We start from the raw sequence: 72,089 nt of genomic DNA, 5'->3' as shown, positions 1-72,089 counted from the left end.
ATATAGGAAACCATGCTGCTGTTTCTGGAATTTGTAAAAGAAGAGTGTAGGGATTGGGCACCACTGGACGTAATGGGACCAGTGTCTCATTTATTAGACAAAGGTCTTGCACTAAGCACCAATCCCTCTTAGGCTTTTGTACTCCCAATATAGGAGTGTTACAAGGGCTGTTATGTTTGATTAATAATCTCTGTTCTCTTAGGTTTCTTATAATTGGGATAGGTCCCTATCATGCCCTGGGTCTCTGAGGATACTGCAAATAAATTCTGATCTTTAAGACTTATTTCCACCAGTTGAATATACTTTGCTCTTCCTATCTTTCCTCCTGTGGCCCAGAATTCTGGGTCAGTATATACCTCCATCAAAGGCATGCATAAACATTGACTAGCCTCCATTGCCATGTGAATTGAGGCTTTACTCTCTTACAAAATATCTCTTTCTAAAAGAGGAGTTGTACTCCATGGAACAATAAGAGAGAGGAAAATGGATTCTCAGTCACAACTCAAATGTTGTGTAAAGAGTTTTGTAACCAGCTTGCCAGAAATACCATGAATGTGGCAGATTCATGAGGGAGGGGCCCAGGGTTGGAGAGGAGGACTGAAAAGGTGGCTCCCATATCCAGGAGGAAGTTGATAGGCTGTCTTTCTACATTTAGAGTCATCCAGGGCTCCTGAGTCATGATAAGGACAGGAGACATTATGGAAAACCCTGTGTCCTGTCAGTCTTGATCCTGGGCCTGAGGGGTCAACCCCAGGGACCTTTATCTTTGGGGACAGTCCCTCTACCAGTGATCTCCCTGACATATGAGACATGGCCAAGGTGCTGTTGTTTGAGCCTCAGAGCATTCCTATTTAAAGTGTCCCTCTTTTCCACAGAGGAAACAGGCTCTGGGCTTAGGTCTCTGCCCTAGTCCTCTCCTCTTAGAAGTTCCCAGGTTGACTCCCTGTAGCACCATAACTAGAGCATCAGCCTTTTCTCTGTCTCTCCTCTTGTTTTCCTTTCATTCTTCCTGGCCCCAATTATAATATAGTTGAGTTGCTATTCTAAGGAGATGCTCCAGGTCCTGATCAGGGCCAAAAGCCAATTTTTGGAGCTTTCTTCATATACCTGGCACCAATTGAGCTATGAATTTATCCTTAAGAATTATTTGGCCTTCCATTGTTTCTGGGTCCATTGGTGTATGTTTTCTCAATGCCTGAGTCTTTCTAAGAAAGCTGATGGACCCTCTTGTTTCACTCATAGAAAATACCTGACACCCTGTGGGGAATCTTGTTTGTTCCTCTCCTGATCTGCCTATGGCATTTATAACATACCATTCATCTTCTCAGCCTTGGGCATTTTATAAGAATTTATCCTTTCTTTCTTGGTATATTTGGGAGGGCAGGAGAAATTCTGGACCTGAGCAGGATGTTCTGGTGTCCCTGTGACCACCTGTCATACCACTTACCTGGTTGGTAGGTCTAGGATGCCCTCTGATGGCTAGCCTACATGGAAAAATGGCCATTTGAGTTTACATAATGTGCAGAGTTTTCCTGGGGTCATATTGACCCCATAATCTCCAGAAAATTCCTTTTTGAAATCTTTGATCACACAGTCTGGGACTATTGGTTTGGACTTGGAATGAGCCTATGGTATCTTTCTGTGGATCTTGTCTCTGACCTCATGGGCAGTATCCCCAGTAGCATTGCCTCCGCCACTCATGGAAGCAAAACAGCTCCCACTCAATCCACTCTATGGCTGGGGAGAGAACCTGCTTTGTTGCAAGTGTCTCTAATTGATCCAGGCCTGGGGTCTCAGGAAGGCATTCTCAGACAAGTTGTAATGTTTAGAGAAAGGACAGGGGGCCTCGTACCCAGTCCTTCTTATACCCTGAGCTGATGTAGCAGGAGACAGAGATAATAGGCTGGTGGCAAAATAGGTATTCCAACAGAGGAACTTCCAACTGGGGCTGCACCCAACCTTCAGGGAAGCCTCCCTAACTCAGATCCTGGGCCTCCATGAACTGACAAAATGGGCAGTCCCATGGTGGGTTTAGAATCTGGGACAGGAGTTCCTGGAGGCCTGGGGGCAAGGTCAAGTTAGATATCCCCTCAAAGAATTTCTGGCCCAAATGGCTGGAGCACAGGGGTCTCTGGCTCATGGGCTTCTGGGTTAGGTCCCATCCCATGTGGCTGCCTTGTGCTGGTGTCACAGACAAAACAAAGGGAGGGTGCCCCCTTCTCAGAAAGTGGCCATTCAGATGTCTGCCTGACCTCCCCCCTCTCAGGAGTTTAGGTGCCTCTTAGCAATTGGCTCGTTTGTATAAACCCTGAACTTGGATTGGACTCGCAGAGAGGGAAGAGAACCTTCAGACTCTGCTACAGCCATAAGTCGTATGAGGTCACCTCAGAACTGCAGGTTAGGACCCACTCAGACTCCATGACAGCTAAGGCCATGGGACCACAAACTAGAACCTGGAATACAAGCAAATCAGGTTGCTCATTCACTCTCACACAGACTCAGAGGTTATCACATTGCTTCTCACTCCCTTGGAGTCCCTAACTAGTACCTTGATCAAGCATAACTTTCAATCTGCTACTCATGACAGTTGCTCCACCCAAGCAAGGAGGTTCCTCCACTTCCAATCTGGAGCACCAGGACTACTATTCTGGTCAGGCAGAGCTTCCAACCAGGAGAGTCTCCCTAAGGGGGTGATCAGCCTCTTCTTCTGCCTACTGGGGAAGGACCTGACTGGGGTTGGCCCTGGGGCCTTACCTTGTCCATATGGCTTCCTGGTGAGTTGGTCCATCTCTCCACTGAGTCCTGTTGGGGTTTTGTCACCCGGGAGTCAGAAATGCTGCTCACAAAGGAGGACCCGGAATACCATTGGGTACCATTGGGCCTTGTTTGGTCCGTGGAACATTTCAGGAGCCATTCAAGCAGTTAGTCATTATCACCAACCCCACCCACCACCCTCAACCCCACCCACCCCACCCCCACACCCCTGCAAATTTTGTGGCAGGGAGCACACTTTTCTTTCACCCAAGAGATTTATTTCCTGCTTTCAGAAGCGGGAGGGAATGGAGGGTCAGACTGGCCCTGGGGTATTGTCAGTTTAATTCCAAACAATCCCTATGCCACTGAGGGAGACATGTTCTTGGGGGTGAGGGGAGCTAATGTGCACCCCTGCCACCTCACTTTCAAAGTCAAACTCAAGGAGGATGTGAATGTCTTTCATGCCACCAATCAGGTGAATGGGATGGCTTTCTAGGGAAATCCTGGTGTCTCCTTTTACCGCCATGACAAAAATCCAGAACCAACCCTATAAATTAACACAACTTTGTCAAATCTATTCCAACAAAATTAAAAAAAAACACACACACATACACACAAACACAAACCCAGAATGAAACACCCTCTCCTTGACTGGGGGCTGGGGGAAGCAAGCAAGAGAATTCCATAGTTAGTAGGACAGAGTCATCTGCAGTGGTGTGAAAAACCCCAAGTTATTTTCTTCCTCTCAAGGTGAATAAACTTTGTAAATGGGAGGGGGTGCCCTCCACTGAGAGGAAAGGCAGGGAGAATTTTCTCCCTGAAAAGCTTATCCTGCCATAGCATTGACATTATGAATGGTAAGAAGACTTCATTTTGGGCAGTGGCAGCATGACAGCTGCACTGCCTGTGCCACGTGGAAATACGGAAGAGCCAATGAGTCTGTGTGTGACCCCCAAGGTTGTACAGCAACAAGACTCCTTTGGGAGAAAATGGTGGGTAGGTGCAATCCTTGTGTGTCCACCTGCATTCATTAGGTGTGGGAGAGGAGAAGACAGACATTTTTTTCTTGGACTATCCCTCTGAGTACTTGCCTGAGAGCACTGTGTACCCCCAAAGACAGCTCTGGAAGAGAGAAACACACTGTTTATGAATGTGTGAAGTGGAGCTCTAGCTACCACCACTGGCCCCACCAGAAGCAGAAGTCCCTTGAAAGAGCTGGCTCTGAACTTGAACTTCTAGATGAAAGTTTTTCTCCTGCTTTCAAGTCAGGAAGAAGAGGGTGTCCTTCTCACATCAGTTCTTTCTGAAGTGCCCTGGATTCCAGATCATTCTCACACAAAAGAGGTCTATTTGGGGGTGCTCTATTAGGGTTCTCTCCCCACACACCTGCATGCACATAGGCACAGGGAATAGTGTTGTGTTCCAATTCCATGAAAAGCACCAGAATGCCCTTGGCCTGAGGCAATAGACCTATGTACAGGGAAGGGGGATGTTGTGGCATGCAAAGAATAGTCTTATGGAAAATGATGATGCCATATTGGGGGGGTGAGGATGAGAGACAGAGACAGACAAGGAGGGATGGATGGACAGACAGACAGACAAAGGCAGAACCAGAGGGAGAAAGAGGAGGAGGGGAGAAAGAGAGACAGAGTGAAACAGATCTAGGTAAAACATGCCATGCCTGGGTATTATTCTGAGTGTTATCACTGATGTGCATCTGAACTCCTCTTAAGTCCTGTGCAGATCCAGATCACTCCTTTGAGACAAAAGTCAGTCTGCTATTCCCTACTACTCTGAAGAGCTGTGGTTTGGGTTTTCCAGCCAGGAAACTGTCTTTCTGTCTCCTTGTCCAAAACGCCTTTTGTGAGATCTAGAAAGTCCATTCCGAGACCATCCTAGGAATAGCCATTTCCACATTGACTATGAGACCCCTGTGCCGAGAGATCCAAGTTCTGGAACCTCCATTCCCCCCACCCCCCCGTCTTTGGACAAAATCTCCTTCCCTCCACAGACAAAATCTTCCTCTTTTTTTCCTCAATGAATTTTCATTACATTTATAGTTTTACATCCATGGGGAAGATCCTTGTCCCTCTAGAATGATGGGTGTTGTAGTATATCTCAATGACAGCTCCAAATCCTTGAGCAGGACTCCAAAGCCTAAAATCCCATTGCCCTGCCCTCCTCACCTCTGGCTTCATGCTCACGGTTCCCATCCTTGTTCATCCCCTCCAGGTTATCTCCATCTCTGCTGCCCACTTGTAACCCTGGCCCCACTTGGAACTTGCCTCCTGCAGCTCAGAACTTGTCCCTGGCCCAGCCAGGGAGCCATCTGGTGGACCTCTTTGGAGAATATAAAAAGCAGCCTACAGGCAGGTGGCCTTGCAGAACAAACTGCAGCCAAGTGAGCAGGACAAACACATCCAGATCACTGTGTTGCCAGATGGATTCCATGGGTAGGTGTAGGGCCTAGGCCCTTTCCTCCTAGGATGTGTTTCTTCAGCTGTGACTTTGAAAACAAAAAATGCCAACAGTAGACTATGGATCTTTGTTCAAGGATCCTGGCCTATACTTTTTAGTTTCCTACCACCAGCCAGGGCATCCATTTTCACCACAGTGGAAAAGGTGTCCACAAAAGGGACAGGTGGGTGACTACAGGAATGCAGTATAATCCCCCCCCCCTTTTAAGGGTAATATTTAAAATAATCATGTTGTGCTGTGGTGCAACAGGATCCATCAGTGACATCTATGCAGCACCAGGACTCAGGTCTGATTCCCCACCAGGCACAGAGAGTTAAAAGGATCCAGCTTTGCCACATCTGTGACCTGGACCTGACACCTGGCTCTGGAACTCCATATGATTCTGGGCCAACCAAAGCATACTAACACACCGACCTAAATACACAATTAATTGATCAAAAAAGCAATGGGTTGTCGCTGCCAGGGTGGCGGCTGGGCGGGCAGCGTGGGCAAAATAAAATGGTATGCATAAAAAGTGTTTGGATGTGTTTGATTTCAATAAAGAAAAAAATCACTAGGTCGGCCCTGAAGTCTGTCCAGACACCTAATACACCTCCATGGATGTGTCATGGAGACCAAGTCCACGTCCAGCTGGTTGACCCATGGGGACAGCCAGTCTACCCAGTCCACCACGAAGGTGCGCAGGGGCTGCAAACTTCTGTGCACCCACGAACCACCCCCACCCCCATGCCAGTGGTGACCTGGAGCACCTGCTCACAGATGTGCTCAGAAGCCTGGCAGGGCCCCCAACACCTCCTGGCCCCTGCGGTATTCCCCCGGGAAAGGTCTGGCTGGGCTGCCTTCCAATGCCCCCACAGCTCCTTCCACCCTTCCCCATTCTCCTTTCCCTGTGCCAGCCATGCGGCACAGGGACCCCTGTGGGGTGAGGAGGAAGCAAGGAACATGCCAAGGAGAGGGGTACCCCCTCTTCCCTTGCCCTCTAGCCCCTACAGGCTGCAGCAGGATGTGCGCCTTCCCCATGACCACCAGGTGCGGTGGGCTACCACACGTTGTGGTGCAAGAGAATCACCACCACTGCTCCCTTTGCAGGGACAGGGAAGACCCACAGAGTGGAGAGGATGGAAAGGGAGAAGGAGATAGACTCTGGAGCTAGCCAGTTTGGCGCCACCTCAACCCCACTGAGGGAGAAGGAGTGAAAGGGGGGGCCTCTGCTGCCACTATGGCTGCTGCAGGATCGCCAAACCCTTATGTCCAGAGCTCACTTTCAACAGACCTCAGCAAGGGAGCTGCTGAAATCCCAACCCAGAAGCAGGTCATCTAGGAATGGATTAGCTTGAGGTTCCTCACCAACATGGGGTGCCTGACAGGCAGGGGTCTGGCCACGGTTGCTGCAGAAACCCCTTTCCCAGGAGGAAGGGTTTTCTGCACCAGACCCTGGTCCCCATGCATGGATTCACAGCTGGCAGAGGACAGCAGGAGGCTCTCTCTGAGGTCAACTGAGGCACCCCTGGCCCTGTCCTATCATTCCACCTGGGCGGGATTCTGACTTATAGGCCTTCGGTCATAATCCCACAGAGGGTAGCTTCGTGGTATTGCCTCTTCAGCTCAGCACATACACCAAATGTCTGAACCTGCAGTTCCTCTCATACTGAGCAGGATTACCATGGCAACAACACATCATCAGTAGGGTGACCCTAACCTGTATCAGGATGGTCTAAACCCAGCTCCCATTCTGTATTAGTGGGTGAACAATCCAATGCTTGGTGAATTCTGCTTCACAATGATAGGAAGAGCCAGCACCCAAAGATCAAAAAGTGACATCACTTTGAAGGCTTGGCCGCCACAAGCCAGTTAGCCCTGTGGTAACTTTTCTTACACTTCCTGGTTAAAACCCCAAAGGTCAGAAGGATTGTGAGACCCCACTTTCATGGTCTATATTTCTACTGAAAATCTAGCTCAAATGAGCTTTTGCACTTCTGCTCCATGGGAGGTTTCTGTCTTCTCTGAGCATGCCTTAGGGCAGCTGTGTTTCAGTTTGACAGGTGTACTGCCCCTGTCAAACTCCCCACCTGTCACTGTCATGGCTTTGCTTGGCACCAGAAGTGAGAGCTCCTCTGGAATTCTCCCCCACACCTCACCAGGTCAGTGAAAAAAATGATCAGAGTAGTGGTATTTCACCAGTTGCCTGCAAGGCCTGCAGACCCCTGCCCCACACTGCTCCTCACAGGGAGACCACAGGATGGTTTGCTGGGGGCCTCCCACTTATTCTACACCTCTCATGTCTCTTTACTGTGCCAGACTAGCATCAAGCTCAGCAGGGTCTTCTTTCCCTGCTGATTCCACTAAGCCCATTCCCTTGACTGTGGTTTTGCTGGATAGTATGTATGGACAGTGGGAATCTCCTTCATCCATTCGTGTGCATCACTAATTAGATGAGGAAGCATTTGACTACCTTAAGAGAGTCATAGTTACTCCCACCATTAACCCATGATTCATAGAATTTCTTCAGTTTGACATCCAGAGCACTGGGCAGAAATCATATCAGTCAACACCGCTTTGGGCCTTCCTGATGCTTTATTTAATTTAAACAGTGCGATTCCCCTGATCCACATCAGTTTTAAGTCATGGATAGATGCTGGCAGAGTTGAGGAGCCTCATGGAACAGCCCCTCCAGGGTGGGGGGGGGTGCACCTGGCAGTGGAGACCAGGTTCAGGAATCCAAAGAGACAAGGTGGCAAGAGGAGGTGGAGTGGTGTTGCAGTGCGACAGGCATGCACAGCAGCCCTCCCACTGTGTGCCCTCTGGGCTCCCCAAGGGCAGATGCATTGCTGGCCACAGCCTGGGTGATCCACACAAAGGGCCAGGCTCTCATCCAGAGTTGCCACCACTGCTCCCGGCCCTAAACACACACACACACACACACACACACACACACACACCAAAACTTAGAGAATAGTTAATACCTGTCCTGAAACTATTCCAAATAATTACCAAGGAAGGAATATACCCAGGTTCATTCTATGAGGCCACCATCATTTTGACACCAAAAATGGACAAAGAAAGGAAAAAGAAAAATACAGGCCAATAACACTAATGAACATAAATGCAAAAATCCTCAACATTATATTAGCAAACTGAATCCAACAATATATTTAAAGATTATACAATATGATTAAGTGGTGTTATCCCAAGGATGCAAGGATTCTTCAATATCCACAAATCAATCACTGTGATATACCACATTAATAAACTGAGGAATTAAAATCATATGATCATTTCAATAGAAGCAGAATAATTTTTGACAAATCTCAACATCCATTTATAAAAAAAAAAAAAAAGAAAAAATCTCTCCAGAAAGTGGATATACAGAAAACCCACCTCAACCTAATTAAGGCCATTGATGAAAGATCCACAGCTTACATTTTCAACAGTGAAAAACTGAGTATCTACTAAGAAGAGAAGGACCAAGACAAAGATGTCCACTCTCACCACTTTTATTCAGCTTAGTTTTGGAAGTCCTAACCATGATAATCAGAGAAGAAAAAGAAATAAAATAATCCAAATTGTGAAAGAAGTGAAATTGCCACTGTTTGCAGATGACATGATACTACATGTCAAAAATCCTAAAGATGCTATATCAGAAAACTACTGGAGTTCATCAATGAATCCAGTAAAAGTTTCAGGATGCAAAATTAATATACGGAAATCTTCTGCATTTCTATACAACAACAATGAAAGATCAGAAAGAGAAATTAAGAAAACAATCACATTTGCTAATGCGTCAATAAGAATAACACATTAGGAATAAATCTACTTGAAGCAAAATACCTACATTCTGAAAAATATAAGATGCTGATGAAAGTAATCAAACATGAAACACACAGATGGGAAATATACAATATTCTTGGACTAGAAGAATCAATATCATCAAAATAACCATACTACCCAAGGCAGTCTACAGACTCGATGCAATCTCTATCAAATCACCAGAGGCATTTTTCAAAGAACTATGCAAAAAAAAATTTAAATATGTGTGGCAACACAAAAGGCCCCCTAAAAAACAAAGCCATACTGAAAAAGAAAAATGGAGATGGTGGAATCATGCTTCATGACCTCAAGCTATACTACAAATCTACAGTGATCAAAATAGTATGGCATGGCACAAAAACAGTAATATAGATCAGGGGAATAGGATAGAACACTCAGAATTAAACCCACATGCCTATGGTCAATGAACCTACAACAAAGGAGGCAAGAACATACAGTGGAGGAAATCACAGCAATATATTTTTTGATCTACCTCCTAGAGTAATGGTACATTTACATAATGGAGTATTACTCAGCCAGAAAAAGAACAAAATAATGCCATTTGCAGCAACATGAAAGATCAATACCATATGATATCACTTGTATCTGGAATCTAAGATATGGCATAAATGAAACTATAGAAAAAAACAAACTCATGGACATGGAAAAAAGACATGTGGTTCCCAAAGGGGTTGGGGGAGGCAATGGAATAGACTGGGAGATCAGGGTTTGCAGATGCAAACTATTGCATTTGGAGTGGTGAATAAGCAATGAGGTCCTGCTCTATAGCTCAGGGAACTATATCTAGTCACTTGCGATGAAACATTTGGAGGATCATGTGAGAATAAGAATGTTTATATATGTATACCTGGGTCATTTTGCTGTACAGCAGAAATGGACAGAATACTGTAAATCAACTATAATTAATATTTTTACAAGAAAAAATGCTAACTAAATTAACAAAGATTACTGATAAAAACACAGGTCACTGTAACAAGGTACTAGAAACTAGAAAGATAAACTAGTCAAAAACAGACAAACTGCTGGGATAAAAAGCAATATAGAAGGAATGAATATCAGACTAAATGACACAGAACCAATAAGGGATCTGAAAGATAGAATAATGGAAATCACCAATCAAGACAGCAGGCAGAAAAACAAAGGAAAAAAAAAGAATGAAGCCAATATATGGGATCTATGGAATAATAAAAAATGTGCCACCCTATGCATAATAGGGGTTCCAGAAAATATCTTCAAATGACACAGCCAACAAGGAGTTAATATCTGATATATATATATATATATATACACAAACAACTCATAAAACTCAATGTTGAGGAAACAAACAACCCAAACAAAAAATGGGTAGAGGGTCCAAATAGACATTTTTCCAAAGAAGACTTACAGATGGCCAACAGGACACAAAAAGATGCTCAATGTCACTATCAGAGAAATGTACATCAAAGCCACAATGGAAGTATCACTTCACACCTGTCAGAATGGCTCTCTTCAAAAAGTCTACAAACAAGGAGTTCCCATTGTGGCTCAGTGGTTAATGAGTCTGACAAGGAACCATGAGGTGTGGGTTCAATCCCTGGCCTTGTTCAGTGGGTTAAGGATCTGGCATTGCTGTGAGCTGTAGTGTCGGCCAGCAGCTACAGCTCTGATTAGAACCCTAGCCCGGAAACCTCCATATGCTGCAGGTGCCACCATAGAAAAGACCAAAAAAAAAAAAGTCTACAAACAATAAATACAGGAGAAGGGGTGGAAAAAAGGGAAAATTCATACATGGTTGGTGGGCATATAAATTAGTGCAGCTACTCTGGAAAACAGTATGAAGATGCCTTAAAAACTAAAAACAGAGCTATCATATATGATCCATCAATCTCACTGCTGGTTATATACCCAGGAAAAATGAAAACTCTAATTCAAAAAGATACATGCACCCTAATGTTCACAGCAGCATTATTTACAATAGCTAAGACCTGGAAGCCATATAAATGTCCATCAACAGATAACTGGCTTAAGAAGAAGTGGTATGTATCTCCAATGGACTATGACTCAGCCATAAAAAGAATAAAATAATGCCATCTGCAACAATATGGATACACTCAGAAACTAATCACACCCAGTAAAAAAAGTCAGAAAGAGAAATACTGCATGATATCACTTATACATGAAATTGAAAAAGTAATACAAATGAATCTATATGCAAAACAGAAACAGACTCACAAACATAAAAAACATACTTAAGGTTACCAAAAGGGGAGGGCACAAATTAGGAGTATGGAATAAAAAGATACAAACTACTGTAAATAAAATAGATAAGCTACAGGATTTACTGTGTTGGATAGGTAATTACAGTCAAAATCTTGTAAAAAACCTGTAATGGAATATAATCAGAAAAACAGAATCACGATGCTGTACATGTGAAATTAACAAAATATGTAAAACAACTCTACTTCAACAAAAAAGAAAAAGCCACATAGGATAAAATTTACCTTCTTGACTATGTGTACACTTCAACAGTGTTAAGTATATTCACATTGTTGTACAAAGGATCACCAGCACTTTTCATCTTGGAAAACTGAAATTGTTTACCCATTAAACAATAACTCCCCATTTCTCCCACTCCCTCAGCTTGGTAACCACTATACCTCTTACTATTTCTATGAAATTGATTACTTTCAATACCTCATAGAATTGAAAGTATTTGTGTTTTTGCTGAACATTTTTAAGCAACCATATTTTTCAAATATTACAAAGAAATAAATTTAGTTTTCACAGAAAAACAAAACAAAACAAAACAAAAAACATGGTCAGAGTCATTTAGTAGCATGCCACAAGAAAATAGAAGTCTAGAGGTCAGAATGTAAGAAATCTCACAGTGCTGATTTTTTTCTTTTTAAATTTAGAGGAGGAAGAAGGATTAAAGAAATAGGACTCAGGTTGAACAGTAATAAGCATCCTCATCACTAAACACAGATTTAATGTTCATATTTTGAAGAAAAAACATATATACTCTAATCTCCCAAAAATGCTATATTTCTCTTATAAAACCTAATACAAATTTGTGTGGGACTGTAAAAATTGAAGGATTCCTAAGCATTTCTTTTGACTGAATTCCATTGTAGTTCCTCCTTACCATATTGTTACTGGCTTCTTGATTGTATAGATGCACAACTGGATCAGTGTTTTTCACACATGTCAACATAAACTGTGCTCGAAGCTTTGTAAGGTAGATATTGCAATTACACCACAAAGAAAATGAAGGAGATTAGTGATTTATGCAGATAACAGTGACAACAGGCTCATTCCTTCAATAAATATTGTCTATTATATACCAGACACACTTCTAGAGCTAGAAATACATCTGTGCCTCAAATAATTTTAAAAAATTGAACTTGCCCTCATGTACCTCACATTCCAGTGAGGGGAGCCAGACAATAAAATAATAAGAAACAGTTGAAAAGCTCATTGTAGTTTTTTTAGAAGATAGTTTATCAGTCTGCTATTGCCATAAAACAAACCATGGCAAAACATGCTCAAAGTAAGGATTTATTATTGCTCATGAGAATAAAGGGAGATGAAAATGTGATTGAGAGGGTTAGGATGCTACATTAAATCAGGTTGCCTTATTGAGAAGGTGACTGGTGGGCAGCCTCTTAGATGGCCCCACTGACCCACACCTTCCTCATAATCCTGCCTTGAATCCTGCCTTTCTTGCAGAGTGAGCTGGACCTTGTGACATCCTTCTCACAAATAGATACAGAAAAAGTGATGGGATGTCAATTCCAAGACTAGGTCACAAAGAGACTGTCTTCTGTCTTGCATGGTCTTGCTTGCATTCTCTGATGGAAGCTGGGCCCCATGCTATGAGCTGCCCCACAGAGAGACCCATGTAGTAGGGACCTAGGGGAGGCTTGGCCATCAAGTCAATAGCCCATGATGCTAACTGAATCCTGATAATGCTGCATGAGTTTGGAGGGAGTCCTCCCTCAAGGGAGCTTACTGAAGGCACCTCAGGCCTGATGACATCCTGACTGCAGTGAGCACTTGAAGCAAAGGCACCCAGCTATGCTGCACCTGAAATCCTGACCTGCAGAAACTATGAGAGTTGTTTTGTCTTTTTATGCTGCTAAGATTTGGAATACTTCATGACACAGCAACAAATCACACAATGACTTGATGGAGGTGAGGGAGTTAGTCATGTGACTTTCTGGGGGAAGGGCAGTCTACATAGAGGGAACAGCCAGTGCAAAGGCTCTAAGATAGGAGCATGACTGATATGCCCACAGAACAACAAGGAGGCCAGTGTGTAGGAAGAGGGAATGAGAGCAAGAATAGCAGATGAGATAAGAGATGACTAGGTGTCAGATCACTTTCAAGGCTAGTAACTCTGGCCTTAGTCTGAGAGCAATTGGGAGCTATTGCAGGATTTTGACAGAGTAGTAATATGATCAATATTTTGGAAATATCGCTCTGGCTTGTACTGAGAATAAGCTGGAGGGAATAAGAGGAAAAGCCAGAAGATCAATGAGGAGTCTGCTATAGTCAATTAGTCAAGAAATAATGGTGGCTCAAATCAAGAGGGTAGCTCATAGTCATGGCCACAGGGATGGTGTCAGGATGCAGAACCACTGATTGGTCTGTGGTGCATGAGAGAAGGAGAAGAGTTAGAGAAGACCACACTGTTTTCAGTCTGAGCAAGCAAAGAAATGGAGCCTGTGGGCGGATCAGGTCTGGGGGATGAGGAAAATCAGAAGTTCAATTGTGTCAAACTCCAGATATCAATTACACACCTTAAGTGGGCAGTTGGACATGAGTCTCGAGTTGAAGAACAATGTTTAGGCTGGAGATATATATATTTTTTGAAGTTGTCAGTAAACAAACAGTGTTAAAATCATAAGACTTCATGAGATCACCATCTATTGATAGAGAAAGGGAGCAAGAACCAGGAATTGGTGTTTTCCTACATTCAGAAGTCAGGTTAAGAGAAAGAATCAGTGAAGCAACCCAGGAAGGAGCATCCACGGAGGGAGGAGAAAAACCAAGAATGTGTGGATTATTGCAGTCAGTTAAAGAAGTCTATCAAGGTGAAGTGACCAATGAGACCTCCATGTTCAAATGTTTACTAAGAAGTGACCCCTGGATTTAGTATGGTTGCCAGAGACATTAAGGGCAGTGGCAAGAATTCCTACCATAGCTCAGCAGTAACCAAAATGATTAGTATCCATGAGTACATGGGTTAGAACCGTGGCCCTGCTCAGTGGGTTGAGGATCCAGCATTGTCGTGAGCTGTGGTATAGGTCGCTGATGCAGATCAGATGCCATATGGCTGTGGCCATGGTGTAGGCCAGAAGCTGCAGCTCCAAATCAAGCCCTAGCCTGGGAACTTGCATACGCTGTGGTGTGGCCCCATAAAAAAAAAGGCAGTGTCAGTGGAGCTGTGAGGTCTAGAGAATAACTGGAGTGGGTTTAGCAGTAAAATAAAAATAACTGTAGTTAATAAATTAATAATTCATTAGTTTTGATGCAAAGGCATCAGAAAAATAAGGCTGTATCTGGTGAGGGAAATGGGGTTAGGTTTTGGGATTGTTGGATGCAAACTGTTACATTTGGTCTGGATGGGCATTGGGGCCCTACTGTACAGCACAAGGAACACTGTGTGATTTTGTCACTTTGCTGTAGAACAGAAACTGAAGAACCATTGTAAATCAACTACACTTTAATAATAATGAAAAAAAGGTATTGCTGGTGGTAAACTTAAGAAAGAGCAAAACTTTGTTGATTTATTAGGAGGAAAAATGGCTAACCATTGTCTTCAGGTAGAATCTAGTTATTGCTCAAGGAGAGGACCTGGCTTTTAGTAGAAATCCACAGAGATTATTTATGCTTTCAGGAAAAAATTATAAAAGACCTGGAAAGAGCAAAAAATGTTACTGGTGTTTGACTAGCATAGCCTTCAAGCTATCTGCACTTTATCTTTGAGGTATTTCATAACTTTCTAAGTCACAGACAATTCATAGGAATGCAAAAAAATATTTTCTGTAGACATGCAAATGAATTTTGTACAATGGGGCACAACTGATTCCCCTCCCCCATGACAGAAACCAGTTGGGCATCTATTAAGCAAATTCATTTTGGCATACCTCATCATCCATGTATGTGTCTGCTCTTTGAAATACTTCTGTGAGCTGCTGCAAACACCTTCCTGATTTCTCCATTATTTAATGAGTTCAATAAAATCTTTGGCATATACAGAAGTTTCTGTTGTGGTTCAGCCACAAAAGGCTATCATCTAAGAGGATGGAGGTTTGATCCCTGGCCTCACTCAATGGGTTAAGGATATGTTGTTGCTGTGAGCTGTGGTGAAGGTCGCAGATGTGGCTTGGATACAGTGTGGCTGCGGCATAGGCCAGCAGCTGTAGCTCCAATTCAAAACCCTTAGCCTTTCTCCAAAGAAGACATACAGATGGCCACAAAACACATGCAAAGATGTTCAGCGTCACTCATTATTAGAGAAATGCAAATCAAAACCACGATGAGGTACCACCTTACACCAGCCAGAATGGCCATCATCCCAAAGTCTACAAACAATAAGTGCTGGAGAGGGTGTGGAGAAAAAGGAACCCTAGCACACTGTTGGTGGGATCGTAAATTGGTGCAACCACTGTGGAAAGCAGTGTGGAGATGCCTCAGAAAACTAAACATAGAACTACCATTGGATCCAGCAATCCCACTCCTAGGCATCTATCCAGAGAAAACCATGACTCGCAAAGACACATGTACTCCGATGTTCATTGCAGCACTATTTACAATAGCCAAGACATGGAAACAACCTCAATGTCCATCGACAGAGGAGTGGATCAAGAAGATGTGGTACATATACACAATGGAATATTATGCAGCTATTAAAATGAACGAAATACCAGCATTTTTTGCAACATGGATAGACCTAGAAACTATCATGCTAAGTGAAGTCAGCCATACAATGAGACACCAACATCCAATGCTTTTGCTGACATGTGGAATCTGAAAAAAGGACAGACTGAACTTCTTTGCAGGACAGATGCTGACTCACAGACATTGAAAAACTTATGGTCTCCGGAGGAGACAGTTTGGGGGGTGGGGGGATGTGCCTTGGCTGTGGGATGGAAATCCTGTGAAATCAAATTGTTATGATCATTATACAACTACAGATGTGATAAATTCATTTGAGTAATAAAAAATTTAAAAAAAAAAACAAAAAACAAAACAAAAACATAAAACCCTTAGCCTGGGAAGAGGTGTGCCCCTAAAAAGGCAAGGGAAAAAAAAGGCACATATTCATTTTATATTTGTATGAGAAACATTATTTTACATCCTTTTTTTTAAGTGTCTTTCAGCATTATTAATGAGGGCAGACAATGTTTATGGGCAGAGGCTCAGGTGAGCAGAGGTAGTGGTGGTATTCTGTGGAAGTTTTCTTCCAAAGTCTTTTTATCCTGAGGATGGATATGTGACACTCAGCAGAATAGCAGAGTGAATGGACTAGGGATGTTTAGTATGATGGTAGCACTGAAGACCATCTGAGGTTAGTGGCCACCAATATGAAGGGGGATGTTCATGGACTATTTCTCCAGGCATGGTTCAGCAGCTCTGATTGTAGGTTTAAAAACTCAGTGTGCCCAAGAGTACCTGAAAGTTATACATCACATTAACATAACTGCCAAAACCTGGGAAGATGCCAACATGAGCAGAAGTGCCTTCAGTTAAGAGAGGAAAGTGCAGAGTCATCAGGAGGTCTGGTGTAAGGATGAAGATGTGGGCTTTGCCTCAATGGGACTATATTCAGTGGACTCCTATGGAGTCGGTCTGAAAGGAAAGAGCCAGTAGGGTCAGGAGTGGAGCGGGAAACCAGGGACACACCCAAGAATAGGAGACAAGGTCTGCAAGCCAGGTGGCCTCACCAAAGCCTCATCCTGGGTGGGGGAGAGGGTTTCAGGAGGGGAGGGCACATTGTCCTGCAAGGTGAAATCCTGGAAGACCAGAGGAGGAAGGGGTGCCTGAGCTCATGGTGAATAGCTGTGATTTGAAGAAGATGGAGGGAGCCATTTTGTTCCATTTAGTTGTGTGATTGTTTCTGTTACAACAAAGCTTTTCTTCAAGTGAGGCAGCCTGAGGGGAGAGCACAGAAGAGCACTGTGGGCAGTCAGAATTCTGTCTTAACACTCTCCCCTCTCACTAGCCAGGAAGAGGGAAGTAAAATCCTGGCCTTTCCTTCTGAGGAGGAAAAGAAATGTGACTTGGAGGTCAGGAGAGAGGAGGATTGGATGTCTAACATATATGAACAGTTTTTGTAAAAAAAAAAAAAAAAAAAAAAAAAAAGTTATTTTAGAGGATTGAAATGAGTTTTTAGTGCTGAGTTCACTTATCTGTTCGGACTCTATAGGCTAGATCAGTGGTGACTGTTTTCTCTGGGTCCAGCCCTCCCTGTTTCCTAAAGCTGCCCTTTCCCTCCTCGTAAATTGAGACCAGGGTCTGGATATTTCCAGTACTCAGTGGATGAGCTTTCTCCTCAGGTCTGATTTCAGAGTCAGTGGCTTTGATCATCCTCTCACTCTTGTGTTGGACAACCCATGGCTCCAGGAGAGATTTTCAAGTACAGCTTATTGATGATTTTTCTCAATTCCTGGAATATTTATTGGCTCCAGCCACTCAGCTAGTATCACCATCTAATTTCTCTGAATTGAATTGTCAGTTTTTCCTCCCTGAGCTTTCTGCCATGGCATTATTTTGCACCATGTCACAGCTTGAACTGTCATTCCTGGAGAATGGTCCTAGGTTTTCCCTCTAAGGAATTTTCCAGAGCACTTTGGTAACCCACTAGCTTGAAGTCTTTTAGCATAACATATCTCTCCTGGAGTTTCCTATACTGGCTGGACCCCAATTTCTGCCCTCCCTCCTTTTGAAACAGGCAGGGAAAGGCTGTTGAGACACCAACAATCTAGCTTTTAGACACTCCTTTCTGAAGCATTTCTGAAACTTGTGTTTCACCCCCCTGCCCTTCAAGAAGTCATCTGCTGTTATTTGGAACAGTATGCTGAGGATTGGTTTAGGAGTTCATCAAGAGAGAATACACAGAGGCATGTGCCAGCTGCGGGGTCTGATGGAAATAACAGGAGCTTAGACGTTCCCATTGTAGTCAGTGGTAATGAAGCCAACTAGTATCCATGTGGACTCAGGTCTGATTGCTGGCCTGGATCAGTGGGTTAAGGATCCGGCATTGCCATGAGCTGTGGTGTAGATTGCAGACACAGCTCAGATCCTGTGTTGCTGTAGGTGTGGTGTAGGCCAGCAGCTACTGCTCTGATTTGAACCCTAGCCTGGGAACTTCCACATGCCATGGGTGATGCCCTCAAAAGCAGAATAAAAAGGAAGGAAAGAAATAAGGAAAAGAAAGAAGGAAAGGGGAGGGGGGACTGTCATTCATTTGCTGTCTTCGTCTGAGTACTGCCTCCAGGTACCTATTTGGAATAGCTTGATCCTTGGTTCTTTTATCTGTATCAACTTTGCAGGGGCTCCTTCTTGACTCCAGAGCCTTAGGCTTTCCTGTTGCCAGTAGGCAGTGGTGTTTCTTCAATCAAATTGTTAACTAGCCTGGCTGCTTCCTGCAGAACATAGGGAAGTCTTTAATTTGCTTTTCTGGCGCCAGTCCTTAGGTGACCTACAGTCTTCCCATCTTCGATGAGGCTTTGAGTCCTTCTATCCCTGAAATGAAACCTCACTGACTAGGTTCTCTCTAATCAGAAAGGGATACCATTTTTGTTTTTATTTTGCTGTCCCCAGCTTACATTTCTTTTCTCTTTGAGGAGCATCATGCTTAGCTTTTACTTTCAGTGACTTTCTTCAGTATCCAGAGCCAGTGAGCATTCCAGGTTTCCCTGACCATGGCTCAGGTTGAGATCCTTTAAAAAGTGTTTTTCTGATATCACAGTGTAAGATACAAAAGCAGGCTTAGAAATAAAAATGCAACATAGACCTACCACACAAGAGTGCATCATAAGTGTAAGAGATAGAGCTGACTTCTGGGCTTGAAGCACTTGAAGAAGAAGCAAGAGAAGGGTCAGTATTGGATTCTAGGTGGGGCCACAGTGGTTGCCCCCAGCTGAGGAGCACACTTCATTCGCTGTGATGGTGTTCCCACTCTGGAATTGGGAAATTACATCAGGATGATGTTCTAGTCATGATGGGAAAACTAAATGGATAATGGTGTTCTACTGACCATAGTTTTTTTACTTCTCTGAGCCTCCGAAATTTTACAGAGTCAGCTAATGAGATGATTCTTAATTTTATAGTCTATGTGATAGGGAAGGACCTCTTGATGCAGACCTGGGGCCTCAGAATGATGATATTCATATGGTCATCTGTCCATAGTATAAGTGCCACATCATTCTGGGCAATCTCAGGAAAAATAAAGCAGGTGAGATAGCCTTTAGAATAACTATATGCAGATTTTAGCCCTAGGAATTCAGTTGTGTCTCTTCTTTCACTCTTTTCTTTCCTGCCCTAATTAGTTGCCTCATCTATCAAATACTTATTTTTTGATAAGACTCTCTGTGTCTTAATCTTCCATAAAATGAGAGCATTATGTTAAAAGATCACTCTGGCCCAGTCTGGCCCAGAATTCTATGATTCTGTTCTCTGCCTACATTTAGGGTCTACACGCCATATATGTGTCTTTTTTTTTTTTTTTTTTTTTTTTTTTTTTTATTAAATTTTATTTTATTTTCCCACTGTACAGCAAGGGGGTCAGGTTATCCTTACATGTATACATTACAATTACAGTTTTTCCCCCCACCATTTCTTCTGTTGCAACATGAGTATCTAGACATAGTTCTCAATGCTATTCAGCGGGATCTCCTTGTAAATCTATTCTACGTTGTGACTGATAAGCCCAAGCTCCCGATCCCTCCCACTCCCTCCCCCTCCCATCAGGCAACCACAAGTCTCTTCTCCAAGTCCATGATTGATTTTCTTTTCTGAGGAGATGTTCATTTGTGCTGGATATTAGATTCCAGTTATAAGTGATGTCATATGGTATTTGTCTTTGTCTTTCTGGCTCATTTCACTCAGTATGAGATTCTCTAGTTCCATCCATGTTGCTGCAAATGGCATGATGTCATCCTTTTTAATGGCTGAGTAGTATTCCATCGTGTATATATACCACATCTTCCGAATCCAATCCTCTGTCGATGGACATTTGGATTGTTTCCATGTCCTGGCTATTGTGAATAGTGCTGCAATGAACATGCGGGTGCATGTGTCTCTTTTAAGTAGAGCTTTGTCCGGATAGATGCCCAAGAGTGGGATTGCAGGGTCATATGGAAGTTCTATGTATAGATTTCTAAGGTATCTCCAAACTGTTCTCCATAGTGGCTGTACCAGTTTACATTCCCACCAACAGTGCAGGAGGGTTCCCTTTTCTCCACAGCCCCTCCAGCACTTGTTATTTGTGGATTTATTAATGATGGCCATTCTGACTGGTGTGAGGTGGTATCTCATGGTAGTTTTGATTTGCATTTCTCTTATAATCAGCGATGTTGAGCATTTTTTCATGTGTTTGTTGGCCATCTGTATATCTTCTTTGGAGAAATGTCTATTCAGGTCTTTTGCCCATTTTTCCATTGATTGATTGGTTTTTTTGTTGTTGAGTTGTATAAGTTGCTTGTATATTCTAGAGATTAAGCCCTTGTCAGTTGCATCATTTGAAACTATTTTCTCCCATTCTGTAAGTTGTCTTTTTGTTTTCTTTTGGGTTTCCTTTGCTGTGCAAAAGCTTTTCAGTTTGATGAGGTCCCATGGGTTTATTTTTGCTCTAGTTTCTATTGCTTTGGGAGACTGACCTGAGAAAATATTCATGATGTTGATGTCAGAGAGTGTTTTGCCTATGTTTTCTTCTAGGAGTTTGATGGTGTCTTGTCGTATATTTAAGTCTTTCAGCCATTTGGAGTTTATTTTTGTGCATGGTGTGAGGGTGTGTTCTAGTTTCATTGCTTTGCATACAGCTGTCCAGGTTTCCCAGCAATGCTTGCTGAATAGACTTTCCTTTTCCCATTTGATGTTCTTGCCTCCCTTGTCAAAGATTAATTGACCATAGGTGTCAGGGTTAATTTCCAGATTCTCTATTCTGTTCCATTGGTCTGTCTGTCTGTTTTGATACCAGTACCACACTGTTTTGATGACTGTGGCTTTGTAGTATTTCTTGAAGTCTGGGAGAGTTATGCCTCCTGCTTGGTTTTGTTTCTCAGGATTGCTTTGGCGATTCTGGGTCTTTTGTTGTTCCATATAAATGTTTGGATTGTTTGTTCTAGTTCTGTGAAAAATGTCATGGGTAATTTGATAGGGATTGCATTGAATCTGTAGATTGCTTTGGGTAGGATGGCCATTTTCACAATATTGATTTTTCCAATCCAGGAACATGGAATATCTTTCCATTTTTTTACATCTTCTTTGATTTCTTTGATTAAGGTTTTATAGTTCTCGGCATATAGGTCCTTTACCTCTTTGGTTAGGTGTATTCCGAGGTATTTGATTTTGTGAGGTACAATTTTAAAAGGTATCGTATTTTTGTATTCCTTTTCTAATGCTTCATTGCTGGTATACAGAAATGCAACTGACTTCTGAATGTTAATCTTATATCCTGCCACTTTGCTGAATTTATTAATCAGTTCAAGGAGTTTTGGGGTTGAGTCCTTAGGGTTTTCTAGGTATAGAATCATGTCATCTGCATACAGTGACAGTTTGATCTCTTCTCTTCCTATATGGATGCCTTTGATTTCTTTTGTTTGTCTAATTGCTGTGGCTAAGACTTCCAAAACGATGTTGAAGAGCAGTGGTGAGAGTGGGCATCCCTGTCTTGTTCCAGATTTGAGTGAGAAGGCTTTCAGTTTTTCCCCATTGAGGATTATATTTGCTGTGGGTTTATCATAAATGGCTTTGATTATATTCAGGAATGTTCCCTCTATACCCACTTTGGCGAGGGTCTTGATCATGAATGGATGTTGAACTTTGTCAAATGCTTTTTCTGCATCTATTGAGATGATCATATGATTTTTGACTTTTTTTTTGTTAATGTGGTGTATGATGTTGATTGATTTGCGTATGTTGAACCATCCTTGTGAACCTGGGATGAACCCAACCTGGTCATGGTGTATAATTTTTTTGATATGTTGTTGGATTCGGTTGGCTAAGATTTTGTTGAGAAGTTTTGCATCTATATTCATCAATGATATTGGGCGATAGTTTTCTTTTTTGGTGGTATCTCTGCCTGGTTTTGGAATGAGGGTGATGGTGGCCTCATAGAATGTCTTTGGGAGTATTCCTTCTTCTTCAACCTTTTGAAAGAGTTTAAGGAGGATGGGCACCAATTCCTCTTTATATGTTTGATAGAATTCACCTGTGAAGCCATCTGGTCCTGGGCTTTTATTTGTAGGGAGTGATTTTATGACCTCTTCAATTTCATTTCTAGTGATTGGTCTGTTCAGTTGGTCTGTTTCTGCTTGATTCAGTTTTGGCAGGCTGTAAGATTCTAGAAAATTGTCCATTTCTTCCAGATTGTCAAACTTATTGCCATATAGTTGTTCATAGTATTCTCTTATGGTTTTTTGTATTTCTGCTGTATCCGTTGTGATTTCTCCTTTTTCATTTATAATTTTGGTGATTTGGGTTCTTTCTCTCCTCTTTTTAGTGAGTCTGGCCAGGGGTTTATCAATTTTGTTCACCTTTTCAAAGAACCAGCTCTTGGTTTTATTAATTTTCTCTATTGTTTTTTGAGTCTCTATTTTATTGATTTCTTCTTTGATCTTTACAATTTCCTTCCTTCTGCTGACTTTAGGACTTCTTTGTTCTTCTTTTTCTAATTCATTTAGGTGGAGGGTTAAGTTGTCAATTTGGGATCTTTCTTCTTTTTTGAGAAAGGCCTGGATTGCTATAAATTTCCCTCTGAGCACTGCTTTCGCAGCATCCCATAGATTTTGAGAGGTTATGTCTTCATTATCATTTGTTTCAAGATAGTTTTTAATTTCCTTCTTGATTTCCTCATTGACCCATTGGTTTTTTAGTAGCATGTTGTTTAGTCTCCATGGAGTAGGTTTTTTCTCTTTCCTTTTCCCATGGTTGATTTCTAATTTCATGGCATTGTGGTCAGAGAAGATACTTGAGATAATTTCTATGCTCCTAAATTTATTGAGATTCGCTTTATGTCCCAATATGTGGTCGATTCTTGAGAATGTTCCATGAGCATTTGAGAAGAATGTGTATTCTGATTTTTTTGGATGTAGTGTCCTGAAGATATCAATTAAGTCTAACTTTTCTATTGTTTCCTTTAGGATCTCTGTTGCTTTATTGGTTTTCTGTCTAGAGGATCTGTCCATTGATGTGAGGGGGGTATTTAGGTCTCCTACTATGATTGTATTCTCATCAATATCTCCCTTTATGTCTGTTAATATTTGTTGTATGTATCTGGGTGCTCCTATGTTTGGGGCATATATGTTGATGATAGTAACATCCTCTCCTTGGATGGATCCCTTAATCATTAAATAGTGTCCTTCTTTGTCTTTCTTTATGTCTTTTGTTTTAAAGTCTATTTTGTCTGATATGAGCGTTGCAACTCCTGCTTTTCTGTCATGTCTATTGGCATGAAATACTTTTCCCCAGCCTTTCACTTTCAATCTATATGTATCTTTTGTCCTAAGGTGAGTTTCTTGTAGGCAGCATATTGAAGGTTTTTGCCGTTTTATCCACTCAGCCATTCTGTGTCTTTTGATTGGGGCATTCAGTCCATTGACATTTAAGGTGATAATTGATAGATGATTATTTATTGCCATTTGATCCTCGTGTTCCAGTTGATTCTATGGTTCTCCATTCTTCTTTTTTTTTTTTTTTTGGTTGGATGGTCTCCTGTTATTATCTGCTTGAGTGTATTTTTTTTTTTCATTTTTTGCAAATGCAATATTTGGTTTTGGCTTGTGGTTGCCCTGTTTTTTAAGTATGCTAACCCCTTCCCATAATTGTGTGTTTTAGCCTGATGGTCCTGTAAGTTCAAACACTTCATTATTATATTAAAATTAAGAAGAGAGACATACATACAAACAAAAAGGATTATTTACCTCCTAACATCCCTTGCCCACATTTTATGGTTTTGATGACTCTTTTATTTTTTTCTTTTTAATTTTATTTTGTTTGAAGCATGTTCATGATTAAATCTGTATGCTGGCTTATTTGAGTGACTGCTCTCTGATTGTATCTTCCTCAGTCCTAGTTCTTCCTCTTCTTCTTCTTCTTCTTTTTTTTTTTTTTTTCTTTTCTTTTTTCTTCCCTTTCCTTCCTTTCTTTTTGGTTTAGAGAAGCCCTTTCAATATTTCCTTTAACCTGGGTTTTGTGTTGCTGTATTCTTTAAGTTTTTGTTTGTTGGGAAAAATTTTTATTTCCCCTTCTATTTTAAATGATATTCTTGCTGGATAAAGTATTCTAGGTTGCATATTTTTTCCTTTGAGCACTTTAAATATCTCTTGCCATTCCCTCCTGGCCTGTAGTGTTTCTGTAGAGAAATCAGCTGATATTCTTATGGGGTTCCCTTGTAGGTAACATTCTGTTTTTCTCTTGCTGCCTTTAGGATCCTCTCTTTATCACTAACTTTTGCCATTTTTATTATGATGTGTCTTGGTGTGGGTCTGTTTGGGTTCAGTTTGTTTGGGGCCCTCTGTGCTTCTTGTATCTTGAATCCAGTATCCTTTAGATTTGGGAAGTTTCCAGCGATAATTTCTTCAAATATATTTTCCATTCCTTTATCTTTTCTACTCCTTCTGGAATTCCTATTATGCGTAGATTGGCCCGTTTTATATTATCCCATAGGTCTCTTATATTGCTTTCCAGTTTTTTGATTCGGTTTTCTGTCTGTTGACCAGATTGAGTGATTTCCATTATTCTATCTTCCATATCACTGATTCGTTCTTCTGCATTATTCATTCTGGTTTTTACTGCCCCTAGTTCAGTTTGCATCTCTGCAAATGAATGTTCTAGTTTTTCTTGGCTCCTCCTTATATTTTCTAGCTCCTTTCTGAGGGTATCTGCATTGCTGTTCATATCTTCTCTTAATTCCTTCAGTATTTTCACTATTTCTCTTTTGAACTCCAGGTCTGTCAGACTGCAGAGATCAGTTTCATTGTTGACTGTTTTAGGTGAGTTCTCCTGTTGGTTTGACTGGGGGTGGTTTCTCAGCTTCTTCATCTTGCTTGTTGTCTTCTTTCTCCTGAGGGAGTTGTACTCTCTGTTATCGGGTAGTGTTTGCCTTGTCACTGCCCTGGAATATTTCCTGAGGGCTGTCGTTGTTGGTCAATCTTTTTTTGAGGCAGTGTGGCTTTTCTGGAGTGTTGATGGGACTAACAGTGTTTCTTTGAAGCAAAGGAGGACTTCCTGAGGGCAGACAGGACTGGGAGGTCCACCCCACGATGGTAGCAGATTTCACTTGGTTCTCAGCACCCCCTGGGGTCTTGGGCGGGTAGCAGGGCCCTTGGAGACTCAAGAGGTTCCTCCCCAGGGCAGCCCGACTCAGAAAGACCGTCTGAGATCTTTTCCCGATTCCGCCAGGCTTGTTGCAGCTTTTCTGGGCTGCAGGGGGTCCTGCCTGGAGCTGGCAGTCCTATGCAGCTGGTCCACTAGGTCTCAGCACCCCTTGGGGTCTTGGGCGGGTAGCAGGGCCTTTGGAGACTCAAGAGGCTCCTCCCCAGAACAGCCCGACTCAGAAAGACCGTCTGAGATCTTTTCCCAAGTCGGCCAGGCTTGTTGCAGCTTTTCTGGGCTGCAGGGGGTCCTGCCTGGAGCTGGCAGTCCTATGCAGCTGGTCCACTAGGTCTCAGCACCCCCTGGGGTCTTGGGCGGGTAGCAGGGCCCTTGGAGACTCAAGAGGCTCCTCCCAGGACAGCCCGACTCAGAAAGACCGTCTGGGATCTTTTCCCAAGTCGGCCAGGCTTGTTGCAGCTTTTCTGGGCTGCAGGGGGTCCTGCCTGGAGCTGGCAGTCCTATGCAGCTGGTCCACTAGGTCTCAGCACCCCCTGGGGTCTTGGGCGGGTAGCAGGGCCCTTGGAGGCTCAAGAGGCTCCTCCCCAGGACAGCCCGACTCAGAAAGACCGTCTGAGATCTTTTCCCGATTCGGCCAGGCTTGTTGCAGCTTTTCTGGGCTGCAGGGGGTCCTGCCTGGAGCTGGCAGTCCTATGCAGCTGGTCCACTAGGTCTCAGCACCCCCTGGGGTCTTGGGCGGGTAGCAGGGCCCTTGGAGACTCAAGAGGCTCCTCCCCAGGACAGCCTGACTCAGAAAGACCGTCTGGGATCTTTTCCCAAGTCGGCCAGGCTTGTTGCAGCTTTTCTGGGCTGCAGGGGGTCCTGCCTGGAGCTGGCAGTCCTATGCAGCTGGTCCACTAGGTCTCAGCACCCCCTGGGGTCTTGGGCGGGTAGCAGGGCCCTTGGAGGCTCAAGAGGCTCCTCCCCAGGACAGCCCGACTCAGAAAGACCGTCTGAGATCTTTTCCCAAGTCGGCCAGGCTTGTTGCAGCTTTTCTGGGCTGCAGGGGGTCCTGCCTGGAGCTGGCAGTCCTATGCAGCTGGTCCACTAGGTCTCAGCACCCCCTGGGGTCTTGGGCGGGTAGCAGGGCCCTTGGAGGCTCAAGAGGCTCCTCCCCAGGACAGCCCGACTCAGAAAGACCGTCTGAGATCTTTTCCCGATTCGGCCAGGCTTGTTGCAGCTTTTCTGGGCTGCAGGGGGTCCTGCCTGGAGCTGGCAGTCCTATGCAGCTGGTCCACTAGGTCTCAGCACCCCCTGGGGTCTTGGGCGGGTAGCAGGGCCCTTGGAGGCTCAAGAGGCTCCTCCCCAGGACAGCCCGACTCAGAAAGACCGTCTGAGATCTTTTCCCGATTCGGCCAGGCTTGTTGCAGCTTTTCTGGGCTGCAGGGGGTCCTGCCTGGAGCTGGCAGTCCTATGCAGCTGGTCCACTAGGTCTCAGCACCCCTTGGGGTCTTGGGCGGGTAGCAGGGCCCTTGGAGACTCAAGAGGCTCCTCCCCAGGACAGCCCGACTCCGAAAGACCGTCTGAGATCTTTTCCCGATTCGGCCAGGCTTGTTGCAGCTTTTCTGGGCTGCAGGGGGTCCTGCCTGGAGCTGGCAGTCCTATGCAGCTGGTCCACTAGGTCTTAGCACCCCCTAGGGTCTTGGGCGTGTAGCAAGGCCCTTGGAGACTCAAGAGGCTCCTTCCCGGGGGAGCCCGTCTCAGAAAAACCGTCAGAGAATTAGGTCGATCTATTCACGGCCTGGCTAGGCTTGTTCTAGCTTTTCTGGGCTGCAGGCCTTTTTTAGGGGGCTGGTGGTGTTTGGTGCTGCTCTGTGGAAGTGTAGCCCCTCCAAAGGGCAAGCAGGCCTGTGCAGGGAGAGCCCCTGCGGTGGTAGGCTTCAGGCAATTGTTGAGGCCAGCCCTCCTGGATGGCAGGCAGCCCCAGGTTCGGCGAGAGCGTAGGGGGTGGTGGGGGTGGGGGGAGGGAATGCACTGGGAAGCACAGCTTTCTGCTAGCTAGCGGGCCTGTAAGCTTGTTGTGGCGTGGGGGGTATTCTATGGGGACCCACCCCTTCTTCTCTCCCCTCCCCAGCACTGGCGCAGACCAGGCTCTTCTCCCAGGTTCCCTCTGAGGCGGCTTTCCACTTCCCCGCCCCTAGAGTATTGCTCCCTTCCTCTGCGACAGCTTTGTTTTCTAGTCTCCCAGGCAGTCTCTGCCCCGTCAAATGGTTTAGAGACCTCCCAAGCAGTTTCCGCTCTGCCCCGCCCCCTAGCCCGGGGACTAATCTCTGGAGCCGAGGTCTCGGTGCCCAGCCCCCCCCCAGGCGTCCCCCGGCCCTTTCTTGGGGACTAACCTTCGGAGGCGAGGTCTCGGTGCCCAGCCCCAACCCAGGCGTCCCCGGCCCCCTCTCGGGGACCAACCTTCAGAGCTGAGGTCTCGGTGCCCAGCCCCCACCCAGGCGTCCCCCGGCCCTTTCCCGGGGACTAACCTCTGGAGCCGAGGATTCGGTGCCCAGCCCCCACCCAGGCGTCTCAATTTTTGGTGACTGTGCCCGTAGTTCAGATGGTCCGTTGGGTTCTTGATCGTTTTTCCGTACTCCAACTTACTGCTACACTCTTCTCTGCATCTGGAGATTCCTCCGGTTCGTTTGATCTTTCGCCCGGTAGGTGACTTTCCAGGGTGCGGGATCCCTTTCCCCTCCGCAGTTCCCTTTCGGGAGCGCCCGTCCCGCTCGGATTCACCTTCTCTCACACTCCTCTTTTCTCCCGTTCTGCCCAATAATGTCACGAATTTCTTGCCGTTATTGGAGATTAGGTTCCTCTGCCAGCGATTGGTTGTTGTTCTGTGCGAGTCATTTCTTCTGTAGATGTGCTTTTTTTGTTGTGTTTGTGGGAGAGGGCGAGCGTGTCCCCCTACTCCTCCGCCATCTTGTCCTCTCTCCATATATGTGTCTAACCAGAATGAATACTACTGGTATTTCTGTGATGAGTTAGTATCATTCCAGCCAAAGCTAAAAAACTTTTTAGTAAGCTTTTGCAGTCTTATCACAAGTATAGTTTTTATGAAGCATTCTGAAATATTAAAAGTGAAATAGTACTGTTCATCATTTATCAAGTGTATATTTTATGCCTGCACTGTCCTGAGTGCTTTATGTGTAGCTTCGTTGTACTGGCTTGAAGTAGGTACAGTCATATACTCATTTGACAGATAAGGAACTTGAGGCACAAGAGGTTCATTAAGCAACTTATCTAAAGTTATACAGCCTATGTGTGATACAGCTAGTTCACTGTACAGCAGAAATTGATGGAACATTATAAATCAACTCTAGTAAAAATTTATTTTTAAAAGTGATAGAGCCAGTATTTGAAATTGTGAAGTCTGATTCTGGAGTTTGAGCTAATAATGACTAGCTTGAAAGATTGTGGAGGAACAATCCTTTGTGTTTGTTGACAGCTATTAGTATAATTTAAGCATGTGACTTTTTAACATGGGGTAGATTGATAGTGGCGGTATAATGGCTAATGGCATGGTGGTTTGCACAGGTCTGTGACACCCTTTTCTAAATTAGTTTTCTTTTGTGTTTTGAGGGTTTATTTATTTATTTATTTATTTATTTACTTACTTACTTATTTAGTCTTTTCAGGGCCACACTCAGTGCAGCATATGGAGGTAACCAGGTTAGGGTCAAATCAGAACTGCAGCTCCCAGCCTACACTAAAGACACAGCAACATGGAATCCAAGCACACAGTCACCTCCAGTAATGTCCCATGAAAATGTGCTGCACAACCTAGAGCCAAGATCTGCTTCATCCACCAGTGGGCAGGCAACAGCCCCTTAAACAAGGAAACCTGCACAAGCCTCCAGACCAGTCTCACACACCAATACACAGACATCAGAAGTGAGATAATATACTGCAGTCTACAGAACTGGGTCCATAAACACAGGCAGAAGCCATCATGGGACCAGATGGTCTCTGACCATTTGGTGATGAGAGGGGAGTGTACTACTGGCACACAGACAACATCCCATACAGAGGACCACTTTTCCAAGGTCAGAAACATAAAAAGTCTACTGCATACATAAAATACAATTAGAAGGTTAAACAAAAGAAGATGGCAAAGGAATATACTCCAGGTGAAGGAACAAGATAAAACCTCAGAGGAACTAAGTGAAGTGGACATATGCAATCTACACAGGAGTCAGAGTAAAGATTCTAAAGGTGATCCAGGAACTCAGAAAAAGAGCATATGGACAGAGCATGAAGGTACAAGAAGCTTTCCACAAAAAGTTAGAAAACCTAAAGAAACAAAAAACCACAGCTGAAGAATATAACTTAAACAAAAAATACACTAGAAAGGAATCAATAGCAAAATAAACAGAAGAATACATCAGTGATCTGGAAGACAGAGTGGTATAAATCAGTGCCATGAAACACAATAAAGAAAAAAGAATGAAAAGAAATGAGGAAAGCCCCAGAGATATCTAGGACAATGTCAAACATAAGAGCATCTGCATTATAGGAGTCTATGAAGGAGAAAATGGAAAGGGCCTGAGAAATTATTTAAAGGGATAATAGCTCAACTTGCCTAACATGGGATAGGAAATGGTCATTGAAATCCAGAAAGTGCAGAGTCCCCTACAGGATTAACCAAAGGAGGAACATGCTGAGACACATAGAAATCAACTAGAAGAAAAATTAAAGACAGAGAAAATATTAAAATAACTAAGGAAAAGCAATAAATAAATATGAAGGAATTCCCATGAGGCTATCCTCTGATTTTTCAGAAGACATTTTGCACATCAGAAGGGAGTACCACAAGATATTTAAATTGATTAAAGGGGGAAAAAAAACCTATAACCAAAATACACTACCTAGCCAGGCACTCATCCATATTTGATGGAGAATTCAAGTACTTTACAAATAAACAAAATTAAAAAAAAAAAAAACTACACACCAACCCAGTTTAAAAACAAATGCTAAAAGAACTCCTCTAGGTGGAAAAGGCCACAGGTAGAAACAGGAAATTTATGAAACAGAAAATTATGAAATTTTCTCAGTGGTAAAGGCAAACATACAATCATCCACAAATATGATATCCAAAACAAGAATCATGAGAGAAGAAGAGTATAAGTGTGAGGCATTTGAAATTTAAGTGATTAGCAATGTAAAAACATTCATATATGTATGTAGACTACTATATTGCAACCTCGTGGTAATCACAAAGCAAAAATGTATAATAGATAGAAAGCAAAAAAAAAAAATAATGAGAGAAAGAAAAAGGATTCCAAACATTAAACAAAAGGGAGTCATCAAATCAAAAGAGATGAGACCAAAAGAGGAAAGGAAGGGAGATCAGCAGAAGACATCAGGGGCATAAAAGGTAGATACCACATTTTCCCAAAAATACTTATTAAAAAAATCTACAGGTAAACAATTCTCACAGTACATTTTTGAACACTGAGAGAAGAAATCAGTCTTCCTAAAGGACAAGAAAATCTCCACATACCTGGAATAAGAGAAATCTAAGTCAAATGAAGAAGCAGAAGCAGCAATCCCAATTAAAAGAACAGGAGAACTCACCTGGAGTACACAAGGAAACTGTCTAATACACACTGACTTCAAAATTAGGTGATGAAAGTACTGAAGCAATTAAGACAGGCTATCAACAGAAATGTGGATTACTGTAAAAGGAACTATAAACTATAATGAGGGGCCAAGAAAAATTATAAAACTCTGTTGCCATGATAAAAGCATAGTTAAAGGTAATGAATAGCAGAATGAACAATGTGAAGGAACAAATAAGTGACCTGGAACTCAGAATAATGGAAATCACCCAAACATGAGAGCAGACAGAGGGCCAAAAGAAAAAAAAAAAAAAAAGAAGAAGAGGAAGAAAAGAAAACAACACAAGTGATCTTGGGGATTATATATCACATATTGAACCATACATAGCAAATTTCCCAGAAGTTGAGGAGAGACAAAAGTGTGTTGAAAATTTACTTGAAAACTAAAAACTTCCCAAATCTAAAGAAGGAAACAGATATGCAGGTACATGGGGCACAGAGGGTCTCTAACAAGATGAACCCAAACAGACCTACACCAAGACATATTCTTTTTTAAAATAGCAAAAGTGAAAGATAAAGCCTCCTAAGGCAGCAAGAGAAAAGCAAAACATTAATTACAAGGGAACCCCCATAAGACTTTCAGCTTATTTCTCTACAGAAAAGCTACAGGCCAGAAGGGAGTGGCAAAATATAGTTAAAGTTCTAAAATAAAAAAAAAAAAAAAAAAAGGAGGGTCTGGAGGAGGATGGAGGATGAGTAGGACATATGGCTCACCTCTTCCCAGAAATACATCAAGAATATATCTACGTGTGGAATTCTTCACACAGAACAGTTGCCAAACACTTGACAAAAGGTCTCAGGATTATGATAGGGCAAGAAAACCTTCATGAAACCATAAAGGAAAAAAGAAAGAAGAAAAAGGGAGAGGGAAGAGAAAGGAGACAGGACAGTCACCCCAAGGAGGGAGTTGGAAAGAGGGAAAGCTCCTGCACCTTGGGAAGCTCCACCACAAGTGAGGAGGTTGGCCTGGACAGAGGAGGAACTTTAGAGTACTGGAGGAGAACACAGCAATTGGTGTGAAGCAGTTAAAATGGAAACAATCCACAAACCATCACTGCTATAGTGGCAACTGTATGGTGGTGCAAGTGTCAGGAACTAAAATTCTGGCCTTAGAGGTTAGACACAAAGAGAGCTGGGGTTGGCCATGCAGAAAAAGCCTGAAGGAACTTGAGTATAGGGGGGACCACATCTGAGGGTGTTAGCTAAGGCAACCCTGTCAGGATTAGAGACTAGGCACCATTGTTTTGGGGTGCTGGAGAGAAGGAGTGGCTGCCTAGCAACAGATGGGGAGCAGCCTTGCCCTTAGGGCTACAGAGAACTCAAGAGCAGGAGGAGTACCACTCTGGTGAGGGAGGGGAGATGATGCAAGCTCTGTTGCTCCTGCCAGTGTCTCCCAATCTGGTGGAGTAAATTCCATGCCCAAAGTGCCCCAAGAGGGCCATCAGTGCATGATCCCTGCAGGAGCTACAAAGTGCCCAAGGGGGAAAAGCACGAGCTCCATAGTTCTGCTCAGTGTTCCTGTGGGAGCCTGCACTAGTGGCACCCACTCCATTCCATGCCCTTTTGGGGAGTCCCAAAAGGGCCACTGGTGCACCTTTCCAGTGGGAGCTGTGGGCTACCTGGCTGGAGAAAAGCACAAGCATCAAGGCTCCTGCCAGTGACCCTGCAGGGCCCATGCCAGTGGCACTCCTTCCATGCCAAGGGAGCTATGGGAGGCACATTGGTACACATTCTGACCTATAGAGATCCTTCCTGCCTGCAGCCAGGTCAGGGAGAGAGACCACCAGAAGTCCTGCTCAACAGTCAGGGAGTAATTAGAGTATTCTCTAGCACCATATACAAAAATAAACTCAAAATGTATTAAACACATATATTTAAGGCCAGATACTATGAAACTCCTAGAGGAAAACAGAAGCAGAGTTCTCTTTGACATAAATCACAACATCTTGGTTGATTCACCTCCTAGAATAATGACAATAAAAACAAAAATAAGCCAATTAGAAACCAGTTAAACTCAAAAGCTTTTGCACACCAAAGGAAACCATTGAAAAAATGAAAAGACAACCCATAGAGCAGGAGAAAAATCTTTGCAAAAGATTCAACTGATAAATGTTTTATCTCCAAAATATACAAGCAACTCATAAAACTCAACAGCAACAACAACAAACAACCCAATCAAAAAATGGACAAAGACCTATACAACATTTCTCCAAATAGGACATATAGATCACCAGCAGGCACAGGAAAAAATGCTCAGCATCACTAATTATTAGACAAATGCAAATCAAAACTACAATGTTTTGATACTTCATAGTAGTTAGAATGGCCATTAACACATCAACAAAAAACAAACGCTGTAGAGGATGGGAAGAAAAGGACTCCTCCTACATGTTGGTGGGAATGCAAATGGTACAACCAGTATGGAGAATGTATGGAGGTTCCTCAGAAAACTAAGTATAGAACTACCCAATGTTCCAACACTCCCACTCCTGGGCATATAACCAGAGAAAACATTCATTTAAAAAGATACATGCACCTATATATTCATCACAGCACTAGTCACAAAAGCCAAGACATGGAAAAAACCCAAATGTCCACTGATACAGGAATGGATTAAGAAGATGTGGAACACACACACAAAATGTAATACTACTGAGCAATAAATAGACAACATATAGCATTTGAAACAATGTCGATGGAACTAGGGATTCATACTAAGTGAAGTAAATCAGAAAGACAAACACCACATGATATCACTTATATGTGCAATCTAAAGTATGGCACACATGATGCTATCTACAAAACAGAAAAGATCATGGGAATGGAGAGCAGATTTGTGTTTGCCAGGGTGAAGGATGGAGAGAAAGGAATGAATGGAGAGTTTGGGGTTGGTAGATGCCAACTATTACATTTCATACATTTGGGTAAGGGGATCATATTGTACAACAAAAGGAAACTGTACAGTAACTTGGGTTAGAACATAATGGAACACAGTATTACAAAAAAGAATGTGTGTGTGTGTGTGTGTGTGTGTAGGACTGAGTCACTTGGCTGTACAGCAGAAGTTGAAACAACATTGCATATGAACTATACCTTAATTGTAAAATTAAAACAATGATAACCCCCATATTCTATCAGATTCACACACCCTCCTTTTTGCTGCATACAACATGGTTTGATGCTTGGTGGTATGGCAACCACATGGGCATTATGAGAGAACAGAAATCTGCGCATCAAGACAGTTCCAGAAAATTGAAAAAAGAGGAGGTAACTTATGTTTTCTCAGTCCTTTTATCAACTGTGAACATCAACCTATTCCCTGTGTACATAACACTAAATAGACATTCTTTTCTATAAATATGCATCAGCTACTTCTTGGTATAACTGAACATAAAATATTAACTATAGAAAAGGACACATTATCATATATCTTTACATCAATGCTAAATGGCAGCACAATCTTCAACCAAATCTCATCAGAGCAATGAGCACCATTGAAGGCACTTTTCTCCTAATCCAGTCAAGATGTGTCAAAAGACAAAATGGGCTGTGAAAAATTGGGGAACATCTAGACGAGAAAATGTTTGCAAATGAAAAGTTCACTGCCTCTGATTGGTGAACTTCTCCTCCATCTAGGGGATCCCCTGGTCCAGAACCCAGAACTCATGACAAGACTATCACTCTGTTAAGAGAAAGTGAGAAAGGACCCTGCCACTGGTGGGTCAGTTCCCTGGAAGGTTATTCATTTAGAGGTATAATTAATGTTGCAGTTACATAACTGGCAGTAGTTTTCTGTGAAACTTGGAGCACATGCCTTGCTGAACATTGCCCAGAAGGCAATACACTGCCCAGAAGGCAGATTCTTCTCCCAAATTGACTCCTCCATGTGACATTTTAAAGATGTCTTCACAATGTTTGCTTCATTCATACTCCCCCTCCATCAAACTGCCACTGATCTAAGCCTGGGAAAAATGGAATAATCTAAAACAACTCAGGGTTAACAAGAAAGGTGGAAGAGAGGGATGGATGTGGTGTTTGTGACTGACATAGGCACACTATTGTCCATGGAATGGATGGTTTGTAGGGACCTGCTGTATAGCACAGGGAACTCTTCTCTATATTCTGTGATAACCTATCTGGGAAAGAGTCTGAAAAAGAGTGGACATATGTATATGTATAAATGAGTCCCTGTTGTACAAGTATTATCACCACATTGTAAGTGAACTCTCCTTCTATAAAACATTAAATTAAAAAAAAGAGAAAAGAAATGATAAGTGAAGAAACCTTTTCTTACTGTTGCTCTCAAATTAAGAAGGAAGTAATACAAGGTATAATTCATTTCATATCAACATAATACACTCATAAAGGGATTATTCTCATCTTCAAAGTAATTTTTGTATACCATTACATTAAATGAAAACCATTCTTCAAATGCCTGAGCATATCCTAAAAGAAATGGTTAGTGAATTTTAACAAATAAAAAAATCTAATCATTTCCATGATGAACAGGCAAGCAAAAAAGACAGGATCTGCATGGGGAGCATCTCCCACCAGGTCTCAAGAGATAGGAAAATAATCTATTCAACTTAATGTAGAGAAAATAGATTACCAATATGTAGGGTTAGGTAGTTTGGAAGTACTTCATGCTGAATTTTGAAATTAACAGTTGTGATCCTATGTGTCTACATTCTTTCTGAAAGTGTGTACACACACCCTCTTCCTTTATAGTTTTCTCACTTCTAGTTATATCTCCATATATTTCCATATGGCATTCCCTGTAGACAAAACCATGAAAATATGATGAGTCAAAGAGAAATATTGACTCAGAATTCCAAAGTCTGGATGTTCGTTGTTCTTGTGACTTTGCCAAATTAACATGTTTAAAATGAACACCCACAAATGCATGGGGATTACAGGTTCAACAACAGAAAAGGAAATCAAAGATGGTGAGTTTAGGGCTCACATTTCCTAAAATATTCAATAGCTGGCCCATGCCTGAAGCCCAAAGTAAGATGCAGAGAGAGGCAGTGGCAGTAATTTGGTGCATGCATTTATCAGGGACAATGATTGAAATGTGGGGGGCTTCCTGGTATAAGTGTGTATTGTGGAATGAAAACCCAAATGAGTAGGATTTTCATACTCTGAGGAGTCTTATTGAAGGCATTCATGAAAAGAGGAACCAGAATTTGTCTGGAAGACTGTGGATCACAAGGGCTGCTAGGGAGACAGAGCAAGAACTTGCATTTGCTTCTGAGTTTGCAGCCTTTTTCAAGTGCATATGCTCACAAGAATGGCTGGTGCATCAGTTCAAGTTACCTGCAGGCTACCCAGGTACACCAAATGACTGCTGATGAAGCAATATCAGGACACAGTTTAGGTAAGTTTTCAACAATCCTCCAGATAATCTTTATCATAACCATCATAACATGTCAGTCCTTAAAAAATGAAATACCATATACAACTTACGAAACATAAAAAAAAAATTATTTGAATTTTGAGGCCAGTAGGAAAAGGAGTCAATTATAGGTGTCATCCTATTATTTAATCAAATAGGTTATTGTTACCATCTGACACCTAAAACCTTAAATAATGTGGATGGTTTCATCCCAGTGGTGTGATAACACTTCATTAATTACACATCAAGTTACCATGTTAAAAAAACCATTCAGTTTAATTAAATAAAATATACTCATTTCACAAAAAATGTACAGGAAACTTTTCACAATGCACTGTATGATCCTAGATCAAAATACAGAATATCAGAAATCAGAAGCATTCTTGTCCTTCAAATACATGGCTCTGAGGATTTTGATTTCTAGGGTTTACACAACAGAGGTGAATTCTTTAGTGAACACGGATGTACATTAGTTTTACTACTATTAAGCAAAGAGTTAACTATTTTTCTTGAATAACTGTGACAACGTCTTTATTTCAAACATGTCAACAGACATTCATGAGTTCTACTGCTTTTATGAAGATACATCAGATTTTGTACAAACTGACATCTTTTTAACATGAAAAAGCAGTTGGAACACATATTTCAATTGTGGAGTTTGATCTTGTTACATAATTACAAAGAATGATTTCCAAAACACTAAAAAATGGTGATTTTAAATCAATCCTACATACCATCTCCACTAAGGTTTTCTTGCACATTTATATGACCGGATCTTTAAACTTCCATGGAGTATTAGATAGAAATATTCCTCACCTAATGTGGAAGGGCTCCTCTTGTCTTTGAAGCCACAACCATGAAAAACAAAATTCACATACATACTAGGAATAAAATGCATAGCATTTAGTAATTTGAGAGTTGAATTACAAGCATTTTTTTTTTGTCTAATAAGCCCAGATAATGTCCATAGATATACACTGATGAGAATGATACCAGCCCAAACATCCCTCCCCTTAATCCTCTTGTCCATACTGAGGTTTTTAGTGTTTCCACTGTGGCTTATTTGTTTAAGTTCTGAGTTAGAGAAATTTCCAAAGAGTTATTGACTGAATGCATTCTCCTATGCATCCCCTATAGGGAGTTAGAGTTGATTTTCAATAAACACTCCCCTATAATTTTCACAGCATTAAATTTTCTTTCCTGTAAGAACTCTCTAGTGTTCTCTAAAGTGTGTATTTAGTAGAAACAAACTTTATCACATATTACACTGGCAAGATTTCCCTCCATTGCACATTTTCTGATGTTAAGACAGGTGAAAACTCTGATGAAGGGCTTTTTCATATTCTCCACATCTGTGAAGCTTTTCCCCAGTATGTATTTTCTGATGTCTAGAAAGTACTGAATACTGTTTATAGGAACTGTCGTATTTTTTTATACTTGCCCAGCTTCCTTGTACTATGAATTCTCTGATGTTGAGTGAGATAGGAGTGATAGGTAAAGGCTTGGCCAGGGAGTTCCCATTATGGCTCAGTGGTTAACAAACCTGACTAGGAAGGATGAGGTTGCAGGTTCAATCCCTGGCCTCACTCAGTGGCTTAAGGATACGATGTTGCTGTGAGCTGTGGTGTAGGTTTCAGACTTGCCTCTGATCATATATTGTTGTGGCTATGGTGTAGGCTGGCAGCTAGAGCTGCGATTAGACCCCTAGCCTGGGAACCTCTACATGTCACAGGTGTGCCCCCCCCCCCAAAAAAAGACAAAAAGGTAAGTGTTTGTTCACATTGATTCCATTTGTATGGTTTTTACCCAGTATGGATTCCCTGATGTTGAGTCAAGCTTGCATGCCACTTAAAAATTTTGTCAGTCTGTACATTTTGTATGGCTTCTCTCCAGTGAGAGGTCACCAATGCTGATTGAAACCTGACTGCTGACTAAAGGCTTTGCCACATTCTGTACATTTTTTTTGTCTTTTTGTTGTTGCTATCTCTTGGGCCGTTCCCGCGGCATATGGAGGTTCCCAGGCTAGGGGTTGAATCGGAGCTGTAGCCACCGGCCTATGCCAGAGCCACAGCAACGTGGGATCCGAGCCGCGTCTGCAACCTACACCACAGCTCACGGCAACGCAGGATCGTTAACCCACTGAGCAAGGGCAGGGACCGAACCCGCGACCTCATGGTTCCTAGTCGGATTCGTTAACCACTGCGCCACGACGGGAACTCCTATTCTGTACATTTTTAAGACTTCTGTCCAGAATGAGATCTCCGATGCCAAGTAAGTGATGAATGCCAACTAAAGGCTTTGCCAAATTCGTAAGGCTTCTCTCCAGTATGAGATCTCTGATGCTCAGTAAGATTGCAATACTGACTAAAGCCTTTGCCACATTCTGTACATTTGTAAGGTTTCTCTCCAGCATGAGAACTCAGATGCTGAGTAAGAGATGAATGCCAATGAAAGCCTTTGCTACATTCTGTACATTTGTAAGGCTTCTCTCCAGTGTGAGAGCTCCGATGCTGAGTAAGATGAGAATGCCGACTAAAGCCTTTGCCACATTCTGTACATTCATAAGGTTTCTCTCCAGTATGAGATCTCAGATGCTCAGTAAGAGATGAATGGCATCTAAAGTCTTTGCCACATTCTGCACATTTGTGAGGCTTCTCTCCAGTATGAATTCTCTGATGCTTGGAAAGATGTGAACTCCGTCTAAAGGTTTTCCCACATTCTGTACATTTGTGAGGCTTCTCTCCAGTATGAATTCTCTGGTGCTCTGAAAGATACAAACGGCATCTAAAGTCTTTGCCACATTCTGTACATTTGTAAGGCCTCTCTCCGGTATGAAAGTTCAGATGCCGAGTAAGAAGAGAATGCTTATTAAATGCTTTGCCACATTCTGTACATTTGTGAGGCTTCTCTGATGCTCAGAAAGATATGAACACCGTCTAAAGGCTTTGCCACATTCTGTACATTTGTGAGGCTTCTCTGCAGTATGAATTACATGATGTCTAGTAAAGGCTGAATGCCATGTAGATTCTTCACATTTGTCAGGTTTCCCTCCAGTTTGGTTTTTCGTATCTCTTCGCAGATTTAACGACTGATTACAAACATTCTCATCTTCCTCACACTTGCATTGTTCCTTCCTGGTAGGATGATGCTGATGTTGCGTAAGTCTTAAAGCCTGGCTATAAACTTTGCCACACTCACGAAAATGGCAAGCTTTCTCTCTAATACAAATTTTCTGAAATGTAGTGAGATCTGAGCTTTGCGAAATGATATTCCTATGTTTACTTCTTATTGACTGCTTCTCTGAAAATTGAGTTCCCTGAAGTTTCATGAGATTTGAGTCTGGGTCAAAGTTAGTCTGAGATTCAATGCAGGCATCACTTCTTGTTCCAGTGTGTATACTCTTATAATTACTGAATACACAGCTCTTGCTGAAGGCCTTACTCACTTTAATACACATGGCATGTTGGTCTATATTAACTATATTATCACACCCATTGATTAATGATGGTTGGATCAAGACCCCCCCATTGGTGTCAACATTAGGGATGTTAGAACAATGAGGAAATATTTGTTGGTTGAAGAGTGATGAACCCTTGCTATTAGATCTCCCGATTTGATCACTTTGGGGGGGTTTCCCCCCATTTTGAAACCTCTGGTGCTCATAAATGTTTGAATGAATGTTTCATCCAAGCATACATTCATGTTTTGCATCATCATTTGTAGTACAGTCCATATGATTATCCTGATTTTCCAAATTTCCTTTCAGAGAAGATCTATGTTTCAATAAATAACATGGGTCTTTGCTTACAAAAATATATTTTTCTGCCAATGGTATTGACTTAAAGTGGAGTTTTTCACAGTTTGATTTACATCCTTGATCTCTTTTAGCAGTAACATTTTCCTTGTGGATAAAAGTCCCAGTAGGAGCATGTGCATCATAACAACCTTCCTGCCCTTCACACGCCCCCTTACCTTCGCTGCCTATAATTACATCAAAAGTGCCAACAGGAGAGCTTTCATATTTTCCCAGCAGCATTGTTTGCAAGAAATGTTCCATGCCTGGCTTATGTGGCATCAAACCCTGGGTGTCATGAGAAGACAGAGCTGAAAGATAACAAAAACAAATTATCCAAAATTACGGTTTTCATTGAACATGCTTGACAATTTCATGTACAATGGACAATTGCTTAGCTAGATTAAAAAATAAAACAGAGAAGCATCAACTGAAATCAGAAGTGAAAGAGAGATCCTATAAATGACACCACAGAAATAAAGGTACATGTAGGAAGCTACTATGAGTAAGTGTACACCAACAAATTGGACACTTCACAAAAGGTATGAATTTCCAGGGAGATACAACCTATTTAGATTTCAGCATGAAGGAATAAATCATCACACCAAACCTAAAACTATTAAGTAGACTAAAATATTAACTGTAAAGAATCCCCAAAAGAGAACATGTCTGGATTCGATACCTCAACAGGATAGTTCCAACTCAGGAAAACAACAACTATGAATTCTCCACAAATATACCCAAAGGTTGAGTAGGAGTAAAATTATCAAAAGATTGTTTATGAAGCCAATATTAAGCAATATGAAAAGTAAGCAAAGACACTAGAAATGAAAATTTAACAAAAGAAAAAAAATCCCACAAAATTAGAACCTAATACTTGAATAAATACTGATTCAAGAGTCCTGAACAAAATACTAGAAATGTGAACTCCAAACCTCATTAAAAGAATTATCCAGCAAAAATAATTCAGAATTATTTATGAAAGTAAGGGGGTTGATTAGTAATGTAAGAAATTAAGTGCACAGACACAGAGTTAAGATCATACTACAGAATTATATCAATGAAATAGATAAGTAGAAATACTAAGTACCCTTTCATGACTGCTATAGTGAAATCAGGGATTGACAGTAATATGGAAATGTAATAAAGATTATGTAAGAAAAACACAGAGTCATCATTATGATCAATAGTGAAAGACTTAGTCTCTGTATATATGAAAATTTTAAGAATGAACATGCTCAAGGTTTTGAATAAAATTAGCACTTGATTTTTTCGAACCAAGATGAGCAGGAAAAGAAATAAAAAGCCAGCTAAACCAGGAAATGTGGAGTAATGATCTCTATTCACATATAAGGGCATTCACATTAACAAATAAACAGATTATTAAAAAAAGTAGTAGAAAATGAAGAATAAAAGAAAACTTTGTATATACTACTAACAGGAAGTAATCAAAAAACATTATTAAAATTATTTTCTTCCATATTAGTATTCAAGAGTATAAAATAGTGTTTAATTAATAAAGGCAGTGAAATATTTTTATGATGAAAATCATAAAATATTGCTGAAAAACACTACAGAAGACATTTTAAAAATGAACACCACATATTCCATGCTCCTGAATGAGAATAATTAACATCGTTAACTGTCAACGCTACCCAAGTTGATCAACAGATTCAAAGGAAACTCTTTCAAAATCAAAACAACAATTTTGATGAAAATACAAAAGCTCCTTCTAAAATGTATCTGCAATATCAAAAAACACTAAAAATCCCAAACACCCAGGTAAGGAAAGTGGAGCATTGGAGGCATGACACTTCCTGATTTTAACATCTACTGCAAAGGCACAGTGATCAAAGACACAATAATCAGTGTTGTCAATAGAGTACAACATGCAGACGGAAAGAGAAGACTGCAACAGCATGGAGAGCAGCCATAAAATCTCTTATATTTATGGGCAAATAATCTTCCACAAAGGGGCATATACCACACAATGGGAAATGCATTGTCTCAAAACAAATGGTGTTGGGAAAGATGGATGTTCACAAGTGAAACAAGGAAGGTAGACCCCTGCCTACCACAACCCACAACTGTAACTCAAATAGGATTGAAGCCGTATAGAGAGAGATCATTATAAATATCACAGAAGAAAACATAAAAGTTAATGGAATTTGATTGGGCAATAATTTCTTGGATATGAAAGTGAAAGCTCAGTCAACTAAAGCAGTAGATTCATCTTAAAGGGAAGTTCAGAGCAATACAGGCCTTGCTCAAAAAACAGTGAAACTATGAAATAAGCAAGCTAATCTACCACCTCCATGAATTAGAAAAACAAACAAAACCAAAAGTCATTGAAGCACTAGTAATAAAGATCAGAGAGGAAGTAACTAGAACAGAAGTACAAAATAGGAGTTCCCATGGTGGATCAGTGGGTTAAGAACCTGATAGAGTGTCCATGAGGATGAGGGTTTCATGACTGGCCTCGGTCAGTGGGATGAGGATCTGACAATGCCAGAAGCCATGGTTTAGGAGGCATATGCAGCTTGGATCAGGCGTGGCTGTGGCTGTGGTATAGGCTGGCAGCTGCAGCTCCAACTTGACCCCTATCCCAGGAACTTCTGTATGCTATAAGTGGAGCTGTAAATTTTTTATTAAATTAAATACAATTTTAAAAGATTAATAAAACAAGGTTACAATTTGTCAAAAGGGTAAACAATATTGACAAACTTCTGGCCATGCTCACCAAGACAGAATTCACATAAAATAAGAGTGAAAGGGAGAAATAGCAACTGATAATCATGGACATTTAAATAATCATAGGAAAACACCATGAACAATTATATGCTGATAAATTCAACAAGCTACAAGAAATGGACAACTTTCTAGAGGCACAGAGACCACCAAAACTGAATCAAAAAGAAATGGATAGTCTGAACAGACCATCACTAGACATGAGAAAGTATCTGTAAAAAACTAAACAATCAAAAACAAACCCCCTCTGACAAACAAAAGTCCAGAACCAGATGCCTTCACAGGAGAATTCTACCAAACATGAAGAGAAGAATTTGCATTACTTTTTCTCATATGCTTCCAAAAAAACTGATGAGGAGGGAATATCTCCCAAGACAGTCGATAAACTCACCATCACCTTGATACCAAAACCAGACTAGGATACCACAGAAAAACAAAATTACAAGTCAATATCTTTGATGAATAGATGCAAAAATCCTCCACAACATATGAGGAAACAGAATCCAATGGCATGTAAAAAGATCACATACCACAACCTAGAAGGACTCATCTCCACTTCACAAGGATGGTTTAACATACACAAATCAATGAATGGGATACACCACAAAGGTAAAAGACAAAAACCACATGGCCATCAAAATAGATGCAGAAAAAGCACTTGACAAAATTCAACAACCATCCAGGAGAAAATCCTTTACCATGGTCGGTATAGAGGAGCAGAACATGATAAAACTTATCTAGGACAAACTCACAGCCAATACAATACTCAACAGTGAAAGACTGAAAGCCTTCCCACCTAATAGAGTACGAGGCAAGGATCTCCAATCTCCAATTCTCCTCAACATAGCGTTTGAATTCCTAGCCACAGCAATCAGACAAGACAAAGGAAGTAAAGGTATCAACCTTGGATAGGAACATGGAAAACTCACTATGTGGATCTGACATGACATTTGAGAAAGGAAACTCAGAAGATGGCACAAACTCTACTAGAACAGATAAATGAATTCAATCAGCAAGGCAGCAGGAGACAAAATTAATATACAGAATTCAGGTGTATTTCTTTACACTAACAATTAAATATCAAAAAATTGAAATACAGAGTTCCCATCATGGCTCAGCAGTTAGCAAACCTGCCTAGCATCCATGAAGACCCAGGTTCAGTCCCTGGCCTCATTTGTTGGGTTAATGATCCAGTGTTGCCATGAGCTGTGGTGTAGGTCGAAAATGTGGCTTGGATTCTGCATTGCTGTGGCTCTGGCATAGACCGGTAGCTACAGTTCCAATTGGACCCTTAGCTTGGGAATCTCCATATGCCACAGGTGCAGCCCCAAAAGCCAAAAGGCCAAAAAAAAATTTAAATATACACAATATCTCAAAAAAATCATACAGCCCCCAAAATAAAATGTGTACTAATAAAACTGAGCAAGGAATTAAAACCCTATAGAGCAAAAACTATGAAAATTAATAAAGGGATTGACATGATTCAAAGAAAGGGAAAGATATCCCATACTTCTGGATGGGAAGAATTCACGTTATATAGCAAAGACAAACCAAAGCAACCTATAGACTTAATGTTATTGAATTACACATGACATTTTCATGGAACTAGAACAAACGATCCTAAAATTTAAAGGGGATCACAAAAGACCCTGGATTGCCAAAACAATCCTGAGGGAAAACAATAAATCAGGAGGTAGAACCCTCACAGACTTCAGAAAATAACAAAACTACAGTCATCAAAATAGTGTAGTATTGGCACGCAAACAGACATACAGACCAATAGTACAGAATAGAGCCCGGAAATAAACCTGCACATCTATGGTCAATGATTCCTTGATGAGGGAAAAATAGACAATGAGAAAAAGCATGTATCTTCAGCAAGGAGAGCTATGAAAATTGGACTGCTGCATGTAAATTAATGAGGTTAAAAGACATGCTCACACCATGCACAAAATAAATTCAAAATGGCTTAAAGCCTTAAATGCAAGACAAGACATCATCAAACTCCATGAAGAATTTACAGATAAAATATTCTTTGACATAAATCATATAATTTTTTTATTGTTCAAGTACAGTTGATTCACAATGTTCCTTCAATGTCTGTTGTAGAGCAAAGTGACCCAGTCACACATATGTGTACATTCTTTTTTTTTTTTTTTCATATTATCTTCCATTATGTTCTAACCCAAGAGCCTGGACACAGTTCCCCACGGTGCACATAAGACCCCCTCACCCATCCATTCCAAATGTAACAGTCTGCATCTACCAACCCCAAACTCCTCATCCATCCCACTCTCCCCACCCCAGAAACCACAAGTCTGCTCTCCAGGGTGATTATCTGTTTCTACCTGACAGACAGGATCATCTGTGCCATATTTTAGAATCGACATATAAATGATGTCAAACACTATTTGTCTTTCTCTAACTTACTTCACTTGGTCCCAGAATCTCTAGTGTCATCCATGTGGCTGCAAATGGTATTATTTTGTCCTTTTCATGGCTGAGGAGTCTTCCACTGTGTGTATATATATATCCTACTTCATCCTTACATATTCATCCATCTTTGGATATCTAGGTTGTTTCCATGTCTTAGATAATGTGAATAGTGCTGCAATGAACGTAAAGGTGGATGTATCTTTTTCAATGAAAGTTTTGTTTTGATATATGCTCAGGAGTGGGATTGCTGGATCATATGGTTGTTCTATATTTAGTTTTCTGAGCAACTCTGCACTGTTTTCCATAGTCGCTGTATCAATGTACATTCCCACCAACACTGAAAGAGGGTTTCATGTTCTCCACAACATCTCCAGCATTTGCCATTTGTAAGCTTGTTAAGGATGGCCATTCTGACTGATTGGAGGTGGTACCTCATTGTGGCTTTGATTTGCATTCTCTACTAATCAATGATGCTGAACATTTTTTCACAGGCCTACTGGCTGATCATGTTTTCACTACTGAAATGTCGTCTAGGCCCATTTTTCAATGCAGTTGTTTGTTTTATTGTTGTTGAGTTTATGCGTTGTTTGTCTATTTTGGAGGTTAGGCCCTCATCTCTTGCCTCATTTGCAAAGATCGTATCCCATACTCTGGGGTTGTCTTTTCACTTTTGTAAATGGTTTCCTTTGCTGTGCAAAAGCCCTTGAGTTTACTTAGGTCCTACTCATTTATTTTTGATTTTATTGACCTTATTCCAGGAGATGAAGCAGACAAGATGTTGCTGTGATTTAGGTCAAAGGGCAAAGAGTGCTCTGCCTCTTTTCCTCTAGGACTTTTATAGCACCTGGCCTTACATTTAGGCCTTTCATACATTGTGTTTATTTTTGTATATGGTTTTAGTACTCTCATTTTAATCTCTTCCATGTAGGTGTCCAGTTGTCACAGCACCACTTATTGAATGGACAATCTTTATTCCACTTTCTGTTCTAGCCTCTTTTGTCATAGATTAGCTGACCATAGGTGCTTGGGTTTATTTCTAGGCTCTCTATCCCATTCCATTGATCTCTCTCTCTGGTTTGGTGCCAATATGATACAGTTTTGATAACTGTAGCCTTGTAGTATACTCAGAAGTCTGGGCACTTGATTCATCCATTTGTTTTTTTTGTTTTTGTTTTTCAACAGGGCTTTTGGTGATTTGAGGTCTTTTGTGTTTTCATACACGTTTTTAGATATTTTGTTTTAATTCTGTGAAGAATGTTCTTGGTAATTTCATAAGGATTGCACTGAATCTGCAGACTGCCTTGGGTAGTATCATCATTTTGATCCTATTGATGCTTCCAATCCAAGAGTATGGTGTCATCTTCCCATCTGTTTGTGTCATCTTGGAGTTCTTTCATTAGTATCTTATAGTTTTCAGAGTATAGGTCTTTTGTCACTTTAGTTAAGCTTCTTCCTAGGTATTTTATGCTTTTCGGTGCAATGGTACATGGAATGGTTTCCCTTCTTTCTCCTTCTCACATTTCATTGTTAGTACATAAAAATGCAGTCAATTTCTGTTACTGAACAACCAATGAACCACAAAGGAAAATCAACAGATATTTAAAGACAAATGATAATGAAGATACAACAATCCAAAACCTATTGAGACATGGCAAAAGCAGCACTTAAAGGGACGTTTACAGCAATACATTATTATCTCAGGAATGAAGAAAAAGCACGTAAACAACCTAACTTTGCACTTAAAACAACTAGAGAAGTAACAACAGACAAAGGCCAAAATTAGTAGAAGGAATGAAATCATAAAAATCAGAACAGAGGAGTTCCCAGTGTGGTGCAGCAGAAACAAATCCAAGTAAGAACCATGAGGTTATGGGTTGGGTCCCTGATCTTGATCAGTGGGTTAAGGATCCAATGTTATCATGAGCTGTGGTGTAGGTCACAGATGCAACTTTCATCTGGGGTTGCTCTGGCTGTGGCGAAGGCTGGCAGCAACAGCTCCAATTGGACCCCTAGCATGGGATCCTCCATATACCAGGGATGTGGCCCTAAAAAATACGCCAAAAAAAGATTACAGCAGAAATAAATGAAATCAAGACAAAGAAAACAACAGAGATTGATGAAACCAAAAGGTGGTTCTTTGAAAGGATCAACAAAATTGATAAACCTTTTGCCAGGTTCATCAAGAAATGAGAGAGGGTTCAAAGCAATAATATTAGTAATGTAAAAGAAGTTTTGGAGTTCCCATCGTGGTGCAGTGGTGAACGAATCAGACTAGGAACCATGAGGTTGTTGGTTCGATCCCTGGCCTTGCTCAGTGGGTTAAGTATCCAGCATTGCCATGAGCTATGGTGTAGGTTGAAGATACGGCTCAGATCCCATGTTGCTGTGGCTCTGGTGTAGGCTGATGGCTACAGCTCCGATTCGACCCCTGGCCTAGGAACCTCCATATGTCATGGGAGTGGACCAAGAAATGGCAAAAAGACAAAAAAAAAAAGAGTTTCTACTCACACAACAGAAATAAATAGGATGATAAGCGACTCCTATGAGCAACAACATGCACATAAAATGAACAAACGGACAGGTTTGTAAGAAATTCTTACAAAGATACAACTGACCAAGACTGAACCAGGAAGAAATAGAAAAGATGAAGAGACCAACCACAAGCCCTAAAATTGAAAATGTGATCAAAAATGCTGAAAAAACAAAACTCAGAACTTGATGGCTACACAGGCAAATTCTATCAAATATTTAGAGAAGTGATAATACCTATTCTTCTGAAACTCTTCCCAAAAAAGAGCAGAGGAAGGAACACTCCCAAGGTCATTCTATAAGGCCACCATCACCCTGATACCCAAACCAGAACAATGTACCACACAAAAGACAATTACAATTCACTATCACTGATGACCACAGATGCAGAGATCCTCAACAAAATAATGGCAAACCACATCCACATATATTTCAAGGATTATACAGCATGATTGAGTGTGATATATCAAGGAGTCTTCAATAGCCACAAGTCAGTATGATACACCACATCAACAAACTGAAAAAGAAACACTGTATGAGCCTCTCAACACATGCAGAAAAAAGCTTTTGACAAAATCCAATACTCATTTCTGATAAAAATGCTCCAGGAAGTGGGCATATATGGATCCTAATGCAACATAATAAAAGACACATATGACAAAGCCAAGGCGAACATCACTGTCAATGGTGAAACACTGAAAGCCTTTCCACTAAGATCAGGGAGAAGACAAGGTTGTCTACTTTCACTACAGCTGTTCAACATAGATTTTGGATGTCCTACAACAGCAATCAGAGAAGAAAAAGAAATACAAGGAATCCAAATTGAAAAAGAAGTAAAACTAGCATGGTTTCCAGATGACAAACTATACCTGGAAAATCCGAAAGACACGACCAGAAAACTGTCAGAACTCACCAATGAATCTGGCAACGTTGCAGCATACAATGTTTTCTTATGTCATTCTTCCAATGAAATAGAAATAAAACCAACATCTACAGCAAAAACAAGACCTAATCAAACTTACAAGCCTTTGCAAAGCAAAGCAAACCATTTCAAAAAAGGATCAACACGTGCTAGTGTTCTCTTTGGGAAGCAGAGAAGGGGAAGGGTATCTCTGTGATAAATGTTGAAAACATTGAATTTTTGCCATATCTTATAAAACTACACATCATCATTGAGGTCAGTAGGGAAATGTAAAAGCTCAACATGAAATTTTAAATAGTGATTCCAATAGAGTATGAAAGACTTGGTTGCATAGTCACAACTTATGATCACCATTTCTGTGGAATGAATATGCCTGGCTGTTCTACTTCTGAAAAGGAGAAAGTGGATGGCACACAGCAGAGATGCTAAGAAATTCCATCTTGATAAAGGAGGTAGTGATACATAGGAATTGACTGCCTACATATGAGGAAAAATTAAAATGAGCTGCCTGATTCAAAACTGGAAAGCTGGAGGTTGGGGGCAAGATGGTGAAGCAGGAAATGGAACATGCTTTCTCTGCCAAATGTATCAAAAATACAACCACGATGATCTCCACAGTGATCACAGAACATCCACTGAATGCTGTCAGATGACCTCCAATTTCTAAATGGGAAAGAAAATCTCCACAGACCTGGCTATGAAAAAAGAAAGAGAGAGAGACAGAAAAGACTCACGATGGGAGTAGAGCCCCCACTGGGGAGAACTGTGAAAGATGAAAGGTTTCTGCACGCAGGCAGGGCCCCTCACTGGAAGAGACCAGCTGGGACAGAGAAGGAGCTCTGGAGTCTCAGGAGATTGTAGCAACTGTTTATAGAGGGCAAACGGGAGAACGACCTGCAGGGATCCTTGGTACTGCTGCCCAGCAGACCACAGCCAGATATGCTGAGCTTCTGAGGTGAGCCAGAGAAGGGTGCTGCGATTCAGGCTTCTGAGGTCAAATCCAGAGAGAGGACTGGGGTTGGTTGTGAGGAGACAGCAAGACAAAAACTGTAATAGACACACACATAACAAATCGAATTCAAATACAACATTAAAAAGTCAGCAAATCACAAGAGAATGGAACAAGAGAAGAAAAAGAGACCAATAAATCCAGATCCAAAATAGTTTATAAATGGCAATAACTATATACACATTGATATTCTCCTGAACACAAATGGATGAAATGCTCCAATCAAAAGATATAGACTGGCTGAATGGATACAAAACCAGACCCATGTTTTTACCATCTACAAGAAACCAACTTCAGATTTAGGGACACATGCAGACTGAAAATGAAGGAATGAAAGAAAACATTCTATGCAAAGGAAAACCAAAAGAAAGCAGGAGGAGCAAAAAAGACTCAAAAATTAAGAATATTACGGGGGACTAGAAGGACATTACCTAATAATCAAGGGACAAATCTATATTTGCAACCAACACAGGGGCATTGCAATATATAAGGTAAATGTTCACATTCATAAAATGAGAAATCAAAAATAACACAATAGTGGGGGACTTCAGTGCCCTCTTTCAGCAATGGACAGATCATCCAGACAGAAAAATCAAGAAACACATGCATTAAATGATACAAAAGACAACAGAGTCTTAGTTTACACCTATAGAACATTTCATCTGAAAGCACATGAATGCACTTTCTTCTCAAGTGCCCAGGAGAAAATGTCCAGGAGAATTCATACCTTGGGCTACAAATAAAGCCGCAGGAAATTCAAGAAAACTGAAATCATATCAAGCATTTTATTTCACCACTACTTGATGAGACTAGAAATCAACTGCAAGAGAAAGACTGCAACAAACAAACAAAACAAAACACAACTGAAACATGTGAAGGCTGAACAATGGATCACTGAAGAAACAAAAAATACCTGGACACAAACGGCAATGAAGACACAACCTTCCAAAAGCTATGGGACACAGCAAAAGCAGCTCTAGGAGGGAAGGTTAAGGCAATACAACCCTACCTCAAGAAACAAGAAAAACACAAATTTTACAACCTCATCATACACTTCAGGCTACTAGGGAAAGAAGAACCCAAAACCCCAAAGTTAGTGAAGGAAAGCAATCAGAAAGATCAGAGCAGAAATCAAGGAGAGAAAGAAAACAGAAGCAAATAAATGAAACTGAAAGGTGACTTTTTTGAAAAGATTAATAAAAATTGATAAACTTGTAACTACATTCATCAAGAAAAAAAGGGAGAGGGTTCAAATCAGTAAAATCAGAAATAAAAAGGGAGAATTTATGAAGGACATCACAGAAATACAAATGATCCTAAGAGATTACTACAGGTCACTATATGCGAATAAAATGGACAACCTAGAAGAAAATGGACAAACACTTACTTAGAAAGCCACAGGCTTCTAAGACTGAACCAGGAAGAAAACAGAAAAGATGAACTGACCAGTCATGAGTTCTGACATTGAAATGACAAGTACTGTAATTACAAAAATTACCACACAAAAAAAGGCTAGGACCACATGGCTTCACAGGCCAAATCTATCAGAGGCCAAATATTCAGAGATGTGGTAACACATATCCTTCTGAAACTCTTCCCAAAAAATTGCAGAGGAAGGAACACTCCCAAGCTCATTCTATGAGGCCAACATCATCTTGATACCAAAACCAGACAAACATACCACAATAAAGAAAATGACAGACCAGTATCACAGATCAGCAGAGATGCAAAACTCCTCAACACAATATTGGCAGACAGAATCCAATGATACATTTAAAAGATTATACAACAAGAGTTCCTGTTGTGGCACAGTGGTTAACGAATCTGACTAGGAACCATGAGGTTGTGCGTTCAATCCCTGGCCTTGCTCAGTGGGTTAAGGATCTTGTGTTGCCATGAGCTGTGGTATAGGTTGCAGACGCAGCTCGGATCCTGCATTGCTGTGGCTCTAGTGTAGGCCAGCGGCTACAGCTCCGATTTGACCCCCTAGCCTGGGAACCTCCATATGCTGCTGGAGCGGCCCTAGAAAAGGCAAAAAAACAAAACAAAACAAAACAAAAGATGTTACAACATGATGAAGTGGGGTTCATCTATGGTATGCAAGGATTCTTCGGTCTGTGCAATTAAGTAAATGATATAAACCACATAAACCAAGTGAAGAATAATAACTATGATCAAGTCAGTAGATGCTGAAAAAGCTTTTGACAACATTCAATACAAAGTTCTGATAAAAACTCTCCAGAACGTGGGCACAGAGGGAAGTTACCTCTACATCAGAAAAGACATATATGTGGACCACATAGCTAACATAATTCTCAGCGGTGAAAAGATGAACACTGACAACTATGTCTAGATACTTAAAACACAGCACAAAAAAGGGAGAAAAAATTATGTATAAATATATGTATAACTGGGTCCCCATGCTGTACAGTACAAAAAAAAATAAGTGTGTTGGGGGAAATAACAATAAAAAATAAATTAAAAAAAAAAGAAAAGATGAAAACATTTCCACTAAGATTGGGAACATGACAAGGAGGTCCAGTCTCACCCCTGTGACTCAACATGGTTTTGGATGTCCTAGTCATGTCATTCAGATGAAAAAAAAAAAAAAAAAGAAAGAAAGAAAAGGAATCTGAATTAGAAAAGAAGAAGGACAAATGTCACTGTGCAGATGACGTGATACATAGAAAATCCAATACATTCCAGAAAACTGTTAGAGCTGATCAATAAATATGGTAACAATGAAGAATACAAAAATAATACACAGAAATTGCTTCCATTCCTAGGCACTTACAATTCAAGATAAAAGATCTTATTAAGGAAACAACTGCATTTACCATCCCATCAAAGAGAAAAAATATCTGGAAATGTATCTACCTAAAGAGGAAAAATGTCTATACTCTCAAAACTACAAGATACTGATGAAGGGCAACAAGGATAACACAAACAGACTGTAAGCTCTACCACACTTTGGGTTGGAAGAATCAACATTTTCCAAAGAACTATACTACCCAAGTACATCTACAGAGTCAGTACCCATCCCTTTTAAATTAACAATGGCATTTTTCTCAGAAGTAGAAGAAAATGTTTCAAAATGTATATGATAACACAAAACATTCTGAATCGTCAAAGCCATCGAGAGAAAGGAAAATTAAGCTGGAGAAATCAGGATCCCTGGCTTCAGTCTTTACTACAAAGCTACACTGATTAAAACAGGATGGTATTGGCACCAAAACAGAAGTATAGGTCAGTGGATCGGAAACCCATGCACCTAGGCACAACTAATCTATGATATGAGAGACAACAGTATACAATGGATAAAATATAGTACCTTCAATAAGTGATGCTGGACAACTACATGTAAAAAAGTGATATTAGTACACTCTCTAACACCATCCACAAAAATACACTCCAAATGGGTTAAACATGTAATCATAAGACCACATACTATAAAACTCTTAGAGGAAAATGTAGGCAGAAAAACCTCCGCCATAAATTGCAGCAAATAAGCTTTTTAACCCACCTCTTAGAGGAATGAAAGGAAAAACAAAAATACAGAAATGGAACCTAAGTCAGCTACAAAGCTTTTGTACAGGAAAGGAAAACATACACTAAAAGAAAAGACAACCCACAGACTGGGAGAAAATCCTTGCCAATGATACAACCAATAAAAAAGAGCTTTCCAAATTATTCAAACATCTCATACAGGTTTATACCAAAAAACAAACAACCTAATTAGAAAATGGTACTCAATTCTAAAAAAACTTTTCCAAAGACAGACAGAAGGGCAAAAAGCAAATGAAAAGATGGCCAACACCACTAATGATGAGAGAAATGCAAATCAAAATTAAAGGAGAAGATCCTGTTGTGGCTCCGTGGGTCAAGGAATCAAAAAGTTGTCCCCCTGAAGATGTTAGTTTGATTCCCGGCTTCAGGAAGTTAGTTTGGGATCCGGTGATGTGTAAGCTGCACCACAGGTCACAGATGTGGTTGAAATCCTGTGCTGCAGTACAGCTTCACTTCAGAGTCTAGCCCAGACACTTCCATATGTTGCAAACATGGCAGTCAAAATTTAAAAAAAAATAAAAACTTAAAAAAAATCCAAAGACTTATTGCCTCATACCAGTCAGAATGGCCATCATCAAAAAGTCTGCAAATAGTAAATGCTGGAATAGGTGTCAAACAAAGGGAAACCTCCTACACTCTTGCAGGGAATGTAAGCTAGTCAAACCACTATGGAGAATAGTACGGAGGTGCCTTCGAAAACTAAATATAGAATTACCATATGATCCAGCAATTCCAGTTCTGGCCAACTATCTGGAGAAAACTGTAATTTGAAAACATACATGCACCCCAATATTCAGGGCAGCACTGTCTACAATAGGTAAGACATGGAAGCAAATTAAATGCTCATCAACAGAAGAATGGATAAAGAAAATGTGATACAAACATACAGAGGACTATTATTATTCACCCATAAAATACAAGGCCATTTGAAGCAACATGGATGGACATAAAAATTATCATAGTAGATGAAGTCGGACAGAAGAGAACAAATATCACATGAGATCGCTAATATATGGAGATGTATAGAAATGATACACTAGAATGTACAAAAAAGAAATTACCCAATGATTCTGAAACCAAATCTATCATGACCAAATGGGAAATGGGCGGGAGGCAGATGAATCAGGGCATTGGGAAAGACATACAAACACTACTATACATAAACAAGAGAGGTAGCAATGGCCTACTCTATAGTACAGGGTAATCTACTCAGTCTTGTGTGATAACTTAGATGGACAAAGAGCCCAAAAAGGAAAAGGTATGTGCATGTGTATAAAGGACATATTTTGCTATATACCTGAAACTACCACAATTTCTAAAATTTCCTATACTTCAATAAAAGGTATTCTCAAAAAGAAGAGAAGACAACCTATGGAATGGCAGCAAATATTTGCCCGTGATGCAGTGGACAAGGCCTTAATTTCCAAAAGCAGAAGATTTAAATGAAATGAGATCACATGGAAAAACCTGGGTACATCTGAGGAAACAATCCATTGGGTTAAAGGCAACCTTCAGAATGGAATTGAGGGAAACAAGAAGGTGGTTGAGCAACGAGTACTGAGTCTGCTTCTCAAGACGAAAACTTCAGCAGTTCAGTAGCACAAACATGCAAATATAAATAATAAATGAAACTGTAAAATTCAAATACTTAACATGGTATTTTTTGGAGTTCCCGTGGTGGCGCAGTGGTTAACGAATCTGACTAGGAACCATGAGGTTGCGGGTTCTGTCCCTGCCCTTGCTCAGTGGGTTAACAATCCAGCGTTGCCGTGAGCTGTGGTGTAGGTTGCAGACGCAGCTCGGATCCCGCGTTGCTGTGGCTCTGGCGTATGCTTGTGGCTACAGCTCCAATTTGACCCCTAGCCTGGGAACCTCCATATGCCACGGGAGCGGCCCAAGAAATAGCAAAAAAACAAACAAACAAAAAAAAAAAAAAGGTATTTTTTTGCTACTTTTTCCAAAAGAATTAAAAATGCATCAATACCTAACATTGACAAAATCATAAACATGTCAATAATTACGTCCAATTCAAAAGTTCTTCTCACACAAGAAATATAAATTCCTCAACAAATGGAGGCATGATTTAGACGCTTTCCATAAGCACTCATAAAGACAAACTATGACACTGACCATTAACCAAGAAAAACAAAGAAATTACAGAAAGAATGAACAATGGAGGGGTAATCATTCAAAAACAAATTTTTACTGGCAATACACAGATCGGACTTTCCAATTTGAATACAACATCATATTGTCTTCAGTTTACTGAGTTGAAAATTGTCATTTACATTCTTAATATACCAGGAAGACAAATGAAAATGAACTGATTTTGGTAAACTTGTCCTAGAAAAGGAAGCAATTGTTTAAGAACTGTGAAGCAAAAATAAGACAATTAGTTGCCGAGGAACCTGAACACAGCATATGCATGCACTGTAAAAGTAATCTGTCTAAATAATTCTCACGTTGAACAGGGACTACACATCTATAAAAAGGAAATGTTTCACAAATTCAGATATAAGAAGGTGGAGTAGAAAGCCTCAAACTCACCTCTTTTCACAGAAACACCAAAATAACAACTCACTGCTGAACAATCATCAACAAGATAGACTGGAAGATACCAAAAAACATATCCTACACACAAAGACAAAGAAGAGCAACATCAAGATGGCAGTAGAGGAGCTTTATCAATATGAGCCCACCAGGGAGGCATCTCATAGACTGGAAAATCACTATATTGCAGAGGCTCTCCAACAGGAGTTCCCAAACCCTATCAGATTCCCAGCCCAGAAATCTGGTATTTGGAATAAAAGTCCCCAGGCAATTTGACACTGAAAGCACAGGAGTACCACAGGTCTGGGGAAAAGAAAGACTCTACTCTTGCAGGGCACACAAAGCTTTTCATGTGCACTGGGTCCCAGGACAAAGCAGGGACCCCATAAGAATCTGTGTCAGAACTATACTCGTGGCTTTTGGAGGGTCTCCTGGCAAAGCAGGGATCAGCTGTGGCTTAGTGTAAGGCCAGGACATTGGAGCTGGAGGGCCCAGAGAATAATCATAGTTGTGAGCTCCCCTGGACACCACATCTTTTGAAAACTCTGGCCCCATCCACCAAGGCTGAGAAGCCCCAAGGCCAACAACAAACAGGATTGGAACCCAGTAGAAAATAGGCTGCCCAAAGTCCTCTCGGGACACAGCCACCTTTCTAATCACACCCAGAGGAACAAGACTCACATCCACCTACCCATGGGCAGGAACTAGTCCCTTCCACCAGGAAGCCTGCCACAACCCCCTGTATCAACTTCACCCACAAAGTTGCCCACTCCAGAAGCAAGAAAGGTTACAACCATGTAGCCTTCCAAAAAGACATCACACAGAAAGCTACACAAAATGAAGTAACAGAGAAACATGTGCCAGATGAAGGAAAAGACAAAAACCCAGAAAAACAGCTTAGTGAAGTGGAGGCAAGCAACCTACATTAAAAATACTTTAGCATAATGAGGGGGTTCCCATTGTGCCTCAGCAGGAAGGAATCTGACTAGTATCCGTGAGGACACGGGTTCAATCCCTGGCATTGCTCAGTGGCTTAAGGATCCAGCGTTGTTAGGAGCTGTGGTGTAGGTAGCCAGCTATGGCTTTGAGTGGACCCCTAGTCTAGGAACTTCTATATGCCATGGGTATGGCCCTAAAAGAAAAAAAAATTAGAGTAATAATAGTAAAGATGATCCAAGATCTCAGAAAAAAACTGGGGGCAAAGATGGATAAATTACAAGACATATTTAACAAAGAAATAGATTTAAAGAATAAACAAACAGACATGAACTACATGATAACCAAAATAAAAAATTCACAAGAAGGAACCAAGAGCAGAATACAGCAGGCAGCAGAATGAATAAGGAAGGTGGAAGACAGACTGCTGTAAATCACTGATGTACAATGGAATAAAGGAAGCAGAAGGAAAAGAAATGAGGATAGTCTAAGAGAACTGTGGGACAACATGCAATGCACCAATATACCCATTACAGGGGTAATAGGAGTTGAAGAGGGAGAGAAAGGACCAGAGAAAATATCTGAAGAGGCAAAAGCTGGAAACATCCCTAACGTGGGAGGATCTAAATAGACATTTCTCCAAATAAGATATACAGATGGCCAAAAAAATACACAAAATGTTCAACACTGCTGTTATTAGAGAAATACAAATCAAAACTACTATGAGATACCACCTTACACCAGCCAGAATGGCCATCATCAAAAAGACTACAAACATTAAATGCTGGAGAGGGTGAAAGAAAAGAAAACCCTCCAGCGCTGTTGGTGGGAATTTCAATTGGTACAACCACTATGGAAAACAGTATGCAGCTTCCCCAAAAAATGAAAAACAGAACTACTATATGATCTAGTAATCCACCTTCTGGGCATCTACCCAGACAAAACCTTAATTCAAAAAGATACATGCACCCCAATATTCTTTGCAGCACTATTTACAATTACCAAGACATGGAAGCAACCTAAATGTCCACTGACAAAGGAGTGTGATGAATATATACAATGGAATATTACTCACCAATAAAAAAAGACTGAAACAATGCCATGTGAAGTAACATGGATGGACCCGCAGATTACCATACTAAGTGAAGTTAGACAGCAAAAGACAAATATCATAGGATATCACTTACATGTGGAATCTTAAAGTAGACAAATGAACATATTTGCAGAACAGCAACAGATACACAGACTTTGAAAACACACTTATGGTTACCAAAGAGGACAAGTGGGAGAAGGACTAGATTGGAGGATGAGGATTGACATATACACACTGTGATATGTGGAAAAACTGGCTAACCAGGACCTGCTATATAGCACAGGGAACTCTATCCAATATTCTGTGATACTCTATAAAGGAGAATAATCTGGAAAAGAATGGATGTGTGAATATGTATAAATCACTATCATGTACAGCAGAAAATATTATAACCTTGTAGAGCAACCATATTCTAATAACATTTTTTAAAATGAAAAAAAGCAAATACTCTGAGGCAGTGGCATGTGTTGCAGGCAGAATTTCACAATATATGGGTTATAGTTGGTCATATAAATCTCAACTAAAAATTTCAATGAATAAGGAGTTAAATGACAAAGAAAAATTTAAGAAATTCATTACAGATAGAGTGCTGTAATAGATACAAAAATATAAAGGTTGTAATGCATTCTTTAGACTAGAAACAAAACCTTCTTTATATACGAAGGAACAACATGAAAGTCGTAACATATGCAAAGAATCATATACTTATAGAATGAATGTTTGAAATGAAATATACCATGATTCATGACACCTTGAAGGAAATAGATTTTTTTTTCTTTTTTGGGACACACGTGCAATGTAAGGACGTTTCTGGGCTGGGGGAGAATCAGAGCTGCAAATGTTGGCAATATAGATTCAAGCTGCACGTGCTACCTAAACAGCTTGTGTCAGTGCCAGATATTTAACCCACTGAGAGAGCCCAGGGAAAAACCAGCATCCTCGGGGACACTCTATAGGGTTCTTTTTCTGTTTTCAGGACCTCACTCAAGGCATATGGAAGTTCCCAGGCTAGGGGTCAAATCAGAGTCAGGTCAGGGATGAACCCAAATGCTCATGGGTACTAGTCAGATTTGTTTCCACTCTGCCACAAGGGGAACTCCGTACATTGAGTTCTTAATGCACTGAGCCACAACAGGTACTTCAGAAAAAGATTAAAAAAAAAAAAGAATACTTTCTGCTTGAAGCAATCTTATATTTATGAACCAAACATTTTCATAGATACGGTGTGATGACCAATTATCTGATTGACTTCTAACCAAATATGTGCTATTTGGAATGTGTTATAGTTGATACTTCAACTCTACTATTATGGGTGATTTTGATATAAAACTCATCCAAAAGTGAAAACACAGAACATACTCCTGAGAAGCTTCAGGTTAAAAAGGACACATTTAGAAAAGGATGGTTCTTCAGGAATCAAAGAAGAATGAAGACTTTTAATGATTGTGGGGTATAATCTGTATTCCACTATGCATTAATTTACTGAAGAATTCTATGAGTAATTAGACATATTCCCTTATAGCACTGATAAGGGTAAAATACACGTAACATTTGCATGTTAGTTCCTACCAAACTAAGGATATAATGAAGTAAATTCGAGGGTACATTTAGGAAGGTGAATTATGCTTTGATACAGTTACTTAGTCTGAACTTTCTAGGGTCATGTTCCAAGGTTCCATGGGATTGGACATTTGAAAGCAGAAAACATACACTATCTGTCCCCACTTCTCCTAGAATGTTGGCAGCAAATTCCAGTGTTTCCACGACTCTCCTCACTCACTTCTGATTAGATGAAGTAACAGAGCGTGAAAAAAGACCTTAACAAAGAGTTACTCAGAAATGTGCACAGCCTTTCCTAGGACACAAAACCAATGGAAAAAGAGCCAGGTGGGAGTTCCTGCCATGGCTCAACAGAAATGAATCTGACTAGTATACATGAGGACATGGATTCAATCCCTAGCCCCGCTCAGTGGGCTAAGGATGTGGTGTTTCCAAGAGGTGTGGTTTAGGTCACGAACTCAGCTCGGATCCCAAATTGCTATGGATGCAGTGTAGGCTGGCAGCTACAGCTCTGATTTGACCCTTAGCCTGGGAACTTCCATGTGCACTGGGTGTAGCCCTAAAAGAGGTAGAAAAAAAAAATAGTAAAACAACAGCCAGGACATTCAGGTCCTCACAGGTCAAGACCAGGGTTCTGGCTCTCCATGTGGATGTGAGAATCCTCAATGGTGAAGGAAAACACATGGACAACTACGGAACACAGATTTATGCAGCAGATGTCACTCTAAGACAGTGACCAAAATAAACCCATGTTTCTCAAAAATCAGTGCCATTGAAGCACATCTTCCCAAAGCCTATTGTAAGGTTCCTGTGTCATCTGCTTCATCCATGCATACATACCTGGCTGTATGGCTACTGTCTCCATTCCCTTCACATCCCAGGGATCTTTCTTTTGCTCTAACAGGCGAACCAGGTCTGGCATAGAGATAACATACTCTGTTCATTGGAAAGAAAAACATACGTTTTCCTAGAGATTCACCAATATCCAATCTAGGATTGGACTCAGGTGAAAGAGATGGCATTGTGGAATGGTAAAATATTCTAGGCATTAAGTTCCTGAAATACTTCCTTTTCAAAGCACATTTCAGACCCTAAGTGACAGGTAAAAATCGGTTCCTCTGTTCCCCGTCTAAGTACTACTGAGTCAAAAGTGAAGGGTACAAAGTTGATTTTAAGAGGGAGGCAGCACTCTTTTATACATGTGAACTTCCACAACTGCAAATAATCTAAAGTGAAGGAGGCAGATTACCTCAAGGAGTTCGGTTAGAACGAGGGTGCCTCATTATGAAGCCTTTCTACCTGCACCCACCAACTCTCAATTACTCCTAAAATGGTGGGGTCTGAAAATCTCTTGTGTGGTCAAGAAAATGGCAGAGACATCCTGCAAATGCAGGATCCCACACCCAGTGGGGAGAAAAGGAATTCTGGAAGGAAGGGGTCCTCACCCAAGGAGACCAGGTGCCTATAGATCTCTATCATCACATCTCTGTACAAGTCCCGTTGACCGAGGTCCAGACATTCCCACTCCTCTGGAAAGAAATCGATGGCCACATCCTTGACTGTCAGAAGGCTCTGAAATGGAAAGGGCACATACCATGGGCCAAAGCTGAGGTCATTATGTGACTCAAGATGAAAGCAGCAAGTCAAAAGAAATGCTTTGAATGTTTTTAATGTCTTGAAACATTCAATAATATATATTTGAAACAGTAGTATTCTCTACCATATTTCTACCTCCCTTAAAGGGGATGACACATGATCCATAAAACAGCTATACAAAGTGAACTTCATGGAACAGTAATTAGAAAATGATGATATCTGCACAGACACAAGCATTTTTGAGTGTTTATACTAGGTAAAATGTGTGTATATCTCAGAGGGAAAATCCACAGTGAGGTAGATATAGAACTTTTACTTTTGAATGACTTGGTAAGTACACTGGAGATACTGTCAAAACTGATTCTCGAGAACTATGTCTAGATACTCATGTTGCAACATAAGAAAGGGTGGGTGAAAAACTGTAATTGTAATGTATACATGTAAGGATAACCTGACCCCCTAGCTGTACAGTGGGAAAAGAAAATAAAAAAATAAATAAAATAAAAAAAATTTTTAAAAAAAACTGATTCTCATGCAGGCATTCTGGGATGGGGCCTATGGGTCTACTTTATAACAAACTCGTGTTTAGCTAATGATGCTACTAATGATACTCTGATTCATGAGCCACAATTCAATACCACAGACATAGGAAGGAAAGGTAAGAATTCACGGTTAACTTGGAACTGAAAGTGTTTATGGATTTTATGCATTTAATAGAATAATAAGCATAACAGTACCATTGGTTTTGTCCATTTACTACGTACTGTATACTGAACATTTTTAAAAAGTAGTGAACACATCACATAAATATTTAAGAAAAATATTACTATTCCACTTTTTATTTTGTGAAACTGTCAAGAAACTTGAGAGTATGGGTTTGACTCCCATAAACTAAAATTCATCTCAAGAGAACATTGAAAAACACATAACGACAACCCTCATGTATGCTTATAGCACTTTCTTTAGCTGGAAGAATAATGGAATCCAGACAATGTGGATCAAATACTGTTGACATTTCATGCACACAGACTGTACATTTCAATGGGCACTTAGTACATATTAAAGGAGACACAGAGGAAAATACCCATGTCAGTGACATCAAGATCATATGTAAGTAAATTTGATAAACTGACTTTCTAAATGACACTCATAATATGGTAGGGTGAGACCATATGAATGATATAAATTCGTACTATCATTTTCAATCATTTCTTAGTGTGAAAATCTTTATACTTTGTGCTGAGCTATGTGTTAGGAACTGAATACGACTGAATATATTTTACTAGTAGAATCCTTTGGAAGAAAACAAGTGAAGATTACATTTATAATGGGTGTGTGTGTGTGGAGTATAATGAAAACTATCAGAACCTAGGCTTGACTGATGACAACCTCCACTTACAAAAGGTACAACCTCTACTCAACTCAGTTGAGAGTTCATAGTTCAAAACCAGCATCAAGGAAAGAGAAACTAAAAAGATATGGCATTTCCACATTGACTGAGATGGCTTCTCCATACCACTTACTAAATATTTCCAAGACCCTTTTGAAGTGGAAAATTACATGAAGGTCTTAGTGCTGGAATCTCAAAGAAAGCACCCAAAGCAATAAAGATCAGGTGTTAATAGGATAAATGCATAGCAGGTGACCAAAGCACACAAAAAAAGGACATATTATCATTGCTTGGGCATTACTTGCCAAAACAAGGAAATCATCTTCTCAATCTGAGACATCAACATGGGAATTATGAAAAATGTTAGTCTAATTTTACACAAATTTCAAACCATAAACTTCCCATATTGTATAAACCTCCCATATTCTGTCTTCCTACTACTTCATTAAGAGTCAGCCCTTTGTAACAACATGGAGAACAGTCTCTGAGATTTTTGTTCCCTTGGAATCTTATGAGGGATTCAAGCCTACTAAGGTCACCCTGTTTATTTCTGCATTTTCTTAATCTCATTCCAAATAGAATATGTTGCATCCAGATGTAAAATAATCAATACGTTTTCACTGGCTTCCCTCAAACCACAACATGGAACCCATTCCAAGGGGAGCTTGGTTACCAATGCCTTCCCATGTTGAGGTCTCACCAAGGGAATAATTTCAACCCTTGACAGGTAATGATTCATGGCAATTCAGGTTGAACAGGGAGCCTGGATGCAGACAAGGGTAAAAAGGCTCTGGGGCAGAGTGACAGCCTTTTTAAGAGCTGATCATGACTCAGTGTACAAGAAAAAGGTATTTGAGAACAACCTCACCAGGCAAGAATATCAGAAGGAGAGAATTCATGATTCTCACATTCTCAATTCATGGCATTTCAGGAGGAAAAGCAGACACAGACTCCAACCTAGGACAGGACGGTTACCTGAGAAGCTGCCATTTCCTCCTCTTCTTCCTCCAGCTCTGCGTCACTTTCTCATCGGTACTGTGTGGACGAATTACATCAGCATCTTGAGAATACACCATCATAGGCAAAAGCTATCTCCCCTGTGCCCACCACACCCACAAGCTGTAAGACCAAGGCCAACTTTGAAATGTTGAAAAGGCCAAACTCTCCTCACTTTGTCTCAGAAAAGATTCAGGAACAGTCCCTTCCTACATGGAGAACAAAGTGAGATTGTTCCTGCTTGGATACATGTGTTCATCCCCATACAGATGTCCCAACATTCGGCTCACATAGGGTATGGGGGCCGCACTGACTTTTCCCTTCAAAAGCCCTATGGGGCAGACTCTCTTGCCTCTCTTTGGGCTAAAGCTTGCTTGGAACACACACAAACATATGCAGGAGCTCACATGCTCACGTCCTTGGCCTCACCTTACAATCATCTGGAGCTGTTAATGAAACAACACTGATGCTCCCGGAGGACCAAGAGACAGAGTTTTTGGAGCACACACATGATGCTATTTCTTAATACTGGTAATGGGATCCAATCAAGGCTGTATGAAGTTTTGCTCTAAGAATCCTTCCAAAATGACCCAGAGTCCTTAGCCCTTTTCGTCTCCTTCCTTCCCAGGGCCACAGGGATTCACAAAATTGTTTCCCTTATAACCACCTGCTTGCAGGTAAGGGAGCCTCCATCTTCAGAGATCAGGAGCTTGAAACTGTTTCCATCATAGAAACAGCTTCTATTCTTTGTGTGAAACCCAAAAGAGCCAAAGGGATCCTCAGAGAGGAGAACAGGCTGGAGCCATCTCTCACCCTGACTTCACACTATACGGTGAAGCTTCAGTCACCAACACAGGGTGACACGGGCAGCAAAACAGGTGCCCAGACCAGAGGAACACCAGAGAGTCAGAACTAAACCCCCACTGCGGGTCAGCTAACTTCACACAAGGGGACAAGGACACATCACAGGGGAAGGACAGTCTCCACTGGGAAGGGTGCTGGGAAACCTGGCCTCCACCTACCACACACTATCTCTACCACACACAAATCCAACCAAAAACCCAGTTTTCCACATGGAGCCCCTCTTGTGTCCTCTGAAGACAGACACCCTTGGCAGTCAGTCCCACCCAGGAAGATCTCCCCACATTTTCCCAGTTCTCCTCACATTGTCCTCCCAGGGTCACCTCGGTTGTGAGCAAACCAGCTCCTGTCTGCACAGACACAGCCCCCTGAGGTCCTGAAGCCAAAACCCCCGTGAATCCAAAGATGATGGAGCTTTGATAGCAGAGAGGGGGGCCACCGGTTCCAGCTGGAGCCCAGGGGGAGCCAGAGTAGACACAACCCCTCCTAGCTGCCTGCAGAGCCTCACCCACCAGGCCCCTGAAGGCACCCTGGGTCACAGAGGAGGGCTCGCCCCCTCCCAGCCCCTGACCCCACCTCCCCTCTGTGGGAAGTGTAGGCCATGCCCCCTCCTCAGAGTCACTGGACACAGCACCCCCTCTTGGCACAACACATGAATCCCTTCCACTTTAGATAATCACACTGCCAAGGAGACAATATCCCACCACCTCCCCAAAAGATTAAGAATGACTCTTCAGACCATCTGGCATGAAATGAACACAGGCACAACTTTACAACTTACACCCAATTCACTCACAAGCACTCACAGACAACTTTCAATGCAAAACTATTAAAAGTATACTATACAGAAGAAAATCACCATGAGCTTAGGTTGGGACATGGTGCTCATGAGCTTTCAGTTTTCGCACACAACACAAAAAGGCAGACCAGGAAGAAAAATGAGGAACACTGTGGACTTTATAAAATTAAAAATTTCTACTTGGTCGGAAGACCTTCATTTAGAAAGCCAAAAGACAAGTATCACTCAACTATACTGCCTACTGCCCCTTCATAAGCCCTCTGCACCCTAGGCTTCCCTCTGCTTCCATCTCAAAGTACCTTCTCTGTCATATTTGATAGGTTCACATTTATTCACTTTTGATGACATAGTCCAAAAAAGTGTAAGGGGAAAAGCAAGGGATTATTCACCCCAGCATTAGTGAGTTTTGTCAGTGAGAACAGACAAAACACAAATTGAGAGGTAGCAATACCTGACAGACTAGGTCTGCATCCAAGTGGCCCACTTAACTAGCTAGATGTCCTTGCCAGATTAACTTCTGAGATTTGGTTCTCAAGAATGGAGGGCAGGAGATCCCATCGTGGTGCAGTGGTTAATGCATCTGACTAGGAACCATGAGGTTGCGGGTTCGGTCCCTGGCCTTGCTCAGTGGGTTAAGGGTCTGGCATTGCCGTGAGCTGTCACGTAGGTTGCAGATGCGGCTCGGATCCTGCATTGCTGTTACTCCGCATAGGCCCAAGGCTACAGCTCTGATTAGTCCCCTTGCCTGGGAACCTCCATGTGCCACAGGAGCGACCCTAGAAAAGGCAAAAAGACAAAAAAAAAAAAAAAAAAAAAAAAGAATGGAGGGCACATGTCATATCGCCTGGCATTTAACACATTGACAATAAAACTTAAGACTATCTCATAGAAATCTCAAAAGCTGGAATTCCCAGGTGGCCTAAGCATCCAGCATTTTCAATGCTGTGGCTCAGGTCACTGCTGTGGTGCAGCTTCCATCCCTTCCATCCATTCCATCCCTGTGGTGCAGCTTCCATCCCTGGGAACTTACACATGCCTAAACAAAACAAAAAGCACCTCAAAACTCTTAGCAAGAAAAAAACAAAAAAGCACTGATATTTAACCTAAAAGCTGCCTACATCCTCAGTGACAAGCACAAAGCACTAACTTACACAGTTCTTTAAAGGTAATTTCCCTACCCACCAACAAACTTGTTATAATATGGACTAAGTCTTCACTGACTCCCAAAGCTTAATACTTTCAAATGGGTACCTGTGAGTAGTCCAAGGGAGATGGGGAATAAATGGGTCTTGGGGGGAGGTTGCAGAGAGTGGTCAGAGATTAGAAAATGAAGGCTGTTGGAAGATTTAAAAGTCTTGCAATGGGAGTTCCCGTGGTGGCACAGCAGAAACAAATAAAGGAATCCAACTAGGAACCATGAGGTTCCAGATTCTATCCCTGGCCTTGCTCAGTGGATTAAGGATCTGGTGTTTCCATGAGCTGTGGTGTAGATCAGACATGGCTCCGATCCTGGGTGCTTTGGCTGTGGATGAGGCCGGCAGCTGTATGTAGCACCGATTTGACCCCTAGCCTCAGAACTTCCATATACTGACGGTGCAGCCCTAAAGAGCAAAATAAATTTATAAACAAATAATTAAAATATATATATATATATATGTATATAAAAACCATGCCCTTGAGTCCCCATTGTGGCTCAGCTCTAACTAACCCAACTAGTACCCATGAGGATGTGGCCTCGGTCCTTGGCCTCCCTCAGTGGGTTAAGGGTTCAACATTGGCATGAGCTATGACGCAGGGGGCAGAAGTGGCTTGAATCCCATGCTGCTGTGGCTGTGCTTCAGGACGGCAGCTCAGCTCAGATGTGACACCTAGCATAGGAACTTCCATATACCTGGGGTAAGGCCTCAAAAAGGAATTTAAAAAAAAAAAAAAAAAGTCTTGGCCAATTTCACACAGCTAGTAAATGGCAGAGCATAACAGGAAGAAAAAAATAATACTTTTAGGAAAGGTTGTATTTTGTTGTAGTTGTTTTCAGGGCTGTACCCGTGGCACATGGAGGTTCCCAGGCTGGGGCTGTAGCCACCAACCTTCTCAAAGCCAAAGCCACAGCCACAGCGACACTGAATCCCTAACCCACTGTGCAAGGCCAGGGATGGAACCCGCATCCTCATGGATACTAGTCGGGTTCATTAACCACTACGCCACGTCGGGCTCTCCAGAATGGATATATTTTAAAAGGATTCTAGTACAATGCAAGGAAACTGACAAGGCACTCAAGCACTCCAGCTGTTGCTGCGCCCCCTTTTCCCAAGCATACCAGCAAACCAGGCTGCCCGATGTGTCAGAATCAGGTCATTAAATAAACCAACCAGGAAGTGCACAGAACCAGCTTGGCAGGCACTGCTACCGACCCAATTCAAGCTACCCACGTCTCTCCCAGTATGAAATGCATTTTCTACTAGGATTATCTTCCAACCAAAAAACCCTCTATTGCTCCTTTATTACGTTCAGAAGGTAACTCTCCAACTTCAGCTTGCATCCTAAATACCTGGGAAGTCTGCAGGGCCACATGCCCAGTTTCTGTTTTCCAGTCGACGCTGCAGGCCTGAGGCCTGTGGTCTGCAGAAAACAAAGCTGAACAGGCCCAGCAAGGCAGGCAGTGTAGGATCGCCTGGCCAGCCTCCCCTCCGCCCTTTTCCTACATGGAACAGCGATTCCCAAACTGTGGGCCAGGGCACTATCTCACTCACCTAGCGCCGATCCCACCTCGGACCCCACAGTCTGGGGAGACCCAGGGAAATGACACAAGGCCCGGATCACCTAAACCCCGCGCCCTTCCGCCTGACACCCACTCACCTCCAATGGCTCAGCCCCCAGGCCCAAGGGCCAGAAGCCTCGAGGGCCGGTGGGACTAAGATCCCGCGCCTGAGCGGAGGTCCCGGGATGCACTGCGAGGCCTTCCTGCAGTGATTGACCGTTCCCCCGCCACTCGGAAGTGGGTGGGGCTGGCCTTTGCTTGCTCAGTGACAGAGGCGGGGCCGGAAGAGGGCCGGAGCCACAGGGTGGGGAGGGGGTGTTTCTAAAGAGGTCCGGACTAGGCAGCCTTCTGAGTCCTAGTCTTAGGACTGCATGCAATTCGGAGCAACATTTTCCTTTATTTTTGCTTTGAGTCCCTGAACAAATAGAGGGTGCACGTAAGGTTGTGGTCTGGAAGGAAAGGGTCACCATCACCTCCTCCTTCTAACGACTTCTGGGGTCCTGGTGAGCAGTGTGGGAGGGGCAGTTCTGTGCCCTGACCACAGCATCCCTTGCTCCTGGGGACAGGAATGGGTGGGCCTGGCCCGCCCTTTGGATATGGGCCCCGCCCTGATCTCTCCAGGGCTCGCCCGAGGAAGTGACAGAGGGTAAAAGGGGTCCAGGAAGCCAGTGAGGAGGCCCTGCAAATGAGAAACTTGGCGCCCTAGGAACCAGGACCTTGGTATGGCCCTGGCGGAGCAGGCAGGTGCAGGAAGCAGAACGGTGGAGAAGGCCTTGTTGAGGCAGAACTGACTGGCCAGGAGCTGCTGCTGTTAAGATTCTTTTTTTTTTTTTTTGTCTTTTTGCCATTTCTAGGGCCGCTCCTGTGGCATATGGAGGTTCCCAGGTTAGGGGTCTTATCCAAGCTGTAGCCGCCGGCCTAAGCAAGAGCCACAGCAGTGCGGGATCCGAGCTGTGTCGGAGACCCACCCCACAGTTCACGCAACGCCAGATCCTTCACCCACTGAGCGAGGCCAGGGATCAAACCTGCAACCTCATGCTTCCTAGTCATATTCGTTTCCATTGCACCACGATGGGAACTCCTGCTGCTGCAAGATCTTTAAGGCAGAAGTTAGGACGTGGACTTTATCTATCGCGGCAAAGGACATCCCGTGAAGCATTTTCAACCCTTGAAGCACTCTGTCATTTTATATAATATTTGAATTTTGAAAGGATGATGAGCAAGCGATGAGGGCCTGTTGTATAGCACAGGTAACTATATTCAATCACTTGTGATGGAACATGATAGTGGATAAGATGAGAAAATGAATACATGTACATATATATATATATATATATATATATAAAAAACTGGGTCACTTTGTGGTACAGCAGAAATTGACAGAACATTGTAAATCAACTATACTTTAATTTAAAAATTAAAACAAACAAAAGGGTGACTGCCTACACTTCAGGAGATAGTATTTCAGTGCCTTTGAGAGGTCCAAGGAGTTGTGCCTCACAGGCGGACAAATACAGGTGTGAGTGAGAGAATCCTTAGCAGGTAGGTTACAGCTGTGGATACTGAACCTTCTGAATTGCTGGTGGCAGCAGCTTCCCTTCTTTTTGTTTCTTCTTTTACTGCGGGGTGAGTGTGTGGTTTTAATTTGTATATATTCCATGGTACAAAATAGGAGTCCCTATCAGAGTTTGGATGTACAAAACTCCTTAAGACAGAAGCCCAATCCCTGTGACCCTGAATCCTGAAGATCTGGCCCTGCTGGGCAGGCTTCAGCAGAATTGAGCAGGATGGAGCCAGGCAAACTGCTGCGTCATTATCCTGCAGTGAATTGTTCCTCTGGACCCAGTGCTTTTAAGAATTACCATTGTCGGAGTTCCCATCAGTGGTTAACGAATCTGACTAGGAACCATGAGGTTGCAGGTTTGATCCCCGGCCTGCTCAGTGAGTTAAGGATCCAGCGTTGCCATGAGCGGTGGTGTAGGTTGCAGACAGGGCTGAGAGCCCGCATTTTTGTGGCTCTGGTGTAGGCCGGTGGCTACAGCTCCGATTCGACCCCTATGCTGGGAAACACCATATGCCATGGGAGCAGACCAAGAAATGGAAAAAAGAAAAAAAAAAAAAAGAATTACCATTGTCTTCCCTACAAGACGACTTCAGAAGTTAACTTGCTTTCGTCCTTACCCCTCCTCTGTAAGAACTGAGAGTGTTCTACATTTATCAGTGATTTAATTTCTGGGGAATGGAATATTTTTTGTGTGTGTTCCTCTCTCAGATGCTTTATGATCTTGAGGTCTGGCTGCTCCAACTTGTTTAGCACATTGCTCTTCCTCTCCTTCCCCTTTGTGCATACACGGAAAGACCTGCAATAACGCACCACAAACCTTTAACATGTAGTGTGAAATACGTATATGTACACACAGGCGTGTCTGTGCTTACATAGTTATGCACACTTACCATATCAAAGAATGCCTATTTCTGTATCCCACAGAAAAGAGATTTAGAGGGAACAGGACTAAACATCCCACTTTGTTCTGTGGATTTGTAAAGCTTAAACAAAAACAAAATAACACTAAAATATGTGGACATACTTTGCCACTTGGAAAATAAATTTAAAGGGAAAAAGCTGAGTTTTTTTCTGATACAGCTGTTTTCAGAATAGTTAAAATGTTCTGCTTAAATATAGTGATAAACAAAAGAAAGAAATTTATTGTATACAGGTACATTTTTCTCTTTAAAAAAATTAGTAAACAATACTTTTCAAAAGTCCTTGCAATGAGATAAGAGAAACTTGAGAGGGAATGAATCCAAACTTTGTTGAATGGAGTAGGAGTTGTACATACAGAGAAATACAAAGCGTTCTGACTAAGTAAGCCGAAGTAGGGATCTCTATGCTGCCTTCAAGAAGAGATGTTAACAGAACACACAGTGAGTCCAAACAACTGATGCACTGCAGTTTGGAGCAGTGAAAGATTTATTCCAGGGATAAGCAGGGAGAATGAGTTTCTGGTACTCAAAACCCCAGAACTCCTCAATGGTTTGTGGGGAGAAGTTCCTTACAGGCAAAAGATGGGGTGAGGGCTCTAGGGTGGATGGCTTTCTTCCCATTGGTTGGTAACAGGCTTGAGGGAAATATTTTCCTCATCCTGAGGTTACCATCCTGTATGTGGGTGGGGACCTTATTTCCTCCAGAAGAACTGGAAGATACTCAGTTACGTATAGTCCGTGAGCAGGAACCAGAACCCTACCCCAAGGCTACACAATTGCTTCTTGACTGCAAGGAGTCAAGAAACAAGAGTTTGGGCATTCCCTCTCTTCCCCGATTATCAAAAGCAGAAGCTTTTCTTCACTTTTTCATTTGCAGGTCACTAACATATTTTTATCCCATTATAAAATATGTGGTTGCAATAAGGAATTTATATCTCCTATTATCTCCTATTGCACCCTAGTGCTTAAGAACACATTTTGGAAGGCACTTAGCTTTGTATTCCAACTGTATTTACTTAGCTGTGGGATTGTAGATTTCTCTCATTTTCTTCACTCCTGTTTCCTCATCTAGAAATGGGCAGAATGATACTTAATTTCATAAAGTTCTTGGGAAAGCACTTTGCAGAGGCAGAACTTCTTCTTTCCTCCCTCCTTCTCTACCTTTTTAACAGGTGTACATCTTTGTTGTTGTTGCCTTTGTTTTTTTATTTATTTTTTAGGGCCAACCCCACTGCATATGGGAGTTCTGAGGCCAGGGGTTGAATCTGATCTGTAGCTGCCAGCCTATACCACAGCCATAGCAAGCCAGATCAGAGCTACCTCTATGGCCTACACCAGAGCTCATGGCCATGCCAGATCTTTAACCCAATGAGTGAGACCAGGGATCAAACACACATCCTCAGATACTGCTTGGGGT

The 72,089-nt window shown here is 41.6% G+C and overlaps 1 protein-coding gene across 1 annotated transcript; it reads right to left on the bottom strand.

The window, feature by feature from the left end:
- Positions 40,120–68,414, bottom strand: LOC102162630 (zinc finger protein 736-like). The gene is made up of 5 exons (XM_021101276.1): positions 68,287–68,414; positions 63,750–63,809; positions 61,234–61,360; positions 60,629–60,724; positions 40,120–40,749 (listed from the first exon to the last, which is right to left on the bottom strand). The coding sequence occupies exons 2-5, from the start codon at positions 63,762–63,764 to the stop codon at positions 40,328–40,330; spliced, it is 660 nt and encodes a 219-aa protein (XP_020956935.1). The 5' UTR covers positions 63,765–63,809; positions 68,287–68,414; the 3' UTR covers positions 40,120–40,327.

This window comes from Sus scrofa, chromosome 8 (assembly GCF_000003025.6).
Source record: "Sus scrofa isolate TJ Tabasco breed Duroc chromosome 8, Sscrofa11.1, whole genome shotgun sequence".
NCBI classification, from domain to species: Eukaryota; Metazoa; Chordata; class Mammalia; order Artiodactyla; family Suidae; genus Sus; species Sus scrofa.
This window is presented reverse-complemented; position numbering and strand designations above follow the sequence as displayed.

Bases quoted from the DNA above. Each gene is read 5' to 3' on its own strand.
- LOC102162630 (XM_021101276.1), bottom strand. The intron at 60,725-61,233 runs GTGAGGACCCCT...TCCAATGAACAG, and splicing joins TAGGCACCTGGTCTCCTTGG to AGTATGTTATCTCTATGCCA. The intron at 40,750-60,628 runs GTATGTATGCAT...GTTATCTTTCAG, and splicing joins GACAGTAGCCATACAGCCAG to CTCTGTCTTCTCATGACACC.